Source organism: Mercenaria mercenaria, unplaced genomic scaffold, assembly GCF_021730395.1.
Source record: "Mercenaria mercenaria strain notata unplaced genomic scaffold, MADL_Memer_1 contig_4849, whole genome shotgun sequence".
Taxonomy (NCBI): Eukaryota; Metazoa; Mollusca; class Bivalvia; order Venerida; family Veneridae; genus Mercenaria; species Mercenaria mercenaria.
This window is the reverse complement of record NW_026463110.1, coordinates 2047-74135: the sequence shown is the minus strand read 5'-3', so window position 1 is coordinate 74135 and position 72089 is coordinate 2047. Positions and strand designations below refer to the sequence as shown.

Sequence of the window (72089 nt, the reverse complement as noted above, 5' to 3'; positions counted from 1 at the left end):
CTGATAAATTCGCGCAGAAAAGTTGCATGTATGAATTAAGGGGAAACAAAGAAAATCGTTTAATATATGGGCGAAGCCTACATACTATTTTTTTGTCAAGGACTTAAATGTATTTCTTTGCATCATCACTGATTTTTTGCTGCCTTTTTTATCAGTTTCCGTATTTAAATTTCTAACCCTGCAAACATGTGAAACGGTTATATGTATAATCTAAATAAAAACAAAAAACGGTGGCAGCCGTATGTTTTTACTAATGATCTGAATTCATACAAAGGTCCTTAATAGATTTTGATAAAATGACCGAGAAAAGATGTTGATCGCTCAAGATAATATGTTGATCGCTCGAGATAATATGTTGATCGCTCAAGATAAGATGTTGATCGCTCAAGATAAGATGTCGTACGCACGAGATAAAATGTTGATCGCTCAAGATAATATGTTGATCGCTCAAGATAATATGTTGATCGCTCGAGATAAGATAAGCTCAATTCATATTGACACATTACAGAAGTTCTCCCAAAAAAGCTTACATAAGTACCTGGCATTGTGTAAAATTTCAAAGTGCAATTACTCTTAAACAGGGCAAAGTACTAGTATGTCCTAGCAATATGTGGATATTATTTCATAGTGATACAAAATCCTTGAAATACTATAAGAGAATGGCTTATATCAAGTTTTGCACGATGCACAGTTTTCTTTAAATTGTTTATAGGCAATCTCACTGTAGAGTTATATATTGATGTCATTATACCAATCTCTTGACAAATCAAGGGAGAGTACAAGGATTTCAGGACAGAGCGGCAGGCAGACAGATGTTAAAGGTGGTGATTATATGTACATCCACAATATTAAGATGATCTGCTTATGCACTGATATTATTATCATTGGTTGTTATATCTAGAACAGATAGTTAACCTGATACTCCATGCATTTGACTTTCAGTAAACGAGAAACAACCTGTTATTCTTGTAGTTTTGAGAAAACTCTTGAGGGTTATCGTTACTCCAAGTTCTGAGTAGGAATAAGGTGTAAGGTGAGAATATCTAACAAGGAAGGAGCATTGCGACTGAACATGGATTTGTTTGAGTAAAAAAACAGCAAAAAGTAAAACCTTTAAATATCATGTCCATAACCTTTAAATACTATGCACAACGTTTTAATGAATGTAACAAATTTTTGTACCTGATAGGGTTTTTTGTATTCGGTTCTCTGATGCTTTTACTTCTTGCACAATCCTTATAGAATGTTCTTCCAACATTCCTTCTTGCACAATCCTTATAGAATGTTCTTCCAACATTCCTTCTAGATCTTGTAACAGCTTGTCTTCATTCCGCAGCTCTTTTGCGTACTTTAGAACAGTTGCCTCATCAAGTGGCTCGCTTGTAAACTTTTGTATTAATGTTGAGCATTCGGCCTGAAGAGAAACATCAAGTCCCAAGCATAGCCTCTCCAAAGCGTCTTCTAGATCTTTTTTCAGGGTCTTGTATTTAGCATTCTCTATTGAAGCTGTCGAAGTATGTGCTAACGTGTTTCTTGTTTCCTTGATAACTTTAACGTTTTCCTTTTCAGTGTCAGAAAGATCCATCACATTTTGTAGGACAAATGTCAGCAAAGAAAGGTCAAGGTCATTAACATGTGGATTTCCATTTTTTGGAAAAAGTATAAGCTTTTGGTGCTTTAAAAGCTTCTTCATGTGTTCTATTTTACGTCGTTCCAGGACGACATGAAGAGCAGCGTCTTCAAGTTTTAGTTCTTTATCTATGATACCTTTACAAACCAGCATCCCTACTCGAACGAGAACCAACAGTAGCCGTATGTAATTTTCAGTTTCTACACCCATCATCTGAAATTATAGAAATATTATGTAAGGCACATGACTTGTTGTTCAATTTGTCAAATCAAAAAATTCTTTTTAATCTTGAAAAAGTTAAAGGTGTTAGAAATCAAGAAAGAAAACTAGGGCACATGTTTTTCAAACTAATTCGAAATCTTTAAATATTACAATATTTTTATGGCTAGTTGTAGAATCGGAATTAGCAATCATAATAGTCATGTCTAAACCCGATACCTATGATGACATCCGCTTAAATTACATAGTTACACGACAGCGAATTATTGTTTTACTTTACGTGCTGCTTTGTAAGTTACCATGGCAATTTTTGTTGAACAAAATAAGACAGCATGACTGAAAAAAAACCCTGGTAAAATGAGAACAGTTATAATTTTTATCAGAACTCGGAAGAATTGATATTGAATACATGAACATTTGTTTCATAGTTTTAATATATAGTATATATTCCAATACATATGTATAAAAGTTCATCTAAATAAGACATTTAAATCTTAAACAGAGGTGTTTATGTCCATTTTCAAAGAACGCGATAGATTTACTTAAGGATGAACGTTCATTTTTTTTCTACAGTTAAGATTTTTGTCTTACTCTGTTAGCTTGAAGAACATTAGTTTCTAACACAAATAAGAGCAGAAAAAAGCAAAGGTCATCGCTCTCGTTTTTATTTTATAGAGCATTTTTCTACACTCACTTTTAAGCATTACTGAAATTAAGTAAAAATTGAAACATAAGGTACTTATTAAACATATGATATTCAAGTTAATTTTATAGGGATTTTAGGCCTTACAGGTTACTACGAATCCATGGTAATATCAGTATAACATGAGCATAAATGCCACTTTGCCACAAAATATCTTTGCTTTTTACATGTTGATATTACCACCCCAACACACTTTTTTAATTAGGAAAACGTATTTACATATACAAAAAATCTGTAAATAATATTTTAGAAATATTTTGCTGCATTAATGACACTCAAAATTTTGCTACAAAGTGGTAAGAAAAAAATGGGGTCACCTTACATCTAAGAGATATATTTAGGATAAAACTGGCGAAATTTGATATTTTTCATTATTTTTGTTTCAAATTATACTTTCTAGAAAATGTAAAATGCCATATTATACATCTTACATCAATATAAGGTAAATGCCGGCTTGATTCTTTGTCGCAACAGATAAAATCTCTTTGGATAAATGGTACACCAGAAGCCATATTTTTACGGTGCCCCTAAAGTGACATGTTACACACTTTTTTTCTACTTAGGTAATGTGAGACTTTTTTTATTTCGTTTAAACGAAATGATTTCGTTTAAACGAAATAGTTATTTCGTTAAAACGAAATCATTTCGTTTTAACGAAATAACTATTTCGTTTAAAAGAAAAAATCATTTCGTTTAAACGAAATCATTTCGTTAAAACGAAATAACTATTTCGTTTAAACGAAATCATTTCGTTTGAACGAAATAACTATTTCGTTTAAACGAAATAACATTTATTTCGTTTAAACGAAATCATTTCGTTTAAACGAAATAGTTATTTCGTAAAAACGAAATGAGTTATTTCGTTCAAACGAAATGATTTCGTTTAAACATATTTCGTTGAAACGAAATGATTTCGTTTAAACGAAATAGTTATTTCGAAATGATTTCGTTTAAACGAAATGATTTCGTTTAAACGAAATAGTTATTCGTTAAAACGAAATGATTTCGTTTAAACGAAATAGTTATTTCGTTTAAACGAAATGAAAAAAGTCTCACATTACTTAAGTGGAAAAAAAGTGTGTAACATGTCACTTTAGGGGCACAGTATATTTTAATTATTTAATATTTATTTTTTTGCATACATTTTATTACAAAAAAATTAAAAGAAACAGTTTTCAAAATGACAGATATCCTGAGAATAAAAACAAAATCTCATTCATCTTTAAGCTAGTATAGCCAGTGATCGACATTCGTGCACTTTTCAAACGTCTTGTTAGGGATATTTTACGTGAACATTTGTTAAGTTCAACACCGTGTAATATGGAAATCTTAACGACACTTGAAAAGCATTGTACAAACTGTTAAAAGCTACATTTGACTGTGTATTAATCAATCAACAGAATTTGTCAACTTAATAAAACAACACACACAAACACTTGTCTCTAATCAAGTTATAGTTTGAAATATAATAAACTTTTCCAATGTGTAAAATTGATTGATAAAATTTCAGTCTGTCAAGAAATGTTTTATATGGGACTTCGAACATGCGTGTTTGGTCGGTATACACAAGCACATGGTTGAATGAACTTCAAAAACTAACGTTAAGCGTATTAGTATATGTCTAATATTGTAATAGTTTACCATCAGGTCTCTTCATTTTCAACACGCCGTTCTTGTATGGCACACGCTATTTCATTAATTTACGTTTCACTTACTAGTACTGACACTGTCGAGAATAAAATCAACAGAATGTAAAAGAAAATGAAATAATATTCCTGAGTAGCAAGGAAAAAGGTGCAACATAAGACCTGGGGATAATTGGATTATTTTACATGTAGGTATTCTTATTAGTACGGTTTTGAATGATCCACTCAAAGCAATGTGCTTAATGTTTTGAAAAAGCATGGGATGTTAAGATGTACACGAGTGTGACAGACATGATCAAAATAGTTTGGCCGGTATTCCGGTCCACTGAATAAAGACTGTAATGATTGAAAGATTTGATTTTAACTGTGTATTTGATATAAAACTGAACGTCAAAAATGAGGAAAATATATATCGCTTGTCTCATTACTAATAGACAAAATATTTAAGCACCAGTATAGCATACGCACGAATTAACAGAATATAAAAATTGGAATACAATCATATCAAATGAATAATCTAGAACATCAAGAATGAGGAAGAAAATGTTTGGCAAGTTTCATTGTGCAAACAACAGTTGAAGTGAAAAAACAAATATGCAAAAGTGTATCTGCTGTGAGACATAAATAAATTAAAATAAAAAGCAGATAAAGGTTATCTTTACAAATGCATAAACATAAAATATGCATGATAAGCGTATCAACAAATCTTACAAGTCGCTGTTATTTAAAGCTATTTCCAATTGTGGTACCAATAATGAACGGTTTTGTTTAATTGAAATGGGCAAGATTTGCTGTCACCAGTTGTTTTGCAATTAGTCGGTAAAATTATAAATAGATTTAGAGAGGTTCAGATATTCAATGGCGTTCTACAATATATTATATAAAACGTGAACACAGCTATATTTTTAACCCATATCCTAATCGATGGGATCCAAACAGACTCTATGAATATGAACATAGTTTTATTAATGGCACAATTATATTTTAGCGCTTTGTTGTCGTTGTAAGTCTATCCAATATGTGCTGATTCTGCAGACTAGCTATATCTTCTGTTGTTACTTTTAATAACGAACAGTTTGCTTATGTTAATTTGTCAATGCACAGTAAAACATTTCAAATATTTTTGAAAATCTGTAATAGAAGACAAAATGCCTTAGGTGGATAATACTATGTTTGCAATGCTGTAGTATAACACTCGTTTTATCTAAAAATTATCAACCTTAATCATGTTTCACATTATTAACATTCATAAGTAACTTTAATATCAAAAAGTACTTTTTAAAGTCTACTAAATATTGGACTTTTCAGACATCTTTGACATTTCATTAATCTTTACCCAGTGTTGTGTTAACATAGCTTTTTAAAACTGCCGATAATCATGTTTAATGAAATTCAGACACAAAGTTATTATTGCAAGACTTGAATAATCGATTAAAATTACCCAAATTGCTGTTTTTTTAGAAACATGAGATATACATTATATCAATTTTTTGACTTAAGCAATAAATAGAGTCTTTCTTATTAAAAGTCGCATGTTTCTGGTTCTTTTGGATCATGGAGTACAATATGATTATTACAATAGTAGCTTGATCGAGTGTGATCCGACCCTGCAAAATCCATGAGAGCCGGGTACAAAATTCCAAATCTAGCTACTGTTACAATGACCCTTTTATTATATACCTCCATCTTTTTGTTTGTTTATTTGTTTAAATGTTTATCGATGTTAAAATAGAACTGAGTGAAGTTTTTAGATGCGCTATTTATATCACTAGACAAAGATCCTTATTACATGACTGTATTCTATTGTTTCTCTGATTGGCTAAAAACAGTTCAAAAAGTAATGAGTACATATCATATCAACTTATCTTGGGTTATAAACAGTACAAAAATAAATATAGATCGAAGTAGGTGCTTGGAAAACCAATATCAACCTGATTTGGTCTACAGGTTTCAAAAATTACAAGATGATTAAGCCCAAATGGTGAAGAACCATATTGTTTTTGTGTCCACAGGTTAAAGATCAATGTCACATTAAGCGGGAGACTGAAATGTGTTTTGGAATAGACGTTATAAAGTGTAATAGCTACGACTTTAATTGACTTAGTATCACTAGGGAAAGACAACAATTGATTTTGGGATCATTGGCTCAAATGTCAAGGTCACTGAATCTCGACTATATTTCCGGAGTGTTTTTCGTTTCCGGGACGTAGTCAGAAAGTATAATAGCTATGCCGTTTAAACTTTACAGGATGGCTAAATAGCACTTGGGGAAGATTCTTTTTGAATTTGGGGTTAATGGCTCACAGGTCAAGATCACAGGGATAGTCAAAGTTACAAGGATACCTCCCATAGGTTGATTTTGTCCCATTGATATTTTATCTAAAATTCTTCAACCACGCTCGCACTCCCGTCCATATTATATTTTTTGTTCACTTTTCATTTTAGTGTTTTCATGTTGTTTGTAAATATCATTTATCATACGGGCCTCCGTGGCCGAGTGGTTAAGATCGCTGACTTCAAATCACTTGCCCCTCATCGATGTGGGTTCGAGCCTCACTCGGGGCGTTGAATTCTTTATGTGCGGAAGCCATCCAGCTTTCTTACGGAAGGTCGGTGGTTCTACCCAGGTGCCCGCTCATGATGAAATAATGCACGGAGGGGCACCTGCTGTCTTCCTCCACCATTAAAGCTGGAAAGTCACCATATGACCTATCATGTGTCGTTGCGACGTTAAATCCAACCAACAAAAAGAAATAAGCATTTATCCTACATCCGGCTGCCCCAATTTACTCACTTTCGCTGCCCCTGCAGATTCTTTTTAATTTTTTAGATTATTCTATACATCCAGGCATCCCTTATAGTGTGTTGTACCTTAGCATTCCTCGTCCATATCCTGCACACACACACGCACGCACGCACGCACACCGCCTCACTCCCACACACTATTTTCCTGTTATTTTTTTCTTTTTTGTTTTTAGTTCATTTTTAGCTTATTGTATCTTAGCATACTTCATTCACATTTTGCATCCGCTTTATCTGTCCCTTTTTTCTACTTCCATGTCATCCAACATCATTCTCCCCCTCCCTCTTTCCGCTTCTGTATCTTTATCATTTTCAGTTTAGTTTCCTCATCTTGTATCTAAGTATCTCTCAACCAACATCCCCTCTCTTTCAGTGCCGCTGTATTTTTTACTGTAACTTCAAATGTTTGATACTGTAACTTAGTATCCTAAATTTTCCACTCTGCTTGCGAGTTTTATTTTACAATGCCTTTATATGTAATGCATGTATATCTGATTTTTGTCACATAAACAACATAAGTTTAACTATAAAGCTCTCTTTATAAGCAAACTTGAGTAACTCATTAACAAATATGCTTTATGCATTCTTTCAATAAAATCTGTCAACTGATTATACTTTGTTAAGAATTAAAACTGACAAAAGTGTATATTTCATTTCGCAATATAGTGGAGCTTTTATAATCAAGATTTTATAGGAGTCCGCGTCACAAGAAATTTGCATGTAAGAACAATGCTAAATGATTTAAAATTTCACAGATGTCTTCAGAATAATGAAATAACCTAACAGGACAAGTTACATAAATCTAGTCTTTATTTTCAAAAATTCTGTCCCTTTGTAATTTGCGATTTCAAGTAAAAGGCCTAACTATAGTAACGGAACTAGCTGAATTGCGGACAGGTTTTTGAACACTTATTGAGCTCTAAATTAAAGCTGGTTTCTGTTTAAAGTTCATTGTGGGTGCTGTTTTTACTTCTTGATAGAATAATCGGGAGAGGACGTTGTATTTGGTGAAGTGTAACTCAATTTTAGTATGAGTAGTACTTCCAGGTCACAGCGGTGTGATTTTGATGTGATTTTACAGTAAGCAAATTTGAAAAGTGAGATATCTCTTCGAAGATACATGACCCTAACTTTTCTCTTCATTTTATGTCAGTTTTATTATAACTCTTTAAAATGAAGTAAGGATTTATTCTCTGAAATGGGTCTAGCTATGTTTGATAGCTCATTAAAAATGTCAGTTTTATATATAATATATAGGGAATACTATTTATGCTAGTTTGATCTAAAAGTTTTGCATGTTAGCATGTTTCTCAGAAAATGCTTAGTCAAATGCTTTCAAACTTCACACATGTCTTTGAAGTAATGATATAACCTCACAAGACAAAGCATATAACACTTAGACTAATCCTTTTATGAAAACAATGCCTCTTTCAATTTAAAATTATAGCATATAAGCAGGTTGTTCAGAATTGTAATGACTGATTTCAAACTCTTCATATAATTATCGTCGGCATTATCAGATGAGCATTAAGAGCCGGGTCTCAAACTTTGACTTACTGTTCATAAATTATGACCCTATTTTGAATGAGTAAAGGATACTTAAGCTTTTTTATGTAATCTAGTATTGAGGTGCAAGGACTTCAAATAATTGAGCGCGCTATCATTAGACAACACTTGTTAGAATAAAGCTGTAGTGTAAATTTATTTCATAGAATATATGCTGGTTATGTAATATAACCCTGTTTCTCAACTTTCCCGTTTCTCCAATATAATCTTTGTTGCACTCGTTACATTTTATTGCATATATAACATTAGTGACATCGCATGTTCCTGAAAATTTTATTTTGAATGACTGTCCATTATAAAATTTGTACCCGTTCCCTTCTGTTATGTGTGTACATAATTTACATCTAGGTCGTTCACATTTTCTTATTGTAGCCTGTTTGGTCTTCTCATCGTATCTTGCTCGTGTAAGTATCCTCTTCAAATTTTTTGGCTGTCTTTTGCTTTTAATAATAGAAGTTTTTCTTAAGATTTTCGCCATCTTTTGGTCGTTTTCAAGGATAGGTAAATTAGTTCTAATATAATTGAATAGTTCAGGGTTTCGAGGGTTAAATGTTGACACATACGGAATTACTTCTTCTTCTTCTTTATATTTCTTGACCTCTAGTAATTTAGTTCTTTCAAGTTTCAAAGCTTTTGCTATTCCTTGTTCTATCAGGTTATTCGGGTAGTTGCGTCTTTTCAAATATGATCTTAATTCGTCTAGGCGCACCATTAGTGCAACAAAGATTATATTGGAGAAACGGGAAATTTGAGAAACAGGGTTATATTACATAACCAGCATATCCGACAAGGTAAAGATGCACCCATTCCAGTTAGCAGACATATCGCGCAATGCGCTAAAGATTGCAACACAAAATACAAGATTTCCCCTATATACCGACCACCAGAAAATAACAGTACTCTAAAAGAATCAAAGAACACCACTTTATTAAATTGTTTAAACCATCACTTAACACTTTAACATAAGACCTGCCAATAAATTAAATAAATAATTGTATAAAACATAAGCGGCGTCATTTCTAACACACAAGCGACATTAATGACGTCATGACGTCGACGCCTAGAAACAACGTCATTTATCTGAAGATCCCGCGTTGAACGGGTGAAACCGATTATTTATTTCTTTGTTTCTATTGATTTTTAAATGTTTATAGACAGTATTAAAATGTAAAAACTTGAGCATCTTTCTCCACATCTTTTTTTCCCTATATATATATATATATATATATATATATATATATATATATTTGAAGTTTTAAACACCGTAAATGTCAGATCCGAAATTCACAAAAAGTCAGCATATTAGGAACGCCACTTTGAATGAAAAAATCTTGCAATTCAGAAAATTGGAACTGTTCGTTATACAAAAAAGTATCATAATTGTTTTGTGTTTATAGGTTTTTAACTTTGTATGTGGATATATGAACGAATTCTGCAGCGGTAATATTGCGCGACGTTAATATTAGCGAAAGAATGGGTGCTTATATCCACATACAAAGTTGATAACTTTTCAATTACATACCCACTGTCAAATAATTAATTTATGTCTAAATGATCGTTCTGTAACGAAAGACAGGGAAAATACGGAAAGAATTTCTCCGAAAATATAATAAACAAATCAAACTGACGCGCATTAATACTTTCCGCGAAAATGACTTGTTGTCGCAACGTGCGCGTGGATGACTTGGACGTCACGCAATTCTTTCCATTACAACGTTAAGAACACATTCCACGTCCAATATGAAAGCTTTCCACGTCAATATGGAAAAATATTGCACGATCGCGTTCCATTAAAACGCAATGGAGAATAATTTTAGGTATGTAATAATACATAATATCTATTACGACATGAAAACAAACACACAGTTAGAACACCACGAAAGTAATAATATGTCGATATAAGTTCAGACACACAATGTCAAGTATGTAATCGCAATAAAATGTCTGATTTTGCCATATTTTACTGCTTTTGAGTCTTGCTTCACAAAACCGGATATATATAAACGTTTGGTTAATTTATTGCCAGAATTCTATGTGGTTTGTAAATAAATAATTCGGAAATCATAGCCTTGATAAACCCTGGGAATTGAAAAACAAAATGAGTGTGCGCCTTGTTTAAATGACTGGCAACTGCAAAAATTAACAATAATTAACTTAAATCAAATTGAATTTAAATCTGATTACTGAACACGCCTTTTTACATGAAAAATTGCTGCCTGATTTTGTTTTTTTAATCGGTTCCAGTAGTGATCAGCATGGACGCATGTTTCACATATATGGTTTAAATTTGTATAAAAAAATTGACATTTTGAGGATATTTTGTGAAATTGATTGCCCGATCACTCTCATGGCTAGGCTATAGGGAGTACAGGGAGTATTCCTCGTTCTTGTAATTTGAACTTTTAGAAGCATGTGGACGACAATAGCGTTAATGGCGATCAAGTGTTTAATGGTCAAGGTGTCAAGGTGAAAAATTTACCTGGTCAATGCCGCACACAAAGAAAGGTTGAAATCGTATTAGTGGCCAGACTTTCGACAAAAGCTTAGATAACCAAATATCCTTATCAGTGGACGACAAGCTTTTAGTAATATATTCAGAGTTGAATTTAAACATGGATAAAATCGACGCCATTTAAACTAAAATTGACCACAGCTCTTGTAACTGAGTGCCATGGCAAATAGTACCGAAGATACTCTTTCAACATTTGAACACAGACTTAAGTTTTAAAAACATAAATCTATTGACCAAGACACCCGGAATAGACGCTGGAATCGTTTTAAGGTCTCGAGAAGTTCAAGGTCGGAAACTGTGCATGGGTGATTCATGATCTTTAAAATTATCTTGACGTTGTTCAAATGAACATAGCACAAGGCTACAGACTTAGACGATTCGTTCAATGCAGAAAACGTACAATTTCAGTATCATTTGAAAAATTTAGTGACGTGCACAGGCAAGACTTCTTAATGGCACCTGGTATAACATCAATAGGAATTTTCCTGCAGAAATCGCCAACGCGGTCAGCTTATACAGAAGATAATAGGTAAGAGTAGATTTCTCGGAAGCACAGAACACCAAAACACAGTCTCAGAGCTACGTATTTACACAGTAGGCCCACAACAAAAAGAAGTTGTACTGGAAAAATATTTTAGACGGGTTGCTTCAAACATCCAACAAGTACATATTAATATAAGCTAAAAATTATTAAAGGAGAAGGAAATGGTAAGTGGCGAAATGGGGGCGGGGGTGGGGAAGGAATCCGAAGTGGAATGTTAAACAAGGAATAATATACAAGTATGGTATGAGATTACAAAGCCAAAATAGCAGTTGTACTTGCGTTTCGAGCTAAAATCATAAAAGATGGAGGAACAATCTTGGATCGATTTACAGACAAATGCAAGCATGAAAACATCTTATAGCTTAATATAGCCCAAGGCCGCGAAGTGATACAACCGCTAACAATTGTGTCAGCGGCGATGTAAACAAATTACATGTACGTTACACCTCCAGCTCACATTCCGAGACATGCCACCGGATATCTAGCCATCGGGTATCAAGTTCGCCACAGTCTCGACGATTAGCGAATGGCGAGGTTGATCAAAATCCCAAGCGTGGTCATGCAGCGGTGTGTTAAGGAAAAAATCTGGAACTCAGCAAGTCAGAATCAGGATGACTAACTCTGGTTAGAATAGTGACATTTTAGACAATAGTGGGTGTAAAGGTGCGGGGTGGGGGTGGGGGAGAGTCCAAGTTAATGGAATAAAATTTGGATGGTTAGGCCATACCAAATTGATAAGTCGTTCGCTAGAACGACCGCATCAATAATTTGATTCCCAGAAAATTCATCCGTCCACGCGTACATACAAATCCCCGAAAAAAAGTGTTCTTTTTTTCGATTACGCGGTCCGGAATGATAACGGTGAATCAGGTTTTATCACCGTTTTATCGCATCAAGGTGATATTGATCGGAATTTATGCTCTATTACATGTAGCGGATGTCCCAAACTCACAAAGTCTGAAAGTATGGTGTTGTTCATCATTAGATCCTTTGTGTCAAAGCTAGTGTCTCACGTGTCCTTTGATGTGCCGCTAGGTGATGAAGTGGGCACGTTTTGCGAATTGTTCAAAACAGTGTAAAGAAACCAGCCCTACTTTAAGACATGTACGAGAATACAGTTACAAATATTCGGATTAAACATAGAATTATTGTTCAGATAGAATTTTTTTTCAAACTATTTGTTATCATTTGTTCAGTTCACTTTGTTAGATTTAAAGTCAAAGTGGGGTGCTTTAAAAATGTTTGTCTGCAGATATTTGAATTTATCTCGGCCCAAGTCTTTTTTTAAAAGTAACATTTTCCTATAGCAGTCAAATATTCTATAAAAATACAATTATTAAATTTCAAAAATGGGTTAGCTTTTCAAAAAAGCTGTGCAAAATATAAGAATTACTCCTGACATATATGTCTATTGTACCCCAAATTTTTCCTGGGCTGTGGAGTGACTGAGATAGATAAATTGAAAAACAAGCACACATACTCAACTCTATAAAATTCTAAGTCGACCAAAACACATCAAACAATTTTTTTAAGGATGATCTTACTGGGATCGTTCTTTGTCCGTCTGTTAACAGTTTTGCTTGAAATGATCATCTACTACAAAAACTTAAGCTAGCCTGATCTGTTAAAAATTTTATTGTTTGAAAACGATGCATTTGTCTCGCTTTCGGAAAGCAATACGTTCTTGCGGTAGACCATGGTCAGTTCCAAATGCAACAAAGAAAGAAAATGTTATCATAACGCTAATTTGTCTTATCGTACCGACCAATTTAGCGATAATAGATTAAGGTGAAAGAATTCGGGTAAAGAATACAAGTCGAAAATAAATCATTTTACTAAACAGTTTAAAAAAAGGAAAATAAACAAATAAACATGCATTCAAATAACCATAAGTATTACTGGCAATTTCTTAAAAGATTAAAACCTACGGTGAAAACGAGCAATTCTCCTAGCATAAGCGAATTTACAACCACTTTGAACATATAAAGATGCACCCTTACGAAAATCCGAGAACCGTGTGTTTAATGACCAACATTTCATTGGAATAACAAATGCATTTGCATGAGATATTTAGGATCACTGATAAACTAAACAACGGGAAAACATTTAGTCAAAACCACAATATTAATAAATTTTGAGAATATATATGAGTTTGCCTGATATTTCTTAGTTGTAACTATATATGTTTAAAGATTGTTTAGAAAACACAAAATCAAATATCAATATATACTACCACAAATAGCAATAAGCCTACTGGCTTCCAGTCCTCTCCAGAATTTATGTATGTAAATAATCATTTGAAATGTACATATTGGGAAATAAAATATGTTTAAACCAAATAGCAAGTAGATATTAAAAGAAAAAAAATGAAATATATTCTATTACTTACCAAATATTCTTGCTCTAAAAGTGTTATATTCCGAACGTTTAAAGCTCTGATCACACAGTCTATGTCGTCCTTAAAATATAAAGTTTAAGTTTACTACTAAAATTTAAAACCAACCAATCAAAACACATTTACACGAAAAATCTCATTGTATCAAATAGACCAAAACAACGAATTTTGTATTTAACTTTAGACTGTTTTTTAGTAAAACACTCGGTATTAAGTTATGAACAGTTACAAGGAAGTTATACGTTAAACCTAAAAAAATAACGAAAATTAAAATTATGATCTTGTTTTGAGAATAAAGAACTTTAAATATGAACATATTTCAGATATTTTCATTTATCTAAATTCTGTTAAATATGATAGTATATTGAAAACAAAAATATATATCATCTGATCAATAGCTAAAGCTTACAACTAATCGAAAGATTGCAGGAAATAAGGTCTCTAGGTTACGAAATCAAGAAACACCTTTATACGATATGTATAAAATTACATCACCTCCATATCAAACAATAATTTACATATGTTGGTATTTACAGCAATAATTTTTGTTTAAAAGTTCATTAGATACTCGTTTGTTCGTTTTATATTGAACTTCTTAGTGTAGTTGTAAGTTCTTGAAGCTTTGTTCACTGTAAGGCCTATCGTAATCATATACAAAGACAATTTTTTTTCAGTCAGATAGATAGATTAAATATGTATATTGTTGGGCAGGTTGGAAGGTGGACAGACAAACAGGTGGACAGACAGACAAAAGCAGACTGAAACATATCTATAATAAAATATAGTATGTGCTAATTATAATCTAGTTTAAGCTTAAGAATTTTAAATAGTTTGAATTCAAATATTTGCATTTCTGTTAGCCAGTTATAAAGGCGATTTCACCTAAAAGTACAGGTGTCTTGGTGACATGACATAAATAAAAGACTATCAGGTAAACCAAACGAATAATTGTATACAAATGAATGCTGAAAATGTCGCCTTTGTTTCCTTTTTACAAATGTATCATTGACCATTTCAGGTTGTAACTGCGTGCAACAGCTGAATCTAGTGAAAGCAAAAGCCTATCAAATACAAAAAAATGTATGAGTAAATTATATAGAACAAGGTTTAGAAATGTTTAAGGTTTTGTTATATTTCTATACGTGTTTGGGCGGTATGTGATAAAATTTAGCGAAAGCTGATCGTAGTTTAACCCTGATGTAATAATGTTTTTGGTGATATGAAGATTTCTATCATAAAATCTTCTGATTCTGAGCAAGCTCTTGCAAAACGAACAAGACTTATGAAATATAGACAACATAAGATGTCGTTGGAGCGACATCTCAATCAAATTGTGGGTGTACAATTTCAAAGTTCAAATTGTCATATATTTTTGCTCTTTAATCATATATTTTAGTGTCTAAATTACTATTCATGAATGTTAAATGGAAGTCCAAAAAATGACGTCTGTAAGTCTGAGGTATTAGTATTCTTTTGCATATATGTGTTTTACCATTTCTGAAAAATTTAGGCTGTCAATATTTAAAACATAATTTAGGTACCTCGAGGTTTCATTAGAATATTCCATAATGTCAGTATGTGTCTCAGTGGACAAACAAGCTTAATTGATGTGGTGTTTAGAAGCACAGTGAGCATGTACCAAAACTACGTTACTTAATTTGAAAGGAAAGCGTAACTAGAACTCATTAAAGAGTTACATGCATTGCATATTTAGATCTTGAATCGTTGAAAATTTAAAGAACTATAAATCTAAATATACGACGATTATAATGACATTACACTCTAAAAGTTATACAAAAGTATGTACATGTAAAATATTTATGTGCAAACAAAACATTTGGTATTTGCATTATGGAGCTTGAAAAATATCATTTCAAAACTTAAATGCATACTCCACAGAGTGAAAGAGTTATTGTTTATCATATTGGATATAACGGGCATACTATATAGCTAAGAAACGAGATGAAGTAACATTAGAAAATTATACAACAGGAAAAAATGTTGGATGGTGATTTGTTCCAAATTACCTTTACCATTAGGCTTCCTTAACCCACACACACTCAGACTAATCCTCATGTTTAAGATATTGGTATGGCTAGTATTTTGGAAGAAACAGTGAAAATGGAAACTGTGCCATGAAACATTAACCAACTCTATCAAGATAACGAGCTTATCATTTTGTTACCTAACTGCATGCACGTTACAGAGACCAATCCGTAGGCGAGGTTTGCTGATAATATAGGAAGTCGTTAAGAAAATATACTTTGTAATTGACAACCTTGCGATTGAACTTAAACCTGAAAGCAATGGCGGCACCGACGCAGTAGTGAATACAAAATTTCTCCTTTTCCTTCGAATACTCGAGCTACCATACAACTTGTTAAAACAGGAATCGGTTAGTATTCAGTCAAAGTGTTTATCATTATATTGCTCTTAATTAAAAAATAATTAGAGAAATAAAGTAGTAAATTACAGAAGCTTCTAAAAGAAAAACAACGAAATGTAAATGACAAAAGAAAGTGTACTAATATATTTCTTGTAATGGAAAAATACTGAATAATCCATTAATTCAAATAACAATGGAATTCACTCGTATGACGGAATTCTATAATAACAACGTTTCAGGTAATACGGAACTTGTGAGTATGAAGTTATATATTATTAAGATAGCTCAGTGCAGAAATCAATAATACCCTTAAAGACATTTGTGCATATCTATTGATTTAATTTCTAATGCCAAAAGAATTAAAAAGTTGTTCATCGGATTTAAAAATAATGGCTGGCTAAAAATAATATATTTGTTTTTATGGGAAAACAGGAGTAATCGAAGAGCAAGAGAGTAAATTTTTTTTGTCTCGACTGCCGTTTGACTAGGGCAAAAATAAAATAAAAAGCTAAGAAACAACAATTTACCAGATAAAAAAATCAGTAAAGTCACAATTTAATGGGTGAATAAATTAATACCATAGTACATGTATTATCAAATAACGTATGTGGTTGAAATTTGTATTATGAAATAGGTGTTATGGAGCAACCACTGACCTAAAACCATTACTATGACACTAAAATTTGACTGCGAAACACTAGATGAAACATTAAATTGCTATGATTGTTTGCTTCATTTGTCTTACTGCACTATTAAATGATGAACTTTTATGAAACAAAATCTTGGTTAAGGTCTGATGTGCATTTGTATTTTTCTAACTTAAACGAAGCAGTGATTTGAGGATGTGAAGATCCGAATTGGTCAGAAGACAATTTGCATTTTATGAATACCTTATTTAAATCGCATGAGGTGTCTTTTTTCTGTTTCTTGTAAACATTTACGGGATACATGTTTCATAGACATTTATTTGATAACGCTCATTCCGCTTTTTACATAACTAGTAAAGGAATGGTCTGTGTCACATAAAGAAAAAAACCAGATTGAAAAAATTAATGAACTATAAATTAATGATATTTGTAAATAAACTCGTGATATATATAAAAAAAAAGAATTACTTGTATCATAAAATAAATCTAAAATACCAAACATGAATATAATCCGCACATTACTAAGATAATGAGCAGTAGAAGATTTCGTGTCTTCATGCAATATAAATCGGGAATGTTGACCTTTCTGAGCTTTTTAAAACATTTGATCCAAACTTGTGACTCCGGGTATTTCCCCCGACGTTTCCGTACCAGGTAATAATAACGCCACGTGTTGAACTACTTTAAACCCAACGAATCGTAAACCGAGACACATAATGTGATGCAAATTTGTACCGACATTGAGACCAAGAGGCAAAAAATAACTAGATATTAAATATATCATCAGACAGGACCACATCGATGTTTACTTAACACGGTATGATTCTGGTATAACAAGTGAATGAAGTATTGTCATTCTGGAAGGCACATAATTTTCCCTACTGCAGTGTAACATAATGATCTGATATCTGTCAATGATGTATTAGCAATATTGCACTATATATATACATATAGACAATATGTTATAGCACAGCACTTGGATTAACACTTGCATGTACAAAAATCCAGTTGTTGATCGTTTCATAACATCTATAAGTATAAAAATGTATTTAATTTCTATTTTGATAACCTTTCATTTTGAAATTGGTGGGAGAATATGAGAAAAAAAAATGTAAAAAAACCCCAACATATTAAAGGAAAATCATTCTGAAGAAAAAAAATACCAACATTCTTAATTAATTGGGTCCATATGACAAATGAGCATATATAAAACTATTTTAAAGACTGGACAGGAAAAGATCAGTGTTGACATTTGACCTTCAAGAGTCCCCTTGACCTCTTCACTAGGGGTCTCGGTATTGCACTCGACATAATTATTGTCGCACTTTGACTTCTGACAGTGACTTTCACCTCTGAGATAAGGATAAGAAAAATGGTCTCATTATGGAAAACATTTGTGCTAAGTTATATTTAAATCCCTTCATAAAGCACTCCCAACATTTGACCTCTAAGTGTAACCTTGAACTTAAGTTAAGGGTCTGGGTGTTGCACATGAAAATTGTCTTATCAAGGGATATATTTGTGCCTAGTGATATTAAAATCCCATTAAGGATTGTTGAGTAACAGACCGGACAGGAAAAAAGCCCTTCTGGCCTCTGACTTTCAAGTGTGAATTTTACCTTTCAGCTAAGGATCTGGGTTTTGTGCATGACACGTTGTCTCACCCAGTTGAATATTTGTGTCAGCTAATATTTAAATCCTGTTTTGCATGGCAAAGTCATAGACCGGACAGGAGAAAAAACATATTGACATTTGATCTTGACCTTTAACCTAAGGTACTGTTTGCTGTCAATGACACGTCATCTCATTTTGGGAAACATTTATGCTAGGTAATATTGTAAACCCTTGATGGAATACAGAGTTCTGGACCAGACACAAGACATACCCCGTTCATGCCATGTTAACAGTTGATAACCAAATGTAACATTGACCCTTCAGCTAGGGGTCTAAAAGTTGTGCGTGACACATCGTCTTATTATGGGGTACATTTGTGCCAAGTAGTATTACAATTACTTCATGGATGGCAGAGTTATGTACCGGACAGGAAAAAAGACATGTTCAACTTTGAACTCCAATTGTGACCCCGATCCTTAAGCTAGGGTGCTTGGTGTTTCGTATGATGTCGTCTCATCATGGGAAACATTTGTACCAAGTAATATTAAAATCCTATAACAAATGAAAGAGTTATAGACCGGAAACAAAACAAACCCTACTTATGCCATGTAAACATTTGACTGCCAACTGTGACCTTGACCTTTGTGCTGAGGACCTGAATGTTATGCATGACACATTATCTTTTTATGAGATACATTTGTACCAAGCACTATTAAAATTCCTTTATGGCGTTATGGACTGGATAGGAAAGAAGCCCTGTTGACATTATCCTCCAGTTATGACCTTGACCTTCGAGATAGGGGTCCAGGTTTTGCACATGACACGTTGATTCATCATAGAAAATATTTGTGCCAAGTAATATTAAAATGCCTTGATGAATGACATAGTTAGGGACCAGAAACGGACGGACGGACAAAAAAGCGCATTCAAATAGTCCCCGAAACTGGTTTTCAATCAGTAGGGGACTAATAAGCACCCAATGAACACACACTACGCATAAACAATCGCTAATATAGTTTATATATAACAGCAAGGAGAGCTTCAATAATGTAGATTCGTGAAACGAATTGATATGATCACGCATTTAAATGCTGTCTCGGTTAGAAAGCAGGTTAATCGTATACAGGTAGACCACAAAAACGTGTATATAAACAGTTTATTTATACTTCACGTAAGTAAGGCAATATCTTCAAGGGCGTTTATCTTTTGTCAAACGAGGAAAACGCTTAAGACACTAGTATCGGTATCTCGTGTTTCTAGGTATCAAAACATAAATAGCATTATGGATAAAGGAAAACGTTTTCAAGTACTTCTGCGAAAACCGTTTAGTTACATCATGTTTCTAGGTATTAAAACATAATTGGGCCCAGACATCAGTGTTCGTTCAAGGTCGTTTATTTTTATGTAAGAATTAAGGTTGGTGACCGAATTTAAATCGGTCGTATTTATAAGGAATTTTATTTGAATAGAATAACATAAATGACCATGGATATATTTATGACCCTGGACTAATATACAACACAAAAATATATCATAGAGAAAATGACTGAGAAAAGTCAGAATGTTTGTTAATAAAATTTAGTGAAACCAACACAACAAGTAAATGAAGTATTGCCATGCAAGACAAAGTCCCCTACTGGAAGGCACCTACTTTTTTCTACTGCAGTATAATACAATGAACTGAAGTGATACCTGTCAATGATGTATAAACAATATTGTACTATATATGCAATATGCTATAACAAAATACTTGGATTACGATTTGCATGTATTGAAATCTACAGTTGTTTTCATATGGATTTTTTTATGGTATCATACTAGTTATTTACAGTAACAACAAAGGGAAATTAATCCTGAACAAAATCTATTATAAGTCCATACAAAACTCTTTACCAGGTTAAAATACACGTACAATACGATTAACATGCATGTTGTACCACAGAAAAGAGGTGTCGATTTTTCCCTACGACCAGTAATAAAAAAGTAACAATATATATAGTAAAAGGAAAGGAATGTAATTCTAAAGTCAAGAGTGCGGCATGGTGGTTAACATTTGTGACAAGTTACATCAAAATCCCTCAAAGCATGAAGAAGAAAGGCTCCTGACAAAGTCATTCTTTATTTTAACATTTGACCTCCAAGTATGACGTTGACCTTAGACCTAGGGACCTGTGTATTACGCATGACAATCCGTCTCATGGTGGTAAATATTTTTTGCCAAGTTACATCAAATTCCCTACATGCAAGAAGAAGAAATGCTCCGTACAAAGTCATTTATTCTGACCTTTAGTCTCTTAGTGTGACCTTGACCTTAGACCTAGGGCCAGAGTTTTGCGCATGACATGTTGTCTCATCCAGGGAAATATTTGTACCAACTGATATTTAAATCCTGTCTGGCATGACAAAGTTATAGACCGGACAGGAAAAATCCTATTGACATTTGATCTCCAAGTGTGACCTTGACATTAATGCTAGGGTTTTTGGTTTTGCGCATGAAACGTAATCTCATCATTGATAATATTTTTGCCAAGTAATATTGTAATCCCTTGATGGATGAGAGAGTTCTGAAATGGACAGGAAAATACCCTATTAACGTTTGACTTCCAATTGTGACCTTGACCTTTAAGCTAGTGGTCCGAGTTTTGCACATGACACGTCGTCTCATAATGGGGAACATTTGTGCCAAGTAATATTAAAATCCCTTCATGGATGCAGATATATGGACCGGACAGGAAAAAAGCCCTGTTGACATTTGACCCCCAATTGTGAACTTGACCTTTGAGCTAGTGGTCCGGCTTTTGCGCCTGACATGTTTACTTGTCATGGGGCACATTTGTGCCAAGTGATATTAAAATCCCTTCATGGATGATAGAGTTTTGGACCGGACACGAAACAGACCCTGTTCATGTCATGTTAACATTTGACTACTAAGTGTGACCTTGACCTCTTAGCTAAGGGTCTGAAAGTTGTGCATGACACATTGCCTTATTATGAGGTACATTTGTGCCAAGTAATATTAAAATCCCTTCATGGATACGAGAGTTATGGACCGGACAGGTAAAAAGCCCTGTTGATATTTTTCCTCCAACTGTGACCTTGACCTTTAGGCTAGGCATCCGGGTTTTGCGCATGACACGTTGTCTCATCATGGGAACATTTATGCCAAGTAATATTAAAATGCCTTCATGGATGACAGAGTTATGGACAAGACACGAAATTGCGGACGGACGGACGAATGGACGGAATGACTGAATAGCGCATTCCTATAGTCCCCGAAACTGGTTTCCAACCAGTAGGGGACTAATAAACAAAAACACAACATCAAAACCTCTTGCCCTGCACGGCCGAGGAAAAAATTAATGTCAAGCGCTGCAGTTATAGTGCATGAGGTGTCGATTTTCTCATGTTTATACGAAGCTAAATGACATAGATACTCACTTGATAACGTCCTTTCCGCGTTTCATAAAGAAATGGCCCTTGTCACATAATGAAATACAAGAAAAAGTTTTAAAGATGTATCACAAAGGTAATTTATATGATATACTCGAAACTTAAGGATTTTAAGTCAACTTAATTTGTTTGACGTTTTCATATATTAATCGATTATTATGATATATATGGTGATAAAACGTCGACCGATTTTCGTACCAGCTACTTAATTCTGTTCATTTTACAATGATAGTTTAGACGAAGAAAAAGATAAAAGGTAAAGGTAGATTTCCCGGAAGCACAGATCAACGCAAACACAGCACAAACACAGCCGTAGACAAGACCTGCATTTGAATATTTTAACGACTGACATAATTTGAATACGGCTATTCATGTGAATAGAAACCTGGCTTTTTTTTCTTAATCAAGATTGCTGCCTGCTGATTAAAATAAATTATTGATCATGATTACCACATGTCTGGTATGCAAAACGTTTTCAATCAGATACCGAAGTGTTTACTCCAAATGATGTGGTACAAATATTAATATCTATGCTCAAAGTCATGCGAACTGAAAACCATGACAACTACCTCACTCTGATATGCAAATGTCAAAAGATTTCAAAGAATACAAGATGAAATAAAGGCATTTTACAGTTTTAAGCCAGTTTAACATTAATTGTAAGTAAAACATATACATCAGTGAAATAAAAAGATAATATAACTAATAAAGAATGACTGAAGCAAATAATATTTCTTTATATATAATATACAGATTATGCTTAGACAAGGCATTTTTAAAACAAATAATATTAAATCTAACATTATACTCATTATGTCTAGACAAATACTTTCGTAAAAAATGATACTAAATTTGATTTGATAACACTTGATATAATGATATATGTTTAATGAACGAATTTGTTTTGCAAATAATTCTGAATAATTTGATATGGCCTGGATAAACTGACAGAAGCTTAAACAAAGGATTTTTTGAGCAAATATTCTTTTGAAATAAAATAGTGACAAAAATATCTTTCGAATATTTATGACACTGCCTGAAATTCTTAATTGTTAATACACATGTTTGAAGCTTGTCAAATATAAATATATAGTACCACCAATAGCAAGTATAACTAAAATTTAGTGGGTTTTTTTTCTCTTGGCCTTAATGTCCGTACAAATTTTTAACAAGAAGGTTGCATCAAATTATATCTCAGTTTGCGGTTCGGTGGTTTTAAAGTAGTTCAAAAGGTGGCGTAATCATTACCTAGAACCGAAATGTATCGGGCAAGTATGCTGAGTCAAATTTCGGAGTAAGTGTTTAAAGCAGCTAAAATATTACAACATTCCTGATTTATATTACACGACGACACGAGCTTTTCTCCTATGCATTACCTTAGAAATATGTGTGTGTGTGTGTTCGGGTTTAACGTCTTTTTCAACAATTTTTCAGTCATATAAACGACGGTGTCTACTTGTAGCAGTGAGCACAATGCCCAACTTTATAGTGCTGCCTCACTGGAATATCACGCCGTAGACACATGGCATGATACCCCACCCAGTCACATTATACTGACACCGGGCTGACCAGTCCAAACACTATCCCCTTAATGCTGAGCGCCATTTTTTACGTCTTTGGTATGACGCGACCGGGGATCGAACCCACGACCTCCCGCACTCGAAGCGGACGCTCTACCACTAGGCTACCGAGGCGGTTTCTTAGAAATATATATTTTATAATACATATTATAATGCATATAATAACAAGGAGTGTTTCAATAATGTGGATCCGTGAAAAGAACTGTCTCGGTTAGAAAGTAGGTTAATTTTACAGGAGTAGACCACAAAAATGTACAGATAAATAGTTTATTTTTTCTCCAACGTTAGTAAGGCAATATATTCAAGGGCGTTCGTCTTTTGTCAAATGACGAAAGTGTGTAACCCCTTGTACGACACTAGTATCGATATCTCATGTTTCTAGGTATCAAAACATAAATAGCATTACAAATATGCATTGAAGGACGTTCTTTGTTATGGATTAAGGAAAACATTTTCAAGTACTTCTTCGAAAAACGTTTAGTTACATCATGCTTCCAGGTATCAAAACATAAATGGGCCATCTATCAGTCTTTATCAAGGGCGTTTATTTTTATTAGGAAAATAGAGAAAAAGTGGAAAGTTGGTGTCCGAATTTAAATCGGTTATATTCATAATGACTTTATTTAAATTAAATACTGTAAATTGAACATAGATTTATTTTACGAAAATATATCATAGTGAAAATGATCGAGAAAAGTGAAAATGAATTTTAGTAAAATTTAGAAAAACAAACACTATAAACATGACATCAATACCCTTAGCCCTGCACGACCGAGGAAATGTCGACCGCCTAGCGATGCAATTATGCTGCACGAGGTTTCTTCTGTTTAAGGTACTGTTTACGAAGTGTCGATTTTCTTCTGTTTATACGAAGCTAAATGACTGTTACCTGCATGTACGTCTTCACAGATATTAACTTGATAACGTCCTTTCCGCTTTTCATAAAGGAATGGACCTTTTCACATAAAGAAATACAAATAAAATTACAAACATGTGCCATAAAAGTAATATGTATGCTATACACGAAACTTAAGGGTAAGTTTAGTTTAATAATATTTTATTGTATTTGTTATTAGGCATGTGTACAATAGTATGAACACAAAATTAACATATACAAATGGATTGGGCCACGAGTTATATCAAGGGTAAGTCAAGTTCCATTTGCGTGATTTTTTCATAATGATGTGAGTTCTAATGTTTAGGTTACTAAAGGAAATAAAATAGCTTGCCCAATATCAATTTCTAACCAAGGCTTACAGCTAGAGGTGATCCCTGTACCCAAAAATATCTACTATATTCCCCGCTCAAGGGAAATGTGACAGCGCTGTTTTAACGCTAAAACAAAGAAAACAAAACAGAAAATAAACGATATTCACAACAGCTCTAACCCTTCTGTCTTGGGAGATTTGTAGCAGAAAATAAGGAATTTTGTTGCGGGCCTACATTGCGATGCATGATGGTATGGTTATGTTGGGGAGCTCTGTGCTTCCGGGAAAACCTACACTTACCATGTGTCTGTAATACTTTTTCAAGACGTTTGCAACAAGAATTCTAAGCAAGCTATTTTCCAAACTTTATCTGAACGCTTCATAAAGATAAAATCAAGTAATTGATGAAAAATGATTCTAATGAATTGTTTGTAGTTCTTTAAACTTTAAACAAAAGAATTTTTATTCACCTCATATTGGACACCATCAATACAAATATAAAAACTACTAATAAAAGTACTTGTTATGTATGTATGAACATTTCTGAAAAAAAATGCTGTGTTTATACTTTTTGTTTTCCCTTTATCGGCCGAACATAATCGTGTCAGCGAAAATATATTACAATGTTGTCAGTAAGAAGGTAAGACAATTCATTTAATCTTACCTATACTAATTCCCTTACCTGAACCCTGTCTTCGTCAAATTTTCGAAATTCCGCTTCTCCTTAATTTAACCGTACACCATTCTGCTCATAGGTATGTGGAATGTTTCAATATGTCAGTTAGAGTGACGGTTATGTACACAAACTTGCGGAAAACTCAAACTCTTTGATTTATATATTATGGTTGAATTTGACATCCGATCCCGAGTGTGTTATTTTCATACATTCATTTCAATTTCAGGCAAACTACGACATATGAGTAAGACGCAGGTCGAGCAAAACCATTTACTTATAAGTACCCTTTCTGCATCGAAAAGCTGAACTGGTTAGCAGATAGACGCAACGTATTCCAGAAATGTCTCCCTCGAGAGAGAGCGAATTGTAGCCAACAGCGAACTCGCAGCTGAAGACGTGTTGCCGTAACAGCTATATAAGTAGTGCGGTACGGACTGTAGCTCGGCTTGACAACAGTGATAACTTGCAGCTAATGACATGTTATATAAATCTGTTATACTGATATAAGAATACTTGTCGTTCCTGTCGTGAAACAGTTAAAGGGAAGTAAATAAAATTTAAATAATTATATCATCTCTGTTAACCATTTTCTTTACCGGATAAAATAAATAAAACAATAACTCCTAAAAAGTATACACTTTATGAGATGTTTGAAGTTTTTGTGTTATAACTGAAAAAGTAAATCATACACCTGAAAATGAATCATACACTGTCTTTATGTATCTCGTTTTCATATTATTAAACGCCGCCAGTGACAACGTCGAAAGTTTAACATAATTGTCCGTTTTATTAATCTTTTAATTCTTACATCAGTATTAACTTATTAAATAAGTTAAAGTGCTTACATGTTATTATTGCTTAAAATAAATTTGTTATAATGATAGAAGATTCTTCATGTGGTACAATTTGCCGTTCTGGTAATGACAGTTAAAGGGAAGCAACTTGACTTTGATTTAAGATATCGAGAATATACTATAATACAACTTTGATCAGAAGAGATATGTAGTCAAGATCTCTTTAATTAATAGTTTTTAGTTTTCGATCAATACAATACCAATTGAGCTGTGCTCTTTCTCTGTATTACTTTAAATGTTAAACACTTTTTTCCATTCATTCTTCGTTTTAAATGATTGAGTTTTCAATTTAATGACTTTAGCACTGCTGGTTTTGAGCATACATTGCTGTTGCCGCAAAGGGGCACTTTTTCATTATACAGGTACCACTGTCGACTGGCATCCAGCTCAGGAATGGTAATACGGTTGGAGAATTTGCCTGTCATGCCAACCCGCTGCCTAAAATATTAATCTCCGTCTCTGTGTTGAAGTTATAATCCTTCAAGAATACTATACCAGGTCATGCAGAAGATATTCTGTAATGATAAATGTATCAAATATTTAAGACAAAGAACACAAATAACCTTTTTTTTGCAATCCTGAAAAACAGCTGCCCATAAGACAGCCCACATTTAATTACATTAAGTTATATTTTAGAATTTTATTACAGTAATGACAACCTCTTTTCATGCAAACTTTCAACTATCGCACATATTCTACATCAAGTAAGGGCCATGATTTTGGTCTCATTTTAACAAATAGTTCTTTAACCTGGTTAACAGTTATTGTATTACAATTGTTATTTCTGTTGAACTGGCTTGCACAAAAAGGAACAGAAAATGTGGTATCTTAATGCAAGTGGCCTCTTTACAGACATGACCTCTGCAGCAAGTTTTATTAATACTTGATTATTGCTAAAAACATAATTGCTTAAAGAGGCTCAAGCCAAATATACCTAAACATGTTCAGGACTGAATTCTGTATGCCCGGCCTCCATCAGGTTGTACTCCAAGTCATCATGTAGACCCATCTGATCATAACAAGCCACATTCCATAACTAAAATAAGGGTATATTTAAACAATGGATTCTTAGACAAAAACTTTTAAGTAGCAAAAGTGTAGTCCTTCGAATATAACATAGCATCACTTTATTAAAATAGAGAAAAGTGAAATGTTCACAGGTCGCTCAACACGACAAAAATGAAAATGTTGCAGGCTCGGTTTGATTGAGCCTGTTCATGGACGGTAGTGGAAATGCATGCTACCGCCACGCCCTCTAGCTCCGGGTTGAGCAGAACTCAACATGTGCACATGTTTTAAGTACAAAAAACAATTTAGAGACATCCGCAGATGTATTCAAACGGCGGTTAAAATGGAACCTTCAATGATACACGTTTTGAGGCGTGTAATTCTATGAAAAGCGGCGTTTGGTCCCCAGATAAAGTAAAGGGTTTGCCCCAAACGAGAAAACAATGAGCAGAAATAAACAAACTGGAATTTAGGAAGGGGATCTGAGGTTATGGAGCCTGCGTATCACAGGAACTGTCAAAAGACAAAATTAAAAAGCAGGCACCATATCTAAAACAATTAAATGCCAGCTACTCAGTTGATTTTTTTAATACAATATGTTGTGTAAGTATGCAATATTCAAATTGTAAATCAATGTTTATCAGTGGAGATATGATGTTTCATTTACATAAAAATATACACATTATATAATATAATTATAAAATGGAAACAAGTGACTTTCCAAACTGAAGTGTATAATTACACTGTGAAATTAAATATTTCATCATTAAATTCTGTGTGCTTAATAAATATTCCTTTATTTAATGGGAATTCTTACCTTATTACAACACTTTTCTTATCTTGTCCACTATAATTGTCCATATGTAATGAAACATTCTTTTCTCCATAGCCATGATGCTTGAAGTGATGGGGGACCATAGATACCACACTGTTTGCTCCTCTTCCAACAGTAGTACTGTGCTTTTCATACACTAGGTAGACAATCTGAGAGCCCTAAAAACAAGAAAAGTTTATAAGAAATGTATTAAAGTTCTCATCAAAAATGTAGTGAATAAACACTGACCAAAACAGTCCATCATTTCTTATAGATAATTCTTCACAATAATTTGCATTTATCTAAATTTAATTGAATACCAATTTACAGTGCTTATTATATAGCATCTTTATTATAAAGCAATGCAGTATTTTCAATCCCATTTCTGGGATTTACAAAAAGTTCAGTGAAAAAAAAACTCCCAAAGAAATTAGTAAAATCAACATGATCAAGTATTAACAAAACACAACTTCCTATAAATAATTTCACTTAACCAAATTTCTGTTTTAAGGTGTCACTGTAAATTCCAATGTAAAATGTGTACTGTAGTAGACCTGTAGCTTTTTTTCATAGAGTCATGATTTTTTTTTTGAAGACTGTAGAATTTAATTTAGTGGTATATGGAATTTCATAGTTAAAATTGATATTGAAAAAAATGCATTTGAGGATACTGACACTGATATGAATGTAACCAATAACTTTAAAATCTTATACCTGCATGAGAATTCACAGCACCTCCACTTGCTGAGCATAATTTGTGTAAATACTTGTTCAGCATAGTCAAAACTGCAGTGATCCTTTATATCTCTTACTTCCGGGTGGTTGTCCTGAAAAGTATAAACAAAGAATTTTTCATTTATTTAGTAGCCTACCAGCATGCTGTCTACCAGTACTGGCAGTAGTGAGAATGAAAAAAATAGAATCTAGTTTTTATTGTATTACAACAAAAAGTGACAGTTTAAAACACCACTTTTCCTGTGTTATTGTACTTTTCTTTTCCAATTGTCATAGATTCTACTGTATGTGCATAATGACCATGTAATTATTCACCAGTTCACATCTGTGAAAGTTTAAAAAAAATTATTCATGTTTTTTTACAATTTCTAGACAGAAAATTTCATACAGAATGTACTTAATTTAGTAGATTCCTGACTGTCTTGGCTACAAGTATATTCTGCCATCATGAAAATTTACAAATATACAGAAAAAATATTAAAAGTACTTGACAGCAGACAGTCGAATCGAAATGTCAACACGGCCATTTTTCGCTGCCAAGTTGTATCGTTACGTCAACAAACGAAGCGGTCTGTCTATTCATGTTTTACTTAAATTACGAATAAATTCAAAATGAAATTAAACACTTACCATAACAATCAATAAATCCGCAATGCACTTTAAATATCCGCGTATATTCAGAGCAATAACTGCATGTTTTCTCTGACCCAGTTTCATACATGTATACACCGTTTAATGGCGTGTAGATTTCAAAGGGAAACAATTCGCTAATTCACTCACTATTCGTGATATTTCACTACTAGTGCGACAACTAAATATTGAAACGTTTAAACCACAGACACTTGGGGTTCGGACCTCCACACACCCCATTCTCCTCCGCCCCTGGTTAAGTTTAGCCAATATATTTTAGCATTTTACCATGTATTGAGCATAGGTGACGATCATAAACGCATTTTGTAACATTTCAGCGTGTTTTTAAAAAATGTATTTTTACCATCAATGCTCTCAATATTACAAGATATGAATCATCGCACGAACAATGGGAACACTTGCTTGCGCTGGACCCTCGATTTGTGTAGCGCATGTCATAAACCGGGAACCAAAATTGTTACTCTTACGGCTATGTTAAACCAGATCATCACTTCTTTATGTAAACAAACCTCGTGTAACACGTGCTGAAGCGATAATCAGGTATAATGCAGTCGAAACGGTATCAATTTTGGTACCCGGCAACGATATGCGCAGTTCAAAGCAGGGATCTATTCGCAAGGATGTGTTCCATAGAACTTTGATAGATTGATTTATATTATTTATTGATTTCTCGTCGGAATACAAATGACAGTTGTCGGGACCGGTGTCATTTGACATAATGGTAACAGATCTGACGATTGATACCAGTGATTCATTGGCAGGGGTTCATTTAAACGTTTAACTGGCTATTGTTTCCCTAGTGTTCGTGAGATGTTTCATATCTTGTAATATTGAGAGCATTGATGGTAAAAATACATTTTTTAAAAAACACGCTGAAATGTTATAAAATGCGTTTTATGATCGTCACATATGTTTAATACATGGTAAAATGCTAAAATATATTTGCTAACCTTAACCAGGGGCGGAGGAGAATGGGGTGTGTGGAGGTCCGAGCCCCAAGTGTCTGTGGTTTAAACTTAAAAATCTTGATCCGATATTATTGATTTTAACACTAATGGCTGTTGCTTTAAAACAAATATCTAATTATAGTGACGTCAACTTCAACGTCATTTTACCGAAATCGAGGCTTGTGTCATTTGGGATAAAAATGTCATGGCGGGACACATATATGTAAATTAAAATCAAATACCAAATACATAAACTGGATGATCACTTGCTTGTAGAAACTGACGTTCAGCTGTTACTTTTACAACAAGATGACAATATTGATGCTTTCTAACAAGAAAGGTTCGTACATAGTTATGTTACCACACGTCTTTATTTCGACTTAACATTTAAAATTTGATTAGCCGAGTGGTAATATGTTATATCCTTAGAGTTTAAAAGGTCTTTAAAATGTGTGAACCAGATCATCTTACATGAATGCATACAAAGTTGTCTGTTACAATGCTGTTCATTACAACATTCAAAACAAGGTCCTGTCATTGCAGACCTGCCAAGAAGAGACCCAGACCTAACATTGTTACCCTTCGCAACAATGGTTTTACATTCCTGAAAGACATTTTGTTTGTTGGATTGTTTTTGGTCATGAATGACTACTTAACACTTCCATGGTTTAGGAAGACACTGGGCGCTGTCTTCGGCATTTCTCTTTCTGGCATGAAAATGAATCTTGGTAGAACCCCAGATCGTCCACAAGCGAACTATTTAGCTGTCTTACACAATACTAAAGACAGCTGAGTTACCGAGCTAGGTACTTTCGCAATGGAGTCAGGAAGTCAGCGATCCAACCACACACCGGCGGAAGCGCATTCACACAGAACAGTTGTTTTATAAATCAAAATATGATTATCTGACAAAATTTCAGTTTTTGTTTTAGTCTTACCATATTTAATTATTTAAACACTAACGAAAGCAGAATTTTAAAAAGGAATTTTGACATAATAATTTTAAAATGAAATATAGGTAATTTAACTGTAAAGAAATCAGCATATTTGTCTAGCCGAATGAAGTTATTGGATAATTCCGTATATATGCAAGATTATAGCCATATCATTACTATGTCCTAATTACTTTTTTAGATTCACTTATAATAAGTACAAACTTCTTATCTGTAAAAATATTAAATTAATATGATGACATGTACGTTTAAACCTCATGTTTTGTAATGAGTGAAACTTGACCATATACTCCACTACAATAGCTTATAATTTACAAGCAACATTAGAAGTTACCTTATCCAGCCGACATCCGAACGAATGTAAATATCCGTTTGGTGTTTGAATATGATCAGAGTAGCAAATATGAAATAACAAAATCTGGAACGACGAAGAATTAATTTTACAATTAAGGCACGCGTAGGACCACCGTTGAATGCCCTGTTAATTTCAAATGACATTCTTAAAAACGAGAGCCTGCATTGATGAATACCTCGCCCGCATTGCATGTTGTTGTAGACTTGCATTCGGAGATGTGGGTAGCATTGGTGCAGGTGTAACAGTCAGGCCCATCTGAAATAATTGTACGATAATAGATTCTAAAAACGAAACACCGTTTCTTAAACAATAGTTTAGAGTACTCATTTGGTTTTCATAGTCATATTTTCTTTAAAAAAAAAAAAAAAAAAAAAAAAAAAACTTTCGTGATGGTTCAGGCTTTAAAAAATCTTTGTTTCCGGTAACATGCTAATAATAGTTAGGATAGGTAGGTCGGAAAAAACATTTTTATGGGATTTATTTTTTATTAATAGAGACTTCAGAATTTTTTTTTGTCAGAAAAAAAAAAAACAAATAAGGGGAAAATGTCTTAAAAGCATCAGCAAATTGATTTCTAACATCACTGGCCATGTATAAAGCATAAGTTGAAAAAAAAATTCCAAGGCCATAAAATCATTTAGGGTAGGGCCAGAAAGTTAGGGAAGGTCGGGATACCGTAAACAAACATTTCTTACGCCTTAATAATAAGTTTCTCATTAGTTACACTTCTCGTAATAATCATTTTATGCATTCCTTAAATGCATGTTATTGATGCAAGAAGATTTCTGTTGCCAGTAATATGCTTCTAATATTTCTTTAAGGATGACGCACTCTTATCACAGTTATCAACCAGAAACAGATCTGTTGATCAGCATGACCTTGACCTTTGACCTACCGACCTCAGAATCAAAAGAAAATATCTGCCGGTTGCAACCATCATGCCTAGGAAGTCTGTGGTTATTGAGCTGGTGTTCTTGAGTTATTGATCGGACAAGCGGACAGGACAGGCGGACAGACGGATGGTCTAGTTACTCTGTCGTACTCCGGGGGCGTAACTATTCCTGATTTTCGTTAAAGATCAAAGTTTAAAATGACTTGGTTATTTAATTTGTTTATTTAACACTCGTCTGTTCTACCGATGTTTATAAAAATGACAAACACAAGACACCCTGAAATAGATAAGGATCCTACAACAATCATGAAAGTAATAAAACAAGTGTCACAACGACACTATTTAGGTCATACGGCGACTTTACATCATTTATGACCTGCATACCTACTATCATATAAGAAATAACATCGTTCGTGACTTACATACATACATTATACACGTAATAATATCGTTCATGACTTATATACCTACTATCATACAAATAAAATCCTCTATTATGTCTTACATACCAACCATGGGGCATGTTAAACATCGTTTATGTGTTACATACCTACTGTCAGACAAGCAAAAACATCGTTTATGTGTTACATACCTACTATCAAACAAGCAAAAACATCGTTTATGTGTTACACACCTACCATCAAACTAAGAGTAAGAACGCTTATGACTTACATACCTAACCCATGTGGTACAAGTATTAATATCTTTTTTTCTCTCACATATCTACTATATAGTTGTAAACACCATCTTAAAGTATTTGAATAATGTTTGTTTAATGAAAATACACATAACCATCTGCATTTGGTTAGTGTAAGAACTGTTTCAACTAAATTATGCAATAATTTTGCTTCTGTTTTGTCTACAAGCTAAAAGCTGCTTTGCAAGAGAATGAAGACAAACCATAATACAGGACAGGAATAAGAGACAAATGAACGAATTAAAATAAAGTAACTTATCTGTCGATATTTTCATATTTGCCGCACCACACATTTGACGACACAGCCTTCCACTCCCCACGACAGCACTGGAATAGCAGAAAACCGGGCCTGGTGGAAACTAGCACACGTAAGTAAGATAACGAGTGACCTCTTCCGCAAAATGCCAAAAATTGTCCAAAATCATTTTGAATGTTTGCACAACTCAGGATTTTCAAGCGTTTGCATGAGTTATCAGTTGTTCCTAAAATTTGAGTGAAACCTTCTGTTTTTATATAACGAAAACATTCTTTCGTATATTCGAATTTTTTATTTAGCTATAGAGACGTCTCTTATGTCTGACTACAGTCCTTTGTCAAAATGAATGATAGATTTGTTGTCTTCCTGATGCCTTGGGCAGAATGAAAGATTATAAATCTATTTCGAAAACAAAGACTTGTGGGGGATCTAAAATCTTGAAATATGAATATCTTTTTTATTTCAATCTGTCTTCTTTACGACGTTTTTTCTCTTTGTCCCAACTGAGAAAAAAAGCTTGTTTGTGTTTATTTGATTTTCGTTTCTCATATCGCAAACCGTTAAAAAAAAAAGTAATACCTAGTCAGATGAATTCTAAAATGAGGACTTCGTTCACTCCAAGGAGTAACTGCAAAATATGTGTATGGTAAGAACGAAACCTTTATTAATTATCAGAATATGTGTATGCAAATTGCTTAATTTTACTCTCCACACTTCATTCCTGATAGAATTAATCCTCACGAGGGACAGTATGAGGGAACAAATGTCAATTTTCCTTTTTAATGGCTGAGCGCCAAGCATGGAAGCTACTTGTTTCGTTTTGCTATGTCTTTAGTACAGCATGGATTATCGAACCAACGGCCTCCCGCATTCGAAGCGGGCGCTCTACCACTAAGCTATATTTACGATTGTTACAGTAGGAACAGCAGTGTCTCTGCTATAATCGTTGAAAATTATAACAGAAACTACTGCTATTTTTGCCATAACAACAACAGTAACTACAGAAACTGCTGTTATACGATATATAGCTGGATTGCTTGTTAAAAAGCAGTTCATATTGCATTTCGGTCCGATTTTCAATATGCCAGAGATATACATAGATATCTTTGTTTCGCACCATAATTGGATCTATTTAGGCTATCGTCGACTGTAAAATCAGTTTAACAATTAATGCTTGACGTATTTGTTACCTTTTAATGTGTCGTAAAATGTGATAGAATCTTTGTTACCTCTGTAATTTACAAACATCTATGAGACCGGACACTTGAGGATGCTTTGAACTATGTCGATATATTACTGGGATGTTGGTTCAATAAACAGTACACATTGAATTGCCAACGATTCGTCTATATAGCCACGAAAACAAACACAAAGTAGGAGGGAGGCAAAAGGGGAAGTGAGGAGGAGGTAAAAACGCTTACAACAAACATACGCAACAGACAATTCAAGACAGACAAAAAACCATTTGAAAATATGTGCACCGCCTTGGAACGGTCAGTAACCTATATGAAGGAAACTGTGGGTTTAAAAACGCGTTTAGGGCATGCCAACCTCGCACTTACCCCATTTTCAACAAGTTAAACAACACCATGTAAATAAAATCCCCGCTGAGAAAGGCTCTAACATTAGCGCAAAAGTACTAGATTAATTACATGTATGTAAAACATAAAACTCAGGTAAATCTAAGGAATAATAACACCAATGTACTCAACAACTTGTTTGAAGTCAGAGCACCAAGAGCCTAACTTTTAAGGGGGCGACTAAGAAGATGCAAAACAAATTCTAAATATATATTTTGGTGCTCCAGACAAGATTTGGTCCAGTTTGGTAATGGGCGGGGACTGTATGAGATACAGTATGAAATAAGTTTTAGCTTAATGCATTAAGTATCGGCCAAAAACGATCAAAACTGTTTAAGATCGTTATTGTTCAACTTTTTGTGTCGACAAATTGAGCTTGCTTGAATCATTGCTTCTTTTGCAGGAGGTCTTGAGAATGCATTGAACCACGTTGCTAGAATTTTAATTCAATAAAAAGGAACAAACTACATTACTGTCGGATTTTTATTATGCCGGCGGCACACATCAAAAGGAGGTTAGACTATGAAATTTGAATAAATAATGGTGCACAATTACAGCTGTATTCTGCGAAGGAAAGTTGGACTCATCTAAAGAGTTCAACTTAAGTCACCGCGTGTCTTTTTGCATTCGAGTTTGTTGCCAATTTTGTCGTACACCTGGATCTGCACGGGTTAAATGTTCAATCCTGGAAAACGGTAATTACAATTTGACAAGAGTGTCCTTTTGCGCTCAGACATTAAATATTCGGGATAACCGACACCATGTAACGTATTCTAGTGGCCTGATGGTGCACCTGAAGTTTGTCTTTAAAACACAACACCATTATGACAGTTCTAACATTTTTATTTTCTACGAAGAGCAATGCACAGTTACTTATAATGTTCAGTCGAGTTGTAACGTAGTCTAGTGGTATGGTGGTGCACCTACCGTTTGTCTTTAAAACACAACACCATTATGACATTTTTAACATTTTTTCTACGAAGAGCAATGCGCAGTTACTTATACTGTTCAGTCGAATTCAAAAGATATAATTAATGTTCGATTAGCCTTTTAAAATAGTTCTGTTCACAACTCTGTTAATACAATTTCTTAGTTATAAACGTATTTCAGCCTAGCTTTTTACAATGCTTTTTGAGTTTCAGCTCCTGAGCGCGGGGCGACTATGTCCCTAGCCCGTCACCTGGGTTGCTCTCCCCTGATCACAGTGTATATTGAGTTTATATAGGATAATACAGGAAAACATTGCAGACACATTTTTCAACTTCCCTCAGATTAGTAGTTAAACTTTAAAAAGTTAGATAATTCACGGATGTGACCCTCAGGCTACTGAAGATTGGACAGGTTTTGTGTGACTCCTAGCCATTACACTACAATCATTGACTTTATTAGTTCAATGAAAAGAAAAAAAGTCCTATTAAGACAACTCTAGACTATCTTGAAGTCTTTATAATACTATAAGTGCTGAAATAACATTTTTATTGACAATGAAATAAGTCAACGCACTTTTAAATGAAAACAAAATAATAAGTAAATGTTATAAATCTTTTATATTTTTTCACTCATAAACACAATGTTATAACTACGTAGTTCTAATATAATTATCAATGAACTTATACAGTCACAAAATGTTATTTAAGGTATTAGGCCCATAACAGAGTACCTCCTTTTTCAAGAGTATTCAGTTCCTACCATAAACCTACTCTGACTGCAATTTTCAGGGGGCGTAGGTTCAAGCCCCACTGGGACCAAAATTTTCCCCCTTTTCCTTCTTTTTTTTTTCTAGTAACTTTTTACTTCTTTCAATACTTGTTATTGACTCATTGTACAAAAGTGGAAAGAATTCATTTGATAAGCGATTTCTTCCTGTTCAAAGTAAATTTACCTCTGAAACAGAAGGGGTAGAGTTAGACATCTTCAAAAATATTGAGTTACATGCGGTAAAAGTTCTCTTTTTTGCCTTCATTCTTTAGATTACATTTTGTGGAAGAAATGTAGGTAGGTTTTACTTCTGCCCCAAGGGTATTTTTGAATGAAGTGAGCAAAATTCAGAACAGACCCATAGGATTCGACCTTAACTTTTCAATGTTGGAGTTAGAATTCTGGCTCATTAAATCCCTTTACTTGAGGTACCCTAGAAAAAAATAATATTGACTGTTTTATTTTAAGTTTTATAATTGTTTACCAATAGTCTGATGTTTCTTTCATAAAATAATAATGGTAAAATGAATTCTCTGCAAACATTTTGGATAAAGGCCGCTTCTTTGAAATTTGTCTCTACTTGAGCTTGAGGAAATACCATAAATTACACAAAATTTATAAAAAACGGCACGGTAAAAGTTTTTAAAAATTCGCAACAAAGTGCGATGCACGGTCAACTGTAAGAATATACCAAGCAAATGCCATTTTCAAACAGGAGGGCCAAGATGGCCCTAGGTCGCTCACCTGAGAAACACACCATAACACAACATATTAAACAGAGTAAACACGTTTGACCTAGTGATTTCATGGAAAAAAATATTCTGACCAATTATCATTTAAATTGGAGCAAAAATCTAGAGTATAAGTAAGTATTTTCTTTGATTTGACCTAGTGACCTAGTTTTTGACCCTAGATGACCCATATTTAAACTTGACCTAGATTTCATCAAGGCTATCATTCTGACCAAATTTCATGAAGATCAATTGAAAAATACAGCCTCTATCGCATACACAAGGTTTTTCTTTGATTTAACCTAGTGACCTACTTTTTGACCCCAGATGACCCTTTTCAAATTCGGCCTAGATTTCATTAAGGTTATCATTTTGACTTAATTTCAGGAAGATCAATTGAAAAATACAGCCTCTATCGAATATACAAGCTTTTCCTTTGATTTGACCTAGTTTTTGATCCCAGATGACCCATATTCGAACTTGACCTAGATTTCATCAAGGCAATCATTCTGACCAAAATTCATGAAGATTAATTGAAAAATACAGCCTCTATCGCATACACAAGGTTTTTCTTTGATTTGACCTAGTGACCTAGTTTTTGACCCCAGATGACCCATTTTCAAACTCGGCCTAGATTTCATCAAGATAATCATTCTGACCAAAATTCATGAAGATTAATTGAAAAATACAGCCTCTATCGCATACACAAAGTTTTTCTTTGATTTGACCTAGTGATCTAGTTTTTGACCACAGATGACCCATATTTAAACCTGGCCTAGATTTCATCAAGATAATCATTCTGACCAAAATTCATGAAGCTTAATTGAAAAATACAGCCTCTATCGCATACACAAGGTTTTTCTTTGAGTTGACCTAGTGACCTAGTTTTTGAATCCAGATGACCCATTTTCGAATTTGGCCTAGATTTCATCAAGGTAATCATTCTGACCAAAATTCATGAAGATTAATTGAAAAATACAGCCTCTATCGCATACACAAGGTTTTTCTTTGATTTGACCTTATGACCTAGTTTTTGACCCCAGATGACCCATTTTCGAACTCGGCCTAGATTTCATCAAGGTAATCATTCTGACCAAATTTCATTAAGATCAGTTGAAAAATACAGCCTCTATCGCATACACAAGCTAAATGTTGACAGACGACAGACGACAGACAGACGCCGGACATCGAGCGATCACAAAAACTCACCTGTGCATTGCTCAGGTGAGCTAAAAATCACTATTAGGGGCCTAATACCTTAAATACACAAATTCTGCAATTTCATTTTAACACTTTTTAAATACTTTTCGAAATTCCACAATTCGCATACAAATGCCCCAAACAAGGCAAATTAATTTCAGTTTAATAATTAATATTCTTAGGAAACGCCAAAGTTCTAATTCATTTCAAAACAAGATCAAAGTACAAAGTTCTTAGAACTGGCTTTAAATTTTTAGATAATTTCCAAACAAACAAGATGTGTTTAACTAGAAGGGCGAAGAAATAACTCATAAGTTCTATTTACAGCAAAACACTAAAAAGCTGCAATCTGATTGGACAATTATATTTTCTCAATCATCAAATGCAAGAACTTTTTTTCAATGTGTTTTCCTTATCGATATTAACCAGACTAACTCGAAACTCTGATAACAACGCTCTACATGTAATTGCCCTTTAAAGAGTGCAAAACAGTACCATTACAAAGATATTTACACAAAGCAACATATTATTTTCTTAACCAAAACGCGTGTTTACCAGAATACAATAGATTCGAAGGCAATTTAAACATTAATGCTGGGCGCTATTCACATGTTTTGCTCTATTTAAATTTTTTAAACTCTCAGAAATAAATTAAAACGCACAAAATAGATTTGATGACTGAAAGTAAGTTAATGGGTTAATTAATACACTTTTAATCGCCGTTATTAGATCAGGTCTAAATGGTTTCAACCGCACCTTGGAACATAATGTGTGAAATAAAATGGTTAAACTTTAATATATTTGCTGAACATAACAGCTAACCCTTCATTTGCTATTTCCCCAAAACATATATTTTCAAAATTTCTGAAAATATGTTATTGCAGTTTATCGTGCACATAGAATAATATGCTGTTAATAACTGTGAAACTTTGAATAAAATTGAAAACCGACATCATATATTAAATGTACAGATACAACAGAATCGGTAGGCTGAAAATGTCTCATAATGAAGTGCTAAGTATATACAATACATCCGCTCAACACTTGCCTTTTATTTATCAAAATTGGAAATTTTGTGATTTTTTTTTGCACTGGTGTCAGCGCAGATTTGTGGAATTTTCAAATATACCTTTGCCCCCATAAGTGAATTCGGTTAAAATTAAATTTCGAAAAAAAGTTTGCACGGTTTTACATTGTTTAGAACCTCTGGTTTGATATTTCAAACCTTCTGGGGACTTAAAACACTAATTGACGGCACAGCAGCTCAGAAATGTTACGATGAGGACACATCAAGGAATGAAAGTCAATATACACTCACATTTTTTTAAAAATTCTAACATCATAAACCGTGTTTTAGTAACGTTAAAGCATCATGTCCGTTATTCTTAACCCACGTAGCGCATATTTAGCCAATCAGCTATGCATTTTGTCAATCAGATGGATGCTTAAATTTGGAGGGTATTTTAAATGTCCTTACACTAATACTGCAATCATTTTTGAAAGGTCATAAAAAGAGAACTTATAATCTAGCGACAAACGATAAGGGGGGGGGGGAAAAAAGTCATCGTCGCCCCTGTCGAGAAAGATCATTTAATATTTGTACGATATTTAATTTTTGTCTTGTAAAAATCAATATCTACACGTGTAAAGTATTTGTAGCTGTATTCATCCGTTTTTAAAATAAACCACAGCTTTTATGTGTATTTTTGACTTAAAAGAGTGATGTTGTAGTGAAATGATAAAAAATCATATCTTTACGTAAGCAATGTTTTTGAAATTTTAACATACTGTTAAGGTGACGGATACTGCTACTTTCACACTTCATGCAGAAATGAGGAAGGGTGGGATTTTTAAGCAATTGATGATTGGAGGATAAAAAGCCTATTCCTAAATTGATATAATACTCATGGACACCTGTAGTAGTTAGTACTTTGTGGATAAGGATGTGGTACTATGAATGCAATAAGAAAACAGAGGTATTCGTGAAAGTACATAAAAAACCTAATTATTAAGCTTTTGTGTAAAGAAAAAGCAGATTTTGTAGAATACCATTGTAACAGCAAATGTTGTACTGCTGAGTTTTTCTTTCTAACGTGCTAGATTTGCTTAAACAAATTACAATCATCTCAACTCGGGGCCAACTCCATCTTTCTCATTGATAAAAATGTAAACTGACAAATCTGAGTGGGATTAGCATCGCAAGGGCATAACATGACATTCTACGGAATGAATGCCTTAGTACAGGTCTCTAAGATGCTAAACTTGTCTGGTGAGTTAAATACTTAACGTCGATCACTTGAAATTGATCTTGAAAGAAGTGGTTATTTTAGTTTATTTACATGATTTTTAAGTTTTTCCGCGACTTCTCGACGATTCTCTGCAAAAAGCATTACTGCGCCGGACGAACGGTAACTCTAATCGTACAACGGGAGAAAACGGGAGAAAACACAGGTGTCAGTAAGTGTATATTTAAAAAAAACAACAACAAAAAAATCAACATTGTTTATAATTTCTTATCAAATAATGAATCCTATTGAGACAATGTGTCTTCACTGTCTGTAAGTTATTGATTCCTATGGACATTTATAATAAAATATTACTTAGAGCAGACTATATTCCTAATCGAAGTATGTTTTGATATTTGTGTGCATGGTTTTTCGTGAATACCAAGTTGAAAATTCATAATGGAATCATTTCTAGGCCCTTATTGCAAGCTACTCGACTTTGTATTAATAATTGTTTAATGCACTAAGGGGAATATATACTCTTTTAGTTTTGGAGTGTGGCCTTCCTTGACCACCACTTCTTTTCTTATGCACTATTTTGTAAACAAACTAAATACCGTGTTTTAGCTTTGGTATTCAAAATGAAAATAAAGATTTGGACTTATTTCACTTTTTTCTTCAAATCTGAATCTGTAGGATATTGATAAATGTTCAGACAAGGTAAACTGCTATTATTTTCACATAAAACATTATTAATTGTTGACTTTAAACAATTTGTTGACTTAAAAAACGATTCATATATAATTAAATAATAACGTCTTTATTCAGTTTTTTCATCTTTATTTTAGTGAGCAATTCTTTGTGTACAATACCCATTTCATGTACCAAAACTTTGTATTTTCTTGCAGATAGATTTTGTCATACCCCAACCCCTTTTGTCTAATTTCAAATTCTGCGTCCCCTTTCGTCCCCTTAACAATATGTTGATCTGAGTGTCTTATTGATTCCAGACAATTACATTAAGAAGTTTTAAGATATTGACATAATGGCAAATGGCGGGAAAGCTCTTAAGTATATTTCTAATGTGAACGAAACATACACTCTGGAAAATTAAAAACGCAACATTCATTTACTCTCGAAAATTGTGTATAAATATTTTGATATGCATCTATAAATATTTTTCATCAAATCCGATCTAATAAGGTGGTTTTGTGTAATACTTGAAGCGTTAGCATCGTGGAGCTCATTCACGCAATGTCTACAGTGCGCATTTCAATTTGAAGACGATTTCAAACTCACTAAACATTATTCCTTTCATAAAATTTTCACGTATGTAGCTTTGTTATCGTCTTTAATTCTTGCCGAAAGTAGGCGTTTCTCAAGAATGTTATGCTGAATAGTTATAACATCACAAGATGAAACACCATTCAGTCATTTCGGTATGACACGAAAAGGGAAATCAGAGCATACCCATCCCCTTCATTTTTAACAATATTTCAATTTTGCAAATATCTTACACAATCTGACATTTGTTTTCTTCAGAATGTATTTATTTAAAAAGAAAGGAAATCAGCTGAAAACAGGAAGAATCACACTATCGTGTTATACGTATACTGTGCAGACCTCGTGCGACTTAATTACGTCTACATCAACAGTAATCAATTCAAACTTTAACAATTTGGAATCCTTTTCAGTTTATTTATGGTTTAACGTCACAACAGGATAGAGAGTTTGATTTCCTACCATTTACTTTAAATATTGGTGCCTACATAATATTCAATATCAAGTTATTTTTATGTGCCCGAAGGTGGGCATATTAAAATCGCACTGTCCGTTCGTGCGTCCGTGAGTCCGGTAAATTCTTGTCCGGGCTGTAACTCTTTCATCCATAAAGGGATTTTGAAATAACTTGGCATAAATGTTCATCATAATGAGACAGTGTCAAGCGCAAGACCCAAACCCCTAGCTCCAAGGTCAAGGTCACACATACAGGTCAAAGGTTAACATGGTCTGTTTCGTGTCCGGTCCATAACTCTTCCATCCATGAAGGGATTTTGAAAGAAGTTGGCATAAATGTTAACCATCATGAGACGACGTGTCATGCGCAAGACCCAGACCCCTAGCTCCAAGGCCAAGGTCACACTTACAAGTCAAAGGTTAACAGTATGTTTCGAGTCCGGTCCATAACTCTGCCATTCATTAGGGGTTTTTGAAATTATTTGGCATAAATGTTCATCATAATGTGACGACGTGTCATGAGCAAGACCCAGACCCAAGGTCAAGGTCACACTTGGAGGTCAAAGGTTAACATGGTCTGTTTCTTGTCCGGTCCATAACTCTGCCATTGATGAAGGAATTATGAAATTACTTGGCATACATGTTCCCTATAACGAGATGAGGTGTCATGTGCAAGACCCAGACCCCTAGCTCCAAGGTCAAGATCACACTTAGAAGTCAAAGATGTTTTATGTCTGGTCCATAACTCTGCAATTTATCAAGGGATCTGAAAATAATTTGACACAAATGTGAACCATATTGAGATTTTGTGTCACACTTATGACCGAGGCCTCTTAGGTCAAGGTCACAGAATGATATGTGATTTGTTTGCGAATACAACTGTGGCATTCTTGGGCCTACTTCGGGGGCATTTGTCACCAATAGTGACAGCTTTTGTTAGTCATTAAAACTTCTCCAATTTCTAGATTCACCAACAGTGACAGCTGTTTTTAGTCATTAAAACTTCTCCAATTTCTAGATAGATTTTAGCAATACTGATTTTTCTACATAAATGAAAGTGATGGTTAAAGCTACAGACAAATTCGAATAGATTGGATTTTTGTAAACGTGGAAAATATCATAAGCTTAGCGAAGAGTTTGTTGCGATCAAGATATAAAAACACAAAGTCCTAACTAGACAATTAAATGTTGCAGTCAATATCATCTTTAGATTCTAATTTCTTAAGAATCACGTCCTCTAAACCAGTATTTGAGCCGTGCCATGAGAAAACCAACATAGTGGGTTTGCGACCAGCATGGATCCAGACCAGCCTGTGCATCCGCGCAGTCGGGTCAGGATCCATGCTGTTCGCTTTTAAAGCCTATTGGAATTGGAGAAACTGTTAGCGAACAGCATGGATCCTGACCAGACTGCGCGGATGCGCAGGCTGGTCTGGATCTATGCTGGTCGCAAACCCACTATGTTGGTTTTCTCATGGCACGGCTCATTTATAGGAACTTTGAAAGCGTACAAAATAATTGCACACTATGTTTGATACAGATCAGGTAATGTGCAACATCCCATACGCCCGCCAGCACCTGCTTAGGCGGAACTCGATTCTACAAAGTCACTGATAAGAATGGACTCCATGATGCCGCAGGGCTAGAAAATATAACAATACTGTGTCCCAGTATTCTGGAACTTTTTACTGCAGCCGCACTGCACTAAGTCTTGCATGAAATCGTAGATAAGATACATAACTAATAATATAAAACTTTCGAGCTATAGAGCCATAATATTTTGAAATTTTGTCATTGAATTTCTTTTATTGTTGTTTTCAACACTTACATTTTTCTGTTGTTCAATGAACTATTGGAGACAATTGTGTCCTTACAAATTATCACATCACTACTTTAAATAGTTGTAAAACGCTTTTTCCTTTTACATTGTTCGAAATGGCTAGCCTCGATTTGTCCTTTGAAAAACAAATGATGTAAGGATACTTCATATCTATCTTATGAGATGCTAAGATATGTCCTGTCGAAGTAATCTGTACAATGCTGTCTGGTTCGTTACTACAAACAAATATACAATCAAACGGTCCAACTGCAACACCTTGCGGTTCTCTAATTTGTTGGTCCTTAATATCGACTCTGCTGTTGGTCGCGGTGTCGTATATGAAAACAGTATGGTTTTCTCTATCACTGAGAACCACCTTGTCACTGTTTCTTATATATGTACATGCGATGTCAGCAGGATACGTTTTGTTTGTAAAGTTGAAACTGAAATCTTTCTCTTCTCCTGATATAGTTACAATACGAAACGGCCTGGATTCATCGACAGTTCCAACAACAAAGTGTCGATCATCTTTGGTACATATGGAGTCATATTCTGCCGTCACTTTGCATGTCCTGATCAAAGTTATTTCATTACGTTTACTGACACTTAGAAAGTCTATCTTGTAGTCACCACCACTTGTTATCGCCACTTCCTCCGCAGATACAACAACTACACTCTGTGGATAATACGATAACTGAAATGATCGTACTTTCTCAAGCTTCTCATTGTAAATCAAACATTTCTTGTTCTTATTATCTACGGTAACCAGTCTACCGTCCGGCAGAAAATCCATACCTGTGTAAAACGGATGCTTTTTCTCTTTAATGCCCTGCTTAATTTCCAGTTTATCGATCTGAAACAATTGTACCGGTCTGGTTCCTGGTACCTCCACTCGTACTGGGAGAAGTTCAGAATGAAAAGCAATTTGTTCTGGTAATTTTAATTCAAGATGTAAAGCTACAATATTAATATCTGTTAGGGATTGCAACTGATTCCTAAATTCCTCTATCCGGTATTGAGCAATTAGCTTTTGTGAGGTTGTTCCACATTTCGTCATATTAATCAGTAAAAGTTTCGCCTGCTCAGATTTCTCCATGACATCCTCACAGTTTTTACGACTTTTCTTTATTTCTTTCAATGTACTACTTTTCATTTCAGTAGCTTTCTCTTTTATCTTTTGTGCTTCAGAATCAAAAAGTTTCAACAACGCATTTCTATATTCATCTAACATTGCAGGAATACTTTCTACATTCTTGTTTACATCTCTTTCAATGGAAGACAACCATTCAATAAGCAGGTGTGCTTCGTTTTGAAGTCGAGGTATTTCCATTGATGGATTGTGTTTAGACTCGCATGTGTCTTCAGAAATTGATTCAATTGTACCGCAGTGTTCATGTTTCTCCTTTACACACACCTCGCAGCAAAGTTTGTAGTCAGGTTTGCAGATATGTGTTACGCATTTTTTATGTTCATCACACTTATCATAACCCTTCATGTCTAGCTTAAATGGCCTACCTTTCTCTATTCTTTGTCGGTTGTGCGTCTTCTCAACAGTATGGATACGTTGGTTGCATTCAGTGCACATAAACTTACAGCAGGCTTCACAATAGAATGTTGCAGTTTTGCCTACGTTGAAACAAACCTCACAGTTGGGCAAAGTATCGGGAAATATAGAATGTGTGAAATCGTCTGTGTATCCTAATAAAATACTAATGTGCTTTAGTTTCTTTCATTAGAAACTTGAGATATAGTTCATTTGTAATGGTTTATTAAGCAAATACAACGGTAAAAGATTATTGTACAAATATCATATGACATTAATACATAGAATGTAGAATATTTTATCTCATTTAGTATAGACACTTCGTTTTTGAAATGAACTTTTTCAGTCAAAAAGTATATATATTTATCGCTACCGCCCACTTAGCTCAGTAGGTAGTGTGTGTGTGTGTGTGTGTGTGTGTGTGCGTGTGCGTGTGTGTTCGGGTTTAACGTCTTTTTCAACAATTTTCCAGTCATATAAACGACGGTGTCTACTTGTAGCAGTGAGCACAATGCCAAACTTTATAGTGCTGCCTCACTAGAATACCACGCCGTAGACACGTGACATGATACCCCACCCAGTCACATTATACTGACACCGGGCTGACCAGTCCTAGCATTATCCCCTTAATGCTGAGCGCCAAACGAGGAAGCTGCTAGTACAATTTTTAGAGCGTTGGTCTACGGATCGCAGGGTTGTGAGTTCGATCCTCGGGAGGGGCGTTAGTTCTCCGTGACTATTTGATAAACGACATTGTGTCTGAAATCATTAGTCATCCACCTCTAATTCATGTGGGGAAGTTTGCAGTTACTTGCGGAGAACAGGTTTGTACTGGTACAGAATCCAGGAACACTGGTTAGGTTAACTGCCCGCCGTTACATGACTGAAATACTGTTGAAAAACGGCGTTAAACCCAAAACAAACAAACAAATATATATTTACCAGCCTGCAGTTTCTGGAATTCCCCCATTAATCTCTGCTCAACATCTGCGAAAGAAATATTTATATAATATGAAACAAGAAATATTAGAAAAACCGATGGTTGCTCCCCGAAATTTGCATATTAAAAGAATAAGTTTACTGACTGGGCACATATAATCTAAAGAGCAATCTTTCACTGAAAACTCCAACGGGTAATGGATTGAAGCGTCTTATAATTTTTGCTGAATTCCAGGCAGTGGTTGCTGAGAAATTTTCCTGACTTTGATAGAGCAGTAGTTTAAATAAGAAATACGGGACGGATGGACGGACAAATCTACGACTATATATGCTTCCGGCAGCATAAAGTTCAGTTTATTTTCATTAAACATGGTAATATTGGCGTTATCTGGACATATTATCTGGCGTCATACAGACGCCGTCAAATAGTGTTTCCCTACTTCATCCACTTTTTATATAATGCAAAAGCTGTATTTTTAAAACGCAAAATAATGCCCCTGGGTGTATGACCAAAGAAAGTGGGGTTTTCAGGTTTTCAGTTTTAGGTAAAGATCATATGAAAGTCATGGTCATGTACATATAAGTCAGTTTGTAGGTTGTTGAGTGTGAGAATTAATTAAATTGTGACGTTTATGTTGGCTGTAGGACAAAGAAATGCTGTTTATTAAGTTTTTAAGTTTGGAGGTCAAGGTCATATGAGGGTCAACGGATGGATAATTCAATTGCTATATGCCTGGGGGAATGAAAACCATACAAGAATCAAATAATATATAGCAGAACCATGGCTAAATGTAAGGATAACGCATATTATTTCGTTTATAAATTCTGCAGAACTCTGAAAGATTGGCGGGTTTATTCTTCTGTTAAAACACCCACTGAAAATGACAAAACTGCAGTCGTACGCTAGAATACACTCAAACACTTCCAACTGGTTATACACAGTGTAGAACAATTTATTTGGGTTACACCCTCATGAAATTATTCTGCAGGCGTATAACATCTCAGTGGTATCTAAATACATTAAAACAAGGTTTTGCTTAGACTGGCATCAGTCGTTAGAGTCATGAAATGTAAAGCACTTGGCCATAAAATCAATCCTCTCTGATACCACTTTCTGAAAAAATTTACAATATCTCTTGCCTCTGCCTCAGATGAGCCTAGAGACAGTGTTTTTCTGAGAAAATATCAGTGTCAGTATGAAGAAATTAATATTATTACAGATTATTTGATCTCAACAGACTTTGTAATTATAGGTTCTGCTATATACGAGGGTTGATCCAAAAGTAATTTCACTGCGTCCGTGGTGCGCTTATTCATCTGAGTGTAATAATAAAAATATATCAAAATGTACAAACATTCAATTCCGATAATATGGCAAAATATTTATTTCCGGCGTTTTTGCGTTTAAAATGCACATGAATTCAAAAAATACCACTGACGCTATGTCGCCGCACGCTAAAATATTATTGGTTCATTAATAAAACTGTCAAATGCAGCCACTGATCTTTATCAAAATAACGCAATGAATCGCATGAAATTCTTACAATGTGACATCACATATCTGCGCCGTTTGCTGTTGAAATTTTATTGACGTCATCGCTCGCTGAAGATATCTATGCAGTGTTAACGCTTGTTTATGCTTAGAGCAAATATGTTTATTTCTGACAAAACATGGAACAGCCGACTAGTATACAGGTGGTATGAGCGTTTCAGTGACAGCGATGAGTTACTAGAGGATCGCCAGAGAACAGAAAGACCTTTGATTTTGGCGCCGTGTGATTTTGCGCTTTTTCCTCAACTGAAACATAAACTCCAAGGGGTTCATTTCCAGGACTTTGATCATTTGAAATTTTTTGTAAAAATGTATTTTCATCCTTTTCAAATGACTGGTATGTTACTGCTTTCCGTAAATGGATGAGTGTTGTATAGAAAATAAAGGACGATACTTTGAAAAGGAATGAATATTTATAGCAGTCAGTAAGAAACGTCGTATCGGACGTCAATAACGTCAGTGGCGTGCGGCGATCGCTGCAAATATGCCTTCTGTATATGTCAATATCATTAAAAATACACAACATATCTTATCGATATTTACAGACAATATAGCAAATAGATAAAGGTACTTCGTTATGCAATTTTGTTTATCTCTTTTCATTATACACGATTTTACAGCTACAGTGACATTACTTTTGGATCAATCCTCGTATTGTTTCTTAATTAGACAGTTAGGCCTATTAACAACAGCCAAATATATATGTTATAGAACTGACATTTGGGTACTGTGATCAAACAATGGTTTTCACTTTTGATGTTTTTCATGCACAATGTCATTACGGTTTATAGTTTGTTATTCCATTCCACTTTTTCAGAAACACGAAATAGGCAACATTCTGTATCACTACTTGTCTCATTACAAGATCTGATTTTAACTCTCTATACCTTATAACAATGAAGTGCTTCAAACATATATCTATCTTGATTGCATGAAATCGTTTAAGTACTATTATACAAAAGAAATATCTCTCTTTTAACTTAAAGTACATTCAACAGTAAACCTAAAACATTAAAATGTTACGTTAACTGCTTGTACTAAATGTATATAACAAACCATCTTTTTACCTGATAGGGATTCTTGTAATCGGTTCTCAGATGCTTTGACTTCTTGCACAATATCTTCAGATTGTTTTTCCAACATTCCTTCAAAATCTTGTAACAGCTCGTCTTCATTTCTAAGCTCCTTTACATATTTTAAAGCAGTTGCCTCGTCAAGTGGCTCGCTTGTGAACTGCTGTATTAACTTAGAGCATTCAGTCTGTAGAGTCACATCAAGGCCTACGCACAATTTCGTCAATGCGTCTTCCAGATCTGTTTTCAATATATTGTAATCAGTGAGTTCAACTGAAGCTGTGGAGTTATGCGCCAATGTGTTTCTTGTTTCCTTTAGTACTTTAATATACTGTTTGTCAGCTGTAGAAAGAATCATCACATCTTGAAGAACAACTGTCAGCAAGGAAAGATCAAGGTCTTCAACATCAGGGGTTCCAATCTTAGGAAACAGTATGATATACTGGGACTTTATTAGCTTCTTCTTCAGTTTTGGTTCATGAGGTTTCAGGATGACATCAAGTGTAATACCTGTAAGTTCTCTATCAATGATACCTTTACAAACCAGCATCCCTCCTTGAACGAGGGTCAGCAGAAGCCGTATGTAATATTCAGTTTGTACATTCATCTTCTGAAATGATATATTTATTAATGTTAATCTTCAACAGCAATTTAACCGCCTTAGCAGCCTAGTGGTAGAGCGCTCGCTTCGAGTGTTGGAGGTCGTGGGATTGATCCCTGGCCGCATCATAACAAACACATCAAATGGTACTAGCAGCTTCCTCGCTTGGCACTCAGCATTAAGAGGAAGGTGTTAGACTGCCTGGAGTCAGTAATATGTGATTGGGTGGAGTATCATGTCATATGTCTACAGTGTGATATCTTCTCATACTTATTGCATTTAGATGGACGAAGAAACATATATATGCACTATCTGGACTTAGCAAAGTAATGTGTTTTGAACCTTCCAATCTGCTTGTGAGTCTTACGCCAAGGCATGACCTTCTCACCTTATTTCTGACCAAGTTTGGTTATCCTTCAAACAGTTCACGAGAATATGTAGCTGTGGCTGTCCCTCAATGCAATCAAGCAGACCCATTCTAAACCAACATCCAGTAGTTTATTAGCAATTCTTCGAAATTTGCAACTTCTTTAGTTTCTGGTATAAAGTGAACACAAACCAATCAGTTTGAATAAGCTTGAAAAAGGATGATGGTTGACCCTAAGTGCAGTGAAATGTCTGACTGACCCTAAAAGCAGAGAAATGGCTGGCTGACCTTAAGTGCAGTTAAATGGTTGACTGCCCTTAAGCGCATTCAAGCAGTTAGCTGATCTTAAGTGAGTTTCAATTGATTGCTGACCCCAAGTGCAGTAAAATGGTTTGCTGACACTAAGCAGTCAAATGAGTGGCTGACTCGAAAGGTATATTCAAATGGGTGACAGAACCTTAGTGCAGTCTAAGGGTTGCTGATCCTAAATGCAGTCACATGTCTGACTGATCCTATTAGAGTGCAGCCATGTGGGTAGCTCACCTTAAGTGCAGTCAAATAGCTGGCTGACCCTTAGTGCAGTAAAGTGGTTGGTTAACACTAAGGGCAGCCATGTGGATGACCTATCCTAAGTGCAGTGAATCGGTAGCTAACCCTAATAGCAGTCAAACGCTTAGCTGTCCTTGGGCGCCGTCGAGCAGTTGGCTAACTCTATGTGCAATGCAACTGATGTCTGACCCATATGCAGTCAAATGGTTGGCTAAACCTAAGTGCAGTCAAATAGGTGGCTGACCCTTAGCAGTCGCGTGGGTGGCTGACCTTAATGGCAGATCCTAAGTGCATATTCAAAAAGGTGGTTTAACATTAGTGCAGTATAATGGTTGGTTGACCCTAAGTACCGTCAAATGGTTGGCTAACCCTGTTAGAGGGCAATCAAGTGAGTGGCTAACCCTAAGTGCAGTAAAATGGCTAGCTCACCCTTAGTGCAGTCAAGTGGTGGGCTGACCCTCAGTGCTGTCAAGAGGATGGCTAATCCTAAGTGCAGTCAGTGGATGGCTGCCCCTTAGAGCAGTCGAATGGTTAGCTGATCTAAAGTGCAGTCAAGCAGTTGGCAGCCCCTTAGTGCAGTCAAACTGATGGCTGACACTAAGTGCAGTCAAATGGTTGGCTGGTCCGAAGTGAGTCAGGTAGGTGGATGAACCGTAGGTCAAGTGGATGGCTAACCGTGCAGTCAAGTGGAAGGCTGAGCTAAGTGCAGCCAAGTTGGTGGCTGACCCTAAGTCAATCAAGTGGATGGCTGACCCTAAATGAAGTCAAATTATTGGCTGACACTAAAGAGTTAAGTGAGTGGCTGGCTTTATACATACAATGTATATGCTTTGCCTCGGAACGCGCGTGTATAAAATGGTGTTTTAACAGAATGTAAGCGCAAGAATCTCTTCGTTCACACACGTTTTCTCTCCTGTTAAAACACACTTAGTGCAGTGAAATGGCTGGCTGACCGTAAGTGCAGTGAAATGGCTGGCTGACCGTAAGTGCAGTTAAATGGTTGGCTGACCCTAAGTGCATTTATATGGTTGGCTGACCTTTAGTGAGTTCCAATTGATTGCTGACCCTAAGTGCCGTCAAGTGGCTGGCTGACCCTAAGTGCAGTCAAGTGGTAGGCTGACCCTTAGTGCAGTCAAGTGGATGGCTGACCCTAAGTGCAGTCAAGTAGTAGGCTGAACCTTAATGCAGTCAAGTGGATGGCTTACCCGAAATGCAGTCAAGTAGGTGGCTGACCCTAAATGCAGTCAAGTGGATGGCTGACCCTGAGTGCAGTAAAGTAGGTGGCTGACCCTCAGTCAGTCAAGTGGATGGCTGACCCTAAGTGCAGTCAAGTGGATGGCTGACCCTAAGTGCAGTCAAGTGGTAGGCTGACCCTAAATGCAGTCAAGTAGGTTGCTGACCCTAAGTCAGTCAAGTGGATGGCTGACCCTAACTGCAATCAAATGGATGGCTGATAGTTTAGTTATGTTGATGGCTGAGCCTAAGTGCAGTCTAGTGGTAGACTGACCCTAAATTCAGTCAAGTGGATGGCTGACCTGACTTTAAGTGCAGTCAAGTATATGGCTGACCCTAAGTCAGTCAAGTGGATGGCTGAACCTAAGTGCAATCAAGTGACTGGCTGATCCTAAATTGTTGACTGACTCTAAGTAGTCAATTGAGTGGCTGGCTTTATACACACAATGTATGTGCTTTGCCACGAAACGCGCGTATATAAAATGGTGTTTTAACAGAATTTGAGCGCCTGAATCTCTCCGTTCACAAACGTCTTCTCTCCTGTTGAAACACACTAAGTGCAGTGAAATGGCTGGCTGGCCGTAAGTGCAGTAAAATGCTTGGCTGATCCTAAGTGCAGTGAAATGCTTGGCTGACCCTAAGTGCAGGGAAATGGCTAGCTGGTCCGAAGTGCAGTTAAATGACTGGCTGACCCGAAGTGCAGTTAAATGGTGGGCTGACCTTAAGTGCAGTGAAATGGTTGGCTGACCCTTTATGCAGTTAAATGGCTGGCTGACCCTAAGTGCAGTTAAATGGTTGGCTGACCTTCAGTGAATTCCAATTGATTACTGACCGTAAGTGCAGTTAAATGGTTGGCTGACACTAAACTGTCTTGTGAGTGGCTGGCCTTAAGTACAGTAAAGCGTAAATTGACCTTTAGTCTAGTCAAATGGTGGCTGACTCGAAAGGTATATTCAAATCGCTGACTGAACCTTAGTGCAGTCTAAGGGTTAGCTGACCCTTAGTGCAGAAAAATGGCTGGCTGACCCTATTAGAGTGCAGTCATGTGGATGGCTGACCCTAAGTGCAGTCAAATGACTGACTGACATTTAGTGCAGTCAAGTCGTTGGTTAACACTAAGGGCAGCCAAGTGGATGGCCTATCCTAAGTGCAGTCAATTGGTAGCTAACCCTTATAGCAGTCAAACGCTTAGCTGTTCATAGGTGCAGTCAAGCAGTTGGCTTGACTCTTATGTGCATTTAAATTGATGGCTAACCTTAATGCAGTCAAATGGTTCGCTGACCCTACGTGCAGTCAAATAGGTGGCTGACCTTAAGCAGTCGATTGGGTAGCTGACCTTAATGGCTGACCCTAAAAGCATATTCAAGTGGATAGCTGACCCTTACTGCAATCAAGTGGGTGGTTGACCCTTAGTGCAGTTAAGTGAGTGACTGACCCTTAGTGTAGTCAAATGGGTGGCTGATCCTCCAAGCAGTCAAGTGGATGGCTGACCCTAAGTGCAGTCAAGTGGGTGGCTGACCCTAAGTGCAGTCAAGTGGATGTCTCAACCTAAGGGCAGTCAAGTGTATGGCTGACTCTAAGTACAGTCAAGTGATAAACTGATCCTAAATGCAGTCAAGTGAATGACTGACCCAAAGTGCAGTCAAGTCGGTGGCTGACCCTAAGTGCAGTCAAGTGGATGGCTGACCATATGTGAAATCAAGTGGATAGTTGACCTATATGCAGTCAAGTGGGTGGCTGACCCTAATTCCTGTCAAGTGGATAACTGACCCTTAGTGCAGTCAAATGGGTGGCTGACCCAAAGTGCAGTCAAGTGGATGTCTGACCCTAAGTGCAGTCAAGTGGATGGCTGACCCCAAGTGCAGTCAAGTGATATGCTGACCCTAAATGCAGTCAAGTGGATGGCTGACCTAAGTGCAGTCAAGTCGGTGGTTGACCCTAAGTACAGTAAAGTGGGTGTGTGACCCTTAGTGCAGTCACATGGACTGCTGACCTTAAGTGCAGTCAAATGCATGGTTGAACCTAAGCGCAATTAAATGGGTGGTTGACCCTAAAAGCAGTCAAATGATGTGCAAACAAGTTGACCCAATTGAATAAACTGCAGAATTCAAGATCCGTGGAAAGGTGTCATTAATGATCAAACAGTTCACAAGAAGAAGTCTTTAAATTAAAAATTAATGTCAGACGCTGCGCAATCACAATGCATTTGCAATTCAGTAATTTAGTTCATAATTTTCCATTTATCGCAATGTAGATGAGAATGTCTTTTCAATATTAATTCTATCCGAAATAAATGAAAATGACAATCAATCAATATAGTTATTTTTGGTTAGGGGAAGCAGGCTGTATTTGCTTGCAGAAAGAGTAAAAAAAAAATTACTGCATTTTATTATTTTGCACCATATCATATGTATATACCATTGCCAAGTTTAGTTTATTTAAAGGTTATATAGGGACTGTAGTAAAACAACTACAAGATTCTATGTATTTCACAACTATTGTATCTTTTTAGTAGCCAGTGAGATATGTTATCAGATGGTCCATAAAATCAGAGTATTCACTGACTGAGATATATACCGCCGTTAAATTACTTATTTAAAAAGGTTAGTTTCAACTTAATATGGTACTAAACAACACTCGCCGCTAAATCCTGCTAAATTGAACTCACTGCATATACTTCAATCTGGGATATTATAACATATATATTAAACTATTATCATTAACAATCAGGCAAAATCCAAATTTCGACAACTACATTCTTTCCATGGTAATGTTGCTTTTACTCAGTACTGTTTATAACTCATATTATCACTCTTGGTATTATAATCTCAATGGTGTTGTCTTACATTTAAAGTGAAATCAATGGAAAAAAAAACCTTGTCACAGAAAAGGTACTGTAAACGCAGAAATTTTCTTAGGTTTAAATTTTGCTATATTCCCTAGGCCTGACATACTAGTTTAAACATATTTTATTCCAGTAATTCATGAAACATTTACAAAACATTAATTAAGGAATTGGACAAAAAGAGATTACAGCTTACAGTTGTCATCTCCTGCCCGACATATTGCGAAAATTAATCATCGTGTAAATATTCACCATTAGTATAATTCAATTAGGATACCATTTTTAAACTCTCGCAGATATTAAACCTCGCGAACATACCCAAAATTTCAAATATGCAAAATTTTGACCCAGGCAAAATCAATGAATTATAACAGCTGATATGGAGTTATCAGTGATTTTTTTTTTTATTTTTGAAAACAACCTGCAGCTTTATGAAGGGGAAAATATATTGTGAGAAATTCCAAAAAGGTGAAAACCCAATTCATTTGACTTTCATAACAGCAGGTACAGTACCAGTTTGCAAGAACTGATGCCAATGTTCTGATGAAATTGGCAAACACAATTAGTGTGACTTAATTACGAGTCCATAACAGCAGTGCGGCGGCAACATGGAGTTAATTGGGGTTTAAAACTATATAAATACTGACTTTCATAAAATACATATAGATACTATGCATATTACGGAACATTCTCTTTAAATTATAAGGGGAAATTTGACCTTCTAAAAGGAAAACATAATAATGTTAGTGCCGTAGTCTGGGTTCTTACGCCCTGGGTTGGATGGGTACTTTGTGGGTCATCTGCCTGTAAAGGCACGCAAAACGGCACAAATAAAGTTGTCGTAAGTCAAAATAAGAAAATGGTGTGGACAGCCATGTATTTCTATTTACTGAAGTGCATAATTTGATAATCAACGGCACACAAAATGGCACTGAAAAATTTGTTGTAAGACAGAACAAGAAAATAACGTGAATCACCATGTATTTCTATTTACTGAAGTGCGCATTGGAAATGTATAGGAATATCGAAAATATGGGATGAAAGATAATTAACAGAGACAACATAGGACAATACATAAATTATACACGAGACAGCTACAAAAATAAAGTGGGTATCTGACCCTGCAACATTCGCTAATTTTGGCTAGGAGAAACACCCTGATGAGAAACACCCTATATACGGATGTAAAAAATAGCAAAAAAGTGCTAGTTAACTGTGTCAGTTGCCATAAGTTTGTTAAATTGTGAATTTCGTTTTATTTTTATTTATGGCAGTAGCTAGGGGTCCGGTACCCGAACCTCTAGACAACTAATTCAGGGCTGTCACGAGGTCCGGTAATCAGTAGGAATACTGAATATGGTATATTCGAGAGGAGACCTTGGTTCAACTACAAAAAAAAAAACAGGAGATGATAGAAAATTTGTTATCAGTTTTTTCATGGTGTTATATATATATTTAAGAAATGAAATTTTTCTTTCGGTATTCATGCGAAAATGAACAACAGTATAGGATGGAAAATCCATAAATCGCACTACCAATTCTATTCTTTGGTCATTTTACATGAACACCGAAAAAAAAGTTTCATTTCTTATATTTACAATTATATTTCCTTTCCATTTTTAAACAAGGTTATATCATAAATTTCACACATTTTGTTGCATTCAACATGTTCACATTAAAATCAGCTTCCCGGTCATTATGTTCACCAGACGAAACAGCTGTTTTTCTCGGGATTAAAGAATTAAAATACATGTGATCTCTCGCGCGGGAGGGTCAAAATCACGATTTTTTCACCTCGCCTCCCGTCTCCAGACCTAAACCTTAATTCTCCCGCTTTTCCAAAAACAGTTTTTTTTTAGAATTTTTCCTCGCGGCACAGGGTTGATATGAAATGAAATCACATAAATAACTGTTAGAAAAACCAACCTGTTACTATTTTTAGAACATGTCTGTCGTCTGCACCTCGGTAAAAATAAAATGCTCGGATTAAGTTGGTAAGTTGTTTGCTCCGAATTTGGAAGACAATACAACTAATTGTCACAATTATATCAATCATATCGACAATTTTTGCACAAATAAAATAAATGAATAAATTATGTGTGTATGTGTGTTCGGGTTTAACGTCTTTCTCAACAATTTTTCAGTCATATGAACGACGGTGTCTACTTTTCGCAGTGAGTACAATGCCCAACATTATAGTGCTGCCTCACCGAAATATCACGCTGTAGACACAGGACATGATACCCCACCTAGTCAAATTATACTGACACCGGGCTGACCAGTCCTAGTACTATCCTCTTAATCTCTTAATGCTGAGCGCCAAGCGAGGAAGCTACTAGTACCAGTTTTTACGGTACTTTGGAATGACGCGGCCAGGGATCGAAGCCACGACCTCCCGCACTCGAAGCGGACGCTCTAACATTAGGCTACCGAGGCGGTGGTTGAATAAATTCTGTTTGCAAATTGGCGAGTATTTTTTTTTTTTTTTGGTTTAACGCCGTTTTTCAACGGTATTTCAGTCATGTAACGGCGGGCAGTTAACCTAACCAGTCTTTCTGGATTCTGTACCAGTACAAACCTGTTCTCCGCAAGTAACTGCCAACTTCCCCACATGAATCAGAGGTGGAGGACTAATGATTTCAGACACAAATCAAATTTCGTTTATCAAATAGTCACGGAGAACATACGACCCGCCCGAGGATCGAACTCGTGACCCCGCGATCCGTAGACCAACGCTCTTACCTACTGGTGAGTAAACAGACAGTTCAAAGTCAAAGTAAAAAACAGTAATAAATTTGTTATTTACCTTGGATTTTCGTAAATGACAAATCTTACTGTTACAGTATTTAAAAAAACAACATTCAATTTGTCTTCTATTTAGGCTACAAAACAGTTTTACTGATATCTATGACACGTTTTAGGGAAATACTAGTTTCCATGCCTCACCGGCCATAGTCTAGGGTACACGCCACTAAATTGTCAGCTGCGGGGAAAAAAACGTCAGAGCCGTTTCTTACCGTCAACTGTAATCAACATATAGAGTGACTTCCCTTGGAAGTAATACGCCATTTACATGCATTTGTTTGCCAGATGCTTTTTTGCAACGGTTGAAAAGAGCATGGAACAAGGACAAATTATCGACTTGCGGTATATTACATGCAGTAAAATTTTACAAATTCAGATATGTATTTTGCTTCAACATGAGACTATACTATATGCACTTGGACTGGATTTCGTGTTCATTTTGCATGTTTTGGTTCACAGAGCTGATCATGATAATTTCAAAGTTGTAGTTCAGTGGCAAGCTGGCTTCATATATTTTATGAAGCTTTTATTGTTTTTTAAACTGCTTTTGTCTGTAAATCCTTCTTGTTTTTAACACTATCAACTGTATTCATACTTGCAATACACACCATGTATTACTTTTATCCTCCTATCCAATCTACTTTTAACTACTTGTACAGGCGCGCAGCTGCACATAATACTCACAGAGAGGAGTGTTGCAGTATAGATAGATAGATAGATAGATAGATAGATATTAAAGTCTTATCAATACATACATTATCACAGTTAAAACAAATATACACATGTACACAACCACTATATAACACTGTATAAAGAGGTATGACATAGTAACATATCGTAAGAGCTTATGCTTAAAGTCCATATTGTTTACAGGTCTTAAGTGACTGTAAAATATAAACAAATCATTTATTTTATGTATCAGTATAGTGTCTATTGGCAAGATGATCGTGTCATTTATTTTTCTTATACGCATGACGGGTGCCACCGTGTGTTGGTTTCGTTACTATTTTTCGCATTTAATGAATATCACATTTTAAAGTTTAAGACATTGTAACTACATTGGCATTGCAAAAAGGGTTAAATTACAAAGACTTGTACCGTTTTTCATTAAAATAATTATCTAATTGCAGAAAAAAATAAATCAAAGGAAAGTACAGAAACCTTAAACCTCCATACCTTAATTACTTAATTATTATACCTTAAATTTCTAACATTTTAGAGCACTCTATATATTATGTTTGTGATTCGCACATAAGTTATTTAACATTATAATAGGCATTGTAATCGCCTGCTGTCGTGGGTTGTTAACTTATCAGTTGGTGGCATGCTACACTTGTCAATTAATTGGTGCTACAGACATCTGATAAATCCTATATTGGCTTGTGTAGGGGTACTGATCTGTACCTTTAGATCTGACCAGTAACCTATGGCCACAGTGCTTTTATTAGACCTTAACACAGCACCAAATACTTTCCTGACAAGTCACATATGGCAACAGTAAATAAGCTTTAACAGCACCTAATATTAAATAGACCTTAATACAACACCTCATACTTTCCATATCAGTCGCCTATGGCCACTGTAAAAAGACCTTTATACATCCCAACTATTTTCCATACAAGTAACCTGTTACTTACTTACCTTAAAACAGTAGAAACTACTTTTCTGACCAGTCACCCATGGCCACAGTACATAGACATTAATACATTAGCAAAGACTTCCCTGACCAGTCACCTACAAGTATGGACACAGTAAATATACAACAATTTAGCAACAAACACTTTACTGACCAGTCACCTATGGCCACAATAAATATACCTTAAAATAGTAGAAAAGAGTTTCCCGGCCAGTGACATATGGCAACAGTACATAGACTTTAATACATTAGCAAAGACTTTCCTGATCAGTCACCTACTAGTATGGTCACAGTAAATATACAGTAATTTAGCAACAGAGGCTTTACTTACCAGGCACCTATGGCCACAGTAAATATACCCTAAAACAGTAGAAAAGACATTCCCAGCCAGTGAACTATGGCCACAGAAAATAGACGTTAATATAGCACAAAAGACTTTCTTGACAAATCACCTGTGGCCACAGTAAATGTACCTTAAAGCAGTTGCAAAGACATTCCTGATAAGTCACATATGGCCATAGTACAGTGACCTCAAAACAGAAGCAAAGGCTCTCCTGACCAGTGACCTATGTCAACAGAAAATAGACGTCAATATAGCACCAAAGACCTTTTTGACCAGTCACCTATGGCCTCAGTACAAAGATCTTAAGACAGTACCAAAGGCTTTCCTAACAATTCACCTATGACCACAGTACATGGCTCTTAAAACAGTAGGATAAACTTTGTTTACCAGTCACCCTTGGCCACAGTAAATAGACCTTAAAACAGCAGCAAAGCCTTTTCTGACCAGTCGACTATGGCCACAGTAAATAGACCTTAAAAAAGCAGGAAAGACTTTCCTGACCATTCGACTATGGCCACAGTAAATATACCTTAAAACAGCAGGAAAGACCTTCCTGTCCAGTAGACTATGGCAACAATAAATATACCTTACATCAGCAGGAACGACCTTCCTGACCAGTGAACTATGGCCACAGTAAATATACCTTAAAACACCAGGAAAGACCTTCCTGACCACTCGATTATGGCCACAGTAAATAGACCTTTAAACAGTAGCAAAGACTTTCCTGACAATCCACCTATGGCCACAGTACACTGACCTTAAAGCAATAGAATATACCTTAAAACACCAGGAAAGACCTTCCTGACCACTCGATTATGGCCACAGTAAATAGACCTTTAAACAGTAGCAAAGACTTTCCTGACAATCCACCTATGGCCACAGTACACTGACCTTAAAGCAATAGAAAATACTTTTCTGATCAGTCGACTATGGCCACAGTAAATAGACCTTAAAACAGTAGCAAAGCCTTTTCTGACCAGTCGACTATGGCCACAGTAAATAGACCTTAAAACAGCAGGAAAGACTTTCCTGACCAGTCGACTATGGCCACAGTAAATATACCTTAAAACAGCAGGAAAGACCTTCCTGTCCAGTAGACTATGGCAACAATAAATATACCTTAAATCAGCAGGAATGACCTTCCTGACCAGTGACCTATTGCCACAGTAAATATACCTTAAAACACCAGGAAAGACCTTCCTGACCACTCGACTATGGCCACAGTAAATAGACCTTTAAACAGTAGCAAAGACTTTCCTGACAATTCACCTATGGCCACAGTACACTGACCTTAAAGCAGTAACAAAGACTTTCCTGACCAGTCAGTTATGACCACAGTAAATAGGCGTCAATACAGCACCAACGACTTTCTTGACCAGTCACCTATGGCCTCAACACATAGACCTTAAGACAACACCAAAGACTTTCCTGACAATTCACCTATGGCCACAGTACATAGACCTTAAAACGGCAGGAATGACCTTCCTGACCAGTCACCTATGGCCACAGTAAATAGCTTTTTAATCAGTAGCAAACACTTTCTTGACCAGTCACCTATGGCCATAGTAAATAGACCTTAAAACAGTAGCAAAGACTTTTCTGACCAGTCGACTATGGCCACAGTAAATAGACCTTAAAACATTAGGAAAGACCGTACTGACCAGTCGACTATGGCCACAGTAAATAGACGTCAATATAGCACCAAAGACCTTCTTGACCAGTCACCTATGGCCTCAGTACATAGACCTTAAGACAGCACCAAAGGCTTTCCTGACAGTTCACATATGACCACAGTACATAGACCTTAAAACAGCAGGAAAGACCTTCCTCACCAGTCACCTATGGCCGCAGTAGATGGTTCTTAAAACAGTAACAAACACTTGCTTGAAGAGTCACCTATGGCCACAGTAAATAGACCTTAAAACAGAAGAAAAGACTTTTCTGACCAGTCGACTATGGCCACAGTAAATAGACCTTTAAACAGTAGCAAAGACTTTCCTGATAAGTCAACTATGGCCGCAGTAAATAGACGTCAATATAGCACCAAAGACTTTCTTGACTAGTCACCTATGGCCTCAGTACATAGACCTTAAGACAGTACCAAAGGCTTTTCCTGACAATTCACCTATGGCCACAGTACACTGACATTAAAGCAGTAGCAAAGACTTTCCTGATAAGTCAACTATGGCCACAGTAAATAAACGTCAGTATAGCGACAACCACTTTCTTGACCAGTCACCTATGGCCTCAATACATAGACCTTAAGACAGTAACAAAGACGTCCCTGACAATTCACCTATGGCCACAGTACATAGACCTTAAAACGGCAGGTAAGATCTTCCTGACCAGTCACCTAATGGCCACAGTAGATAGCTGTTAACACAGTAGCAAACACTCTCTTGACCAGTCACCTATGGCCACAGTACATAGACCTTAAAACCGTAGCAAAGACTTTTCTGACCAGTCGACTATGGCTACAGTAAATAGACCTGAAAACAGCAGGAAAGACTTTCCTGACCAGTGAACTATGGCCACAGTAAATAGACCTTTAAACATTAGGAAAGACCGTCCTGACCAGTCGACTATGGCCACAGTAAATAGATGTCAATATAGCACCAAAGACTTCCTTGACCAGTCACCTATGGCCTCAGTACATAGACCTTAAGACAGTACCAAAGGCTTTTACGACAATTCACCTATGGCCACAGTAAATAGACCTTAAAACAGCAGGAAAGACCTTCCTGACCAGTCACCTATGGCCGCAGTAGATGGTTCTTAAAACAGTAACAAACACTTGCTTGACCAGTCACCTATGGCCACAGTAAATACACCTTAAAACAGCAGAAAAGACGTTCCTGATAAGTCAACTATGAGCGTAGTAAATAGACGTCAATATAGCACCAAAGATTTTCTTGACCAGTCACCTATGGCCTCAGTACATAGACCTTAAGACAGTACCAAAGTCTTTCCTGACAATTCACCTATGGCCACAGTAAATAAATCTTAAAACGGTAGCAAAGACTTTTCTGACCAGTCGACTATTGCCACAGTAAATAGACATTTAAACAGTTGCAAAGACTTTCCTGATAAGTCAACTATGGCCGCAGTAAACAGACTTCAGTATAGCAGCAAAGACTTTCTTGACCAGTCACCGATGGTCTCAGTACATACACCTTAAGACAGTACCGAAGGCTTTCCTGACAATTCACCTATGGCCACAGTAAATAGACCTTAAAACAGCAGGAAAGACCATCCTGACCAGTCGACTATGGCCACAGTAAATATACCGTAAAACAGTAGGAAAAACTTTCCTGACCAGTCGACTATGGCCACAGTGAATAGACCTTTAAACAGTAGCAAAGACTTTCCTGACAATTCACCTATGGCTCCAGTACACTGACCTTAAAGCAGTAGAAAAGACTTCTGATCAGTCGACTATGGCCACAGTCAATATACCTTAAAACACCAGGAAAGACCTTCCTGACCACTCGACTATGGCCACAGTAAATATACCTTAAAACAGTAGGAAAGACTTTCCTGACAATTCACATATGGCCATAGTACACTGACCTTAAAGCAATAGCAAAGACTTTCCTGGCCAGTCAACTATGGCCACAGAAAAGAGACGTCAATATAGCACCAACGACTTTCTTGACCAGCCACCTATGGTCTCAATACATAGACCTTAAGACTGTACCAAAGACTTTTCTGACAATTCACCTATGGCCACAGTACATAGATCTTAAAACGGCAGGAAAGACCTTCCTGACTAGTCACCTATGGCCACAGTAGATAGCTCTTAAAACAGTAGCACACACTTCCTTGACCAGTCAACTATGGCCACAGTGCATAGACCTTAAAATAGTAGCAAAGACTTTTCTGACCAGTCGACAGTAGGAAAGACCTTCTGACTAGTCGGCTATGGCCACAGTAAATAGAGTTTAAATCAACAGGAAATACTTTCCTGATTAGTCGACTATGGCCACAGTAGATAGACCTTAAAACAGCAGGAAAGACCTTCCTTAACAGTCGATTGTGGCCACTGTAAATAGACCTTTAAACAGCAGGAAAGACCTTCTAGACCATTCGACTATTGCCGCAGTAAAGAGACCTTAAAACTGTAGCAAAGACTTTCTTGACCAGTCGAGTATGGCTGCAGTAAATAGACCTTAAAACAGTAGCAAACACTTTTCTGACCAGTCGACAGTAGGAAAGACCTTCTGACTAGTCGGCTATGGCCACAGTAAATATACCTTAAAAAGCAGGAAAGGCTTTCCTGACCAGACAACTATGGCCACAGTAAATATACCTTAAAACACCAGGAAAGACTTTCCTGACCACTCGACTCTGGCCACAGTAAACATACCTTAAAACAGTAGGAAAGACTTTCCTGACCAGTCCATTATGGCCACAGTGAATAGACCTTTAAACAGTAGCAAAGACTTTCCTGACAATTCACCTATGGCCACATTACACTGACCTTAAAGCAATAGCAAAGACTTTCCTGACCAGTCAACTATGGCCACAGTAAATAGACGTCAATATAGCACCAACGACTTTCTTGACCAGTCACCTATGGTCTCAATACATAGACCTTAAGACTGTACCAAAGACTTTCCTGACAATTCTCCTATGGCCACAATACATAGACCTTAAAACGGCAGGAAAGACCTTCCTGACTAGTCATCTATGGCCACAGTAGATAGCTCTTAAAACAGTAGCAAACACGTTCTTGACCAGTCGACTATGGCCACAGTGCATAGACCTTAAAACAGTAGCAAACACTTTTCTGACCAGTCGACTATGGCCACAGTAAGTAGACCTTAAAACAGCTGGACAGACCTTCCTTACCAGTCAACTATGACCAGAGTAAACAGATACTAATACTGCAGCTAATATTTTGAAGGATTATTTGAAGGATTTACTGAAAATTTGTGGATTTAAAAAGTCATCTTTGAAGAAAGGAATTATAATTTTTGGATATACTACAGTGACTTCTGAACTGTATGAAATATTGTTGAATTTATTCTGATTGGATTTAAATTTGACATTGACAGGATTTGGACTATTTTTATTTTACTGCTCTTTGACACTTTTAAGGTATTTGAATTGTCACTTAAATTCATGAAGAAATTTTGTTATTGTTAATAGTTGCTGGTTTGTCTTACTGTTACTTTTATTTACTGTAACAAGAAATTGTTACCCTTGACGTAACAATACACTGTACTTGTAAACTGAATTATAGTCATTATCATTATAAATTTCAGTAACAGCTCCTGCATTTATAAGATTGAACTGAGAACAGTTTTATGAATAATAATAATTTTGTATTTTAAAACATGCCCATAATAGTTATCTCTATGAAATACATGTATAAGCAAAATTCTTTACCAGATTTTCTGGGATGATACTTGTGCTTTCCTGCAAGTATTATACAAATGACCAATGTATGACCTGACTTACAGTCACTTATTCTATAGAAAGTAATATTTTAGTTCATATATTTGTTACAGTGTAAGCCTTAGTGGAGATAATATATTTGTATTAAATTTAGGATCATTTTAAAAAATGTTAAATTGTGAATTCAAATGTAGTGAGGTTTGTACTATCACATTATCATGTTGTAAATTTAAAAGTTCTGTTATACTGTTCATGCTACCTGAACACTACACATTGATTGCATTTGATATATATTTTTCCTTATACACATATATGTTAATTTATTACAATAAATCAAATGTCCTCTTATGTTCTGTAAACTTTTCTCTGTTTGAAATTGATCTTGAAGTATTACCATGACTAATTTTGTAGTGATATTAAAACATAGAAAGGTATATATATTGACGATTCTGTTGCTTTTTCTTTACAAATAGTGTTGATAAGACGTGTATAGTGGCATGGATTGTGTATGTCCATTATTACCATCATTTTTCTTATCAAACTTGAATCATTCAGTAAGTCAAGAAATGCCTTGAATCATTCAGTAAGTCAAGAAATGCTAAACATATTCTGACATTGACTTGTATTTATCGAGTGTTTTGACATACCCTAAAGTGTTTTGATAAGAAATGTACATGTACATGTAAAGATAAAAAGTTTTTAAAAAAAACTTCCAAAGGAAGTATAGAAGAGCTACCTTCAAGTGTTTGGATTTCAGTACAAATGTATATGGAGAGGAAACATTTTCAGACACCCTAGTGAGCTGGCTAGTGCCATATTATCACTTATATATGGATGCTTGAGTGTACGTAAATATATCAATTCAACCTATTCAAATTATACCCTAAGAATATAATACATATACTATTCTCATAATTTTAATGGATTTACTGGGCCCATAGGTGACTGCTCAAGAGAGTATCTTGTGCTTAATTAAAGCCTTTTTGTATCTGGTCAGAAGAATACTTTGTGCTATATTGATGTTTATTTACTGTGGCCATAGATGACTAGTCTGGACAGTATTTTGTTCTATATGAGTTCTATTAACTGAGGCCATAGGTGACTAGTCAGGGGAGTATTTCGTTCTAAATTAAGTTCGATTTACTGTAACCATAGTCGACTGGTCAGGAAAGTCTTTCCTGCTGTTTTAAGGTATATTTACTGAGGCCATAGTCGACTGGTCAGGAAAGTCTTTCCTGCTATTTTAAGGTATATTTACAGTGGCCATAGTCGTCCGATCAGGAAAGTCTTTGTTACTGTTTTAAGATCTATTTACTGTGGCCATAGGTGACTGGTCAGAAAAGTTTTTGCTACTGTTTTAAGGTCTGTTTACTTTGGCCATAGTCGACTGGTCAGGGAAGCCTTTCCTGCTGTTTTAAGATCTACATATTGTGGCCATAATCGACTGGTCAAGACAGTCTTGGCTACTGGTTTAGGAGCTATTTACTGTGGTCATAGTCGTCTGGTCAGGAAAGTCTTTCCTGCTATTTTAAGGTATATTTACAGTGGCTATAGTCGACAGATCAGGAAAGTCTTTCCTGCTGTTTTAAGGTCTATTTGCTGTGACCATAGTCGGTTGTTCAGGAAAGTCTTTGCTACTGTTTTAAGGTCTATTTACTGTGGCCATAGTCGACTGATCAGGAAAGTCTTTCCTGCTTCTTAAAGGCCTATTTACTTTAGCCATAGTCGACTGTTCAGGGAAGTCTTTGCTACTGTTTTAAGGTCTATTTACTGTGGCCATAGCCGATTGGTCATAAAAGTCTTTCCTGCTGTTTTAATGTCTATTTACTGTGGCCATAATCGACTAGTCAGGAAGGTCTTTCCTGCTGTTTTAAGGTCTATTTACTGTGGCTATAGTCGACTGCTCAGGAAAGTCTTTGCTACTGTTTTAAGGTCTATTTACTGTGGTCATAGTCGACTGGACAGGAACGTCTTTCCTGCTATTTTAAGGTGTATTTACAGTGGCCATAGTCGACTGTTCAGGTAGGACTTTCCTGCTGTTTTAACGTCTATTTACTGTGGCAATAGTCGACTGGTCAGGAAGGTCTTTCTGGCTTTTTAAAGGCCTATTTACTTTGGCCATAGTCGACTGTTCAGGGAAGTCTTTGCTGCTGTTTTAAGGTCTATTTACTGCGGCCATAGTCGACTGGTCATAAAAGTCTTTCCTGCTGTTTTAAGGTCTATTTACTGTGGCCATAATCGGCTAGTCAGGAAAGTCTTTGCTGCTGTTTTAAGATCTATTTACTGTGGCTATAGTCGACTGCTCAGGAAAATCGTTGCTACTGTTTTAAGGTCTATTTACTGTGGTCATAGTCGACTGGACAGGAAAGTCTTTCCTGCTATTTTAAGGTGTATTTACAGTGGCCATAGTCGACTGTACAGGTAGGTCTTTCCTGCTGTTTTAATGTCTATTTAATATGGCCGTAGTCGACTGGTCAGGAAGGTCTTTCTTGCTGTTTTAAGATCTATTTACTGTGGCCATAGTCGAGTGGTCAAGGAAGTCTTGGCTACTGGTTTAACAACTATTTACTGTGGCCATAGTCGACTGGTCAGGTAGGTCTTTCCTGCTGTTTTAAGGTCGTTTTACTGTGGCCATACCCGACTGGTCAGGAAAGCCTTTGCTAATGTTTTAAGGTCTATTTACTGTGGCCATAGGAGACTGGTCAAGAAAGTCTTGGCTACTGGTTTAAGAGCTATTTACTGTGGCCATAGTCGACTGTTCAAGTAAGTCTTTCCTACTGTTTTAAAGTCTTTGTACTGTGGCCATAGTCGACTGGTCAGGAAGGTCTTTCCTGCTGTTTTAAGGACTATTTACTGTGATCATAGCCGACTGGTCGAGAAAGTCTTGGCTACTGGTTTAAGAGCTATTTTCTGGGGCATTAGTCGACTGCTCAGGTAGGTCTTTCCTGTTGTTTTAAGGTCTTTTTACTACGGCCATAGTCGACTGTTCAGGTAGGTCTTTCATGCTGTTTTAAGGTCTATTTACTGTGGCCATAGTCGATTGGTCAGGAAGGTCTTTCTTGCTGTTTTAAGATCTATTTACTGTGGCTACAGTCGAGTGGTCAAGGAAGTCTTGGCTACTTGTTTAAGAACTATTTACTGTGGCCATAGTCGACTGTTCAGGTAAGTCTTTCCTACTGTTTTAAGGTCGTTTTGCTGTGGCCATAGTCGACTGGTCAGGAAGGTCGGTCTTTCCTGCTGTTTTAAGATCTATTTACTGTGGCCATAGTCGACAGGTCAGGAGAGTCACTCCTGTTTTTTAAGGTCTATTTACTGTGGACATACACGACTGTTCAGGGTAGTCTTTGCTACTGTCTGGAGGTATATTTGCTGTGGCCATAGTCGACTGGTCAGGAAGGTCTTTGCTATTGTTTTATGGTCTATTTCCTGTGGCCATAGTCGACTGTACAGGAAGGTTTTTGACACTGTTTTAAGTTCTATTTACTTTGGCCATAGTCGACTGGTCAGGTAGGTCTTTTCTATTGTTTGAAGGTCTATTTACTGTGGCCATAGGTGAATACATTTGTAGTCAGGAAACTCTTTCCTGCTGTTTTAAGGTCTATTTACTGTGGACATAGGCGACTGGTCAGGGAAGTCTTTCCTGTTGTTTTAAGGGCTATTTACAGTAGCCATGTAGCCACTGTTTGAAGGTATATTTACTGTGGCCATAGTCGACTGGTCAAGAAAGCCTGTGCCACTGTTAGAAGGTCTGTTTACTGTGGCCATACTTGACTGTTCAGAAAGGTATTTGCCACTGTTTTACTGTGGTTATAGTCGACTGGTCAGGTAGGTCTTTGCTATTGCTTGATGGTCTATTTTCTGTGGCCATATGTGACTGGTCAGGAAACTCTTTCCTGCTGTTTTAAGGTCTATTTACTGTGGCCATAGTCGACTGGTCAGGAAAGTCTTTCCTGTTGTTTTAAGGTCTATTTACTGTGGTCATACCCGACTGGTCAGGTAGGTCTTTTCTACTGTTTGAAGGTCTGTTTACTGTGGCCATAGGTGAATAGTCAGGAAACACTTTCCTGCTGTTTTAAGGTCTATTTACTGTGGACATAGTCGACTGGTCAAGGAAGTCTTTCCTGTTGTTTTAAGGGCTATTTTCTGCGGCCATATGTAACTGGTCAGGAAACTCTTTCCTGCTGTTTGAAGGTCTATTTACTGTGGCCATAGTCGACTGGTCAGGAAAGTCTTTCCAGTTTTTTAAAGGTCTATTTAATGTGGTCATACACGACTGTTCAGGGTAGTCTTTGCCACTGTCGGAACGTCTATTTGCTGTGGCCATAGTCGACTGGTCAGGAAGGTCTTTGCTATTGTTTTATGGTCTATTTACTGTGGCCATAGGTGAATAGTCAGGAAACTCTTTCCTGCTGTTTTAAGGTCTATTTACTGTGGACATAGTCGACTGGTCAGGAAAGTCTTTCATGTTGTTTTAAAGGCTATTTACTGTAGCCATACACGACTGGTCAAGAAAGCCTGTGCCACTGTTTGAAGGTCTGTTTACTGTGGCCATAGTCCACTGTTCAGGAAGGTCTATAATGGTCAGGAAAGTCTTTCCTGTTGTTTTAAGGGCTGTTTACCGTAGGCATACTCGATTGTTCAGGAACGTCTTTGCCACTGTTTAAAGGTCTATTGACTGTGGCCATAATCGACTGGTCAAGAAAGCCTGTGCCACTGTTTGAAGGTCTGTTTACTGCGGCCATAGTCGACTGTTCAGGAAGGTCTTTGCCACTGTTTTACTGTGGCTATAGTCGACTGGTCAGGTAGGTCTTTCCTACTGTTTGAAGGGCTATTTTCTGTGGCCATAGGTGACTGGTCAGGAAACACTTTCCTGCTGTTTGTTTTAAGGTCTATTTATTGTGGACATAGTCGACTGGTCAGGAAAGTTTTTCCTGTTGTTTTAAAGGATGTTTACTGTAGCCATACTCGACTGGTCAAGAAAGCCTGTGCCACTGTTTGAAGGTCTGTTTACTGTGGCCATAGTCGACTGTTCAGGAAGGTCTTTGCCACTGTTTTACTGGGGCTATAGTCGATTGGTCAGGTAGGTCTTTGCTATTGTTTGAAGTCTATTTTCTGTGGCCATAGGTGACTGGTCAGGAAACTCTTTCCTGCTGTTTGAAGGTCTATTTACTGTGGCCATAATCGACTGGTCAGGAATTTCTTTCCTGTTGTTTTAATGTCTATTTACTGTGGTCATACACGACTGGTCAGGTAGGTCTTTTCTACTGTTTGAAAGGTCTATTTACTGTGGCCATAGGTGAATAGTCAGAAAACTCTTTCCTGCTGTTTTAAGGTCTACTAGTATTTACTGTGGACATAGTCGACTGGTCAGGAAAGTCTTTCCTGTTGTTTTAAGGGCTACTTACTGTAGCCATGTAGCCACTGTTTGAAGGTATATTTACTGTGGCCATAGTCGACTGGTCAAGAAAGCCTGTGCCACTGTTTGAAGGTCTGTTTACTGTGGCCATACTCGACTGTTCAGAAAGGTATTTGCCACTGTTTTACTGTGGTTATAGTCGACTGGTCAGGTAGATATTTGCTATTGCTTGATGGTCTATTTTCTGTGGCCATATGTGACTGGTCAGGAAACTCTTTCCTGCTGTTTGAAGGTCTATTTACTGTGGCCATAGTCGACTGGTCAGGAAAGTCTTTCCTGTTGTTTTAAGGTCTATTTACTGTGGTCATACACGACTGTTCAGGGTAGTCTTTGCCACTGTATGAAGGTCCATTTGCTGTGGCTATAGTAGACTGGTCAGGAAAGTCTTTCCTGCTCTTTGAAGGTCTATGTACAGTGGCCATAGACGACTGTTCAGGAATGTCTTTGCCACTGTTTGAAATTTTATTTATTGTAGCCATAGTAGGGATTGTACTTATAAGCAGAGATATATATTAGTTCACTTCCCTTGCAGTTACACAACTGAGTGGAAAATGAAAACGGTTTAAAGCACAATATCATACTTTTTGCACAACAAAAACATTTAGGATTTAATGTATATGTGTTTGATTTACCACTCAAAGCCTGGTTCCTATGATTTTGTCAACTTAGGAATGGTAAAAAAATACTTTTAACAAGCCGATAATATAATGATATACAGGTAAGTATTTTATAGTCCAGATAGTACAGTTTTGCTTGTATCAAAATGTCACAATATAAGGACTTTTGTAATACAGAACATCTGGTAGGATTAGTAAAGGTGCAATTATTTTGATCTCTATTTCCTATGCCTATATACTGTGGCCAGAAGTGAGTGGTAAGAAAAACTCTTTGCTACTGTTTTGAGATCTATTTAATGGGGTGAAAATTTACTGGTACAATAAACGCTTGATGCCCCCGGTGACATCCTTGTCAATACAAAGCAATCTAAGTCAAAACGAGATCAAGGTCAAACTGAGGTCAGGTGATGTTTGAAGATGAGGTATGGTCACAGGTTACA

At 35.9% G+C, this 72089-nt stretch overlaps 2 protein-coding genes and 1 long non-coding RNA gene across 3 annotated transcripts; all 3 read right to left on the bottom strand.

Moving 5' to 3' along the window:
• Positions 1-1182: 1182 nt before the first annotated feature.
• On the bottom strand, positions 1183-17353 carry LOC128554223 (uncharacterized; the record flags this gene model as incomplete). Its single annotated transcript, XM_053535473.1, has 3 exons — positions 17294-17353; positions 14012-14080; positions 1183-1843 (listed from the first exon to the last, which is right to left on the bottom strand). Coding segments are annotated over exons 1-3 (790 nt in total), but the record flags the coding sequence as incomplete, so codon positions are not given.
• Positions 17354-25584: 8231 nt separating this feature from the next.
• Positions 25585-29722, bottom strand: LOC128554224 (uncharacterized). The gene is made up of 5 exons (XR_008369557.1): positions 29620-29722; positions 28969-29081; positions 28258-28433; positions 27367-27468; positions 25585-26947 (listed from the first exon to the last, which is right to left on the bottom strand). It is a non-coding gene; the product is annotated as an uncharacterized LOC128554224 (long non-coding RNA).
• A 14665-nt stretch (positions 29723-44387) lies between these two features.
• On the bottom strand, positions 44388-50443 carry LOC128554222 (uncharacterized). Its single transcript, XM_053535472.1, has 3 exons — positions 49832-50443; positions 47216-47260; positions 44388-46428 (listed from the first exon to the last, which is right to left on the bottom strand). Exons 1-3 carry the CDS (start codon positions 50385-50387, stop codon positions 44792-44794), a joined length of 2238 nt encoding a protein of 745 aa, XP_053391447.1. The 5' UTR covers positions 50388-50443; the 3' UTR covers positions 44388-44791.
• Between the last annotated feature and the right edge of the window lie 21646 nt (positions 50444-72089).

Excerpts from the sequence above, each read along its gene's own strand:
- LOC128554222 (XM_053535472.1), bottom strand. The coding sequence starts at position 50,387 with ATGCTGGTTTGTAAAGGTATCATTGATAGAGAACTTACAGGTATTACA. Across the intron at positions 47,261-49,831 it reads ATTACAAGAATCCCTATCAG|ATGTTGAGCAGAGATTAATG; the intron begins GTAAAAAGATGG and ends TTTCTTTCGCAG. Across the intron at positions 46,429-47,215 it reads ATTCCAGAAACTGCAGGCTG|GATACACAGACGATTTCACA; the intron begins GTAAATATATAT and ends GTATTTTATTAG.